Here is a 72,089-nt window from a genome sequence, read left to right on the forward strand (position 1 = left end):
GGGGATACTGGAGGACTGGAGTTGGGCTGTTGGGGATACTGGAGGACTGGAGTTGGGCTGTTGGGGATACTGGAGGACTGGAGTTGGGCTGTTGGGGATACTCAAGAACTGGAGTTGGGCTGTTGGGGGTACTCAGAGACTGGAGTTGGGCTGTTGGGGATACTGGAGGACTGGAGTTGGGCTGTTGGGGATACTGGAGGACTGGAGTTGGGCTGTTGGGGATACTCAAGGAACTGGAGTTGGGCTGTTGGGGATACTCAAGAACTGGAGTTGGGCTGTTGGGGATACTGGAGGACTGGAGTTGGGCTGTTGGGGATACTGCAAGGAACTGGAGTTGGGCTGTTGGGGATACTGGAGGACTGGAGTTGGGCTGTTGGGGATACTGGAGGACTGGAGTTGGGCTGTTGGGGATACTCAAGAACTGGAGTTGGGCTGTTGGGGATACTGCAAGGAACTGGAGTTGGGCTGTTGGGGATACTGGAAGGAACTGGAGTTGGGCTGTTGGGGATACTGGAGGACTGGAGTTGGGCTGTTGGGGATACTGCAAGACTGGAGTTGGGCTGTTGGGGATACTCAAGAACTGGAGTTGGGCTGTTGGGGATACTGGAGGACTGGAGTTGGGCTGTTGGGGATACTGGAGGACTGGAGTTGGGCTGTTGGGGATACTGCAGGAACTGGAGTTGGGCTGTTGGGGATACTCAAGAACTGGAGTTGGGCTGTTGGGGATACTGGAGGACTGGAGTTGGGCTGTTGGGGATACTCAAGAACTGGAGTTGGGCTGTTGGGGATACTGGAGGACTGGAGTTGGGCTGTTGGGGGATACTCAAGAACTGGAGTTGGGCTGTTGGGGATACTGGAGGACTGGAGTTGGGCTGTTGGGGATACTCAAGAACTGGAGTTGGGCTGTTGGGGATACTGGAGGACTGGAGTTGGGCTGTTGGGGATACTGGAAGGACTGGAGTTGGGCTGTTGGGGGTACTCAAGAACTGGAGTTGGGCTGTTGGGGATACTGGAGGACTGGAGTTGGGCTGTTGGGGATACTGGAGGACTGGAGTTGGGCTGTTGGGGGTACTCAAGAACTGGAGTTGGGCTGTTGGGGATACTCAAGAACTGGAGTTGGGCTGTTGGGGATACTGGAGGACTGGAGTTGGGCTGTTGGGGATACTGGAGGACTGGAGTTGGGCTGTTGGGGGTACTCAAGAACTGGAGTTGGGCTGTTGGGGGTACTCAAGAACTGGAGTTGGCTGTTGGGGATACTGGAGGACTGGAGTTGGGCTGTTGAGGGATACTGGAAGAACTGGAGTTGGGCTGTTGGGGATACTGGAGGACTGGAGTTGGGCTGTTGGGGGATACTGCAAGGAACTGGAGTTGGGCTGTGGGGATACTGGAGGACTGGAGTTGGGCTGTTGGGGATACTGGAGGACTGGAGTTGGGCTGTTGGGGGTACTCAAGAACTGGAGTTGGGCTGTTGGGGATACTGTAGGACTGGAGTTGGGCTGTTGGGGATACTGGAGGACTGGAGTTGGGCTGTTGGGGATACTGGAGGACTGGAGTTGGGCTGTTGGGGGTACTCAAGAACTGGAGTTGGGCTGTTGGGGGTACTCAAGAACTGGAGTTGGGCTGTTGGGGATACTGGAGGACGGAGTTGGGCTGTTGGGGATACTCAAGACTGGAGTTGGGCTGTTGGGATGTACTGGAGGACTGGAGTTGGGCTGTTGGGGATACTCAAGAACTGGAGTTGGGCTGTTGGGGATACTGGAGGACTGGAGTTGGGCTGTTGGGGGTACTCAAGAACTGGAGTTGGGCTGTTGGGGATACTGGAGGACTGGAGTTGGGCTGTTGGGGATACTGGAGGACTGGAGTTGGGCTGTTGGGGTACTCGGAGGAACTGGAGTTGGGCTGTTGGGGATACTCGGAGACTGGAGTTGGGCTGTTGGGGATACTGAGGACTGGAGTTGGGCTGTTGGGGGTACTCAAGAACTGGAGTTGGGCTGTTGGGGATACTGAAGGACTGGAGTTGGGCTGTTGGGGATACTGGAGGACTGGAGTTGGGCTGTTGGGGATACTCAGAACTGGAGTTGGGCTGTTGGGGATACTCAGGAGGAACTGGAGTTGGGCTGTTGGGGTACTGGACTGAGTTGGGCTGTTGGGGTACTGGAGACTGGAGTTGGGCTGTTGGGGATACTGGAGGACTGGAGTTGGGCTGTTGGGGATACTGGAGGACTGGAGTTGGGCTGTTGAGGGTACTGGAGGACTGGAGTTGGGCTGTTGGGGATACTGGAGGACTGGAGTTGGGCTGTTGGGGATACTCAGGAACTGGAGTTGGCTGTTGGGGATACTGGAGGACTGGAGTTGGGCTGTTGGGGATACTGGAGGACTGGAGTTGGGCTGTTGGGGATACTGGAGGACTGGAGTTGGGCTGTTGGGGATACTGGAGGACTGGAGTTGGGCTGTTGGGGATACTGGAGGACTGGAGTTGGGCTGTTGGGGATACTCAAGAACTGGAGTTGGGCTGTTGGGGATACTCAAGAACTGGAGTTGGGCTGTTGGGGATACTGGAGGACTGGAGTTGGGCTGTTGGGGGATACTGGAGGACTGGAGTTGGGCTGTTGGGGATACTGGAGGACTGGAGTTGGGCTGTTGGGGATACTCAAGAACTGGAGTTGGGCTGTTGGGGATACTGGAGGACTGGAGTTGGGCTGTTGGGGATACTCAAGAACTGGAGTTGGGCTGTTGGGGATACTGGAGGACTGGAGTTGGGCTGTTGGGGGTACTCAAGAACTGGAGTTGGGCTGTTGGGGATACTGAGGACTGGAGTTGGGCTGTTGGGGGTACTCAAGAACTGGAGTTGGGCTGTTGGGGATACTGGAGGACTGGAGTTGGGCTGTTGGGGATACTGGAGGACTGGAGTTGGGCTGTTGGGGATACTGGAGACTGGAGTTGGGCTGTTGGGGATACTCAAGAACTGGAGTTGGGCTGTTGGGGATACTGGAGGACTGGAGTTGGGCTGTTGGGGATACTGGAGGAACTGGAGTTGGGCTGTTGGGGGATACTCAAGGACTGGAGTTGGGCTGTTGGGGATACTGAGGACTGGAGTTGGGCTGTTGGGGATACTGGAGGACTGGAGTTGGGCTGTTGGGGGATACTGGAGGACTGGAGTTGGGCTGTTGGGGATACTCAGAGACTGGAGTTGGGCTGTTGGGGATACTGGAGGACTGGAGTTGGGCTGTTGGGGGTACTCAAGGAACTGGAGTTGGGCTGTTGGGGATACTGGAGGACTGGAGTTGGGCTGTTGGGGATACTGCAAGAACTGGAGTTGGGCTGTTGGGGATACTGGAAGGACTGGAGTTGGGCTGTTGGGGATACTGGAGGACTGGAGTTGGGCTGTTGGGGATACTGGAGGACTGGAGTTGGGCTGTTGGGGATACTCGAGGACTGGAGTTGGGCTGTTGGGGGTACTCAAGAACTGGAGTTGGGCTGTTGGGGATACTGGAGGACTGGAGTTGGGCTGTTGGGGATACTGGAGGACTGGAGTTGGGCTGTTGGGGATACTGGAGGACTGGAGTTGGGCTGTTGGGGGTACTCAAGACTGGAGTTGGGCTGTTGGGGATACTGGAGGACTGGAGTTGGGCTGTTGGGGGTACTCAAGAACTGGAGTTGGGCTGTTGGGGATACTGGAGGACTGGAGTTGGGCTGTTGGGGATACTGGAGGACTGGAGTTGGGCTGTTGGGGTACTCAAGAACTGGAGTTGGGCTGTTGGGGATACTGGAGGACTGGAGTTGGGCTGTTGGGGTACTCAAGAACTGGAGTTGGGCTGTTGGGGATACTGGAGGACTGGAGTTGGGCTGTTGGGGATACTGCAAGAACTGGAGTTGGGCTGTTGGGGATACTGGAGGACTGGAGTTGGGCTGTTGGGGATACTCAAGAACTGGAGTTGGGCTGTTGGGGATACTGGAGGACTGGAGTTGGGCTGTTGGGGATACTGGAGGACTGGAGTTGGGCTGTTGGGGATACTGGAGGACTGGAGTTGGGCTGTTGGGGATACTCAAGAACTGGAGTTGGGCTGTTGGGGATACTGGAGGACTGGAGTTGGGCTGTTGGGGATACTGGAGGACTGGAGTTGGGCTGTTGGGGGTACTCAAGAACTGGAGTTGGGCTGTTGGGGATACTGGAGGAACTGGAGTTGGGCTGTTGGGGATACTGGAGGACTGGAGTTGGGCTGTTGGGGATACTGGAGGACTGGAGTTGGGCTGTTGGGGATACTGAGGACTGGAGTTGGGCTGTTGGGGGATACTGGAGGACTGGAGTTGGCTGTTTGGGGGGTACGGAGGACTGGAGTTGGGCTGTTGGGGATACTGGAGGACTGAGTTGGGCTGTTGGGGATACTGGAGACTGAGTTGGGCTGTTGGGATACTCAGAACTGGAGTTTGGCTGTTGGGGATACTCAAGAACTGGAGTTGGGCTGTTGGGGTACTGAGGACTGGAGTTGGGCTGTTGGGGATACTGAGGACTGGAGTTTGGCTGTTGGGGGTACTCAAGACTGGAGTTGGGCTGTTGTGGATACTGGAGGACTGGAGTTGGCTGTTGGGGATACTGGCAGGACTGGAGTTTGGGCTGTTGGGGATACTCAAGAACTGGAGTTGGGGCTGTTGGGGATACTGGAGGACTGGAGTTGGGCTGTTGGGGGTACTCAAGAACTGGAGTTGGGCTGTTGGGGTACTGGAGGACTGGAGTTGGGGCTGTTGGGGTACTCAAGAACTGGAGTTGGGCTGTTGGGGATACTGGAAGAACTGGAGTTGGGCTGTTGGGGTACTGGAGGACTGGAGTTGGGCTGTTGGGGATACTGGAGGACTGGAGTTGGGGCTGTTGGGGGTACTCAAGAACTGGAGTTGGGCTGTTGGGGATACTCAAGAACTGGAGTTGGGCTGTTGGGGATACTGGAGGACTGGAGTTGGGCTGTTGGGGATACTGGAGGACTGAGTTGGGCTGTTGGGGTACTGCAGGAACTGGAGTTGGGCTGTTGGGGATACTGGAGGACTGGAGTTGGGGCTGTTGGGGATACTAAGGAACTGGAGTTGGGCTGTTGGGGATACTCGGAGGACTGGAGTTGGGCTGTTGGGGATACTGGAGGACTGGAGTTGGGCTGTTGGGGATACTCAGAACTGGAGTTGGGCTGTTGGGGGTACTGGAGGACTGGAGTTGGGCTGTTGGGGATACTGGAAGGAACTGGAGTTGGGCTGTTGGGGATACTGGAGGACTGGAGTTGGGCTGTTGGGGATACTGAAGAACTGGAGTTGGGCTGTTGGGGATACGTCAAGAACTGGAGTGTGGCTGTTGGGGATACTGGAGGACTGGAGTTGGGCTGTTGGGGGTACTCAATAACTGGAGTTGGGCTGTTGGGAGTACTGGAGGACTGGAGTTGGGCTGTTGGGGGTACTCAAGAACTGGAGTTGGGCTGTTGGGTATACTGGAGGACTGGAGTTGGGCTGTTGGGGGTACTCAAGAACTGGAGTTGGGCTGTTGTGGACACTGGAGGACTGGAGTTGGGCTATTGGGGGTACTCAATAACTGGAGTTGGGCTGTTGAGGGTACTGGAGGACTGGAGTTGGGCTGTTGGGGATACTGGAGGACTGGAGTTGGGCTGTTGGGGGTACTCAAGAACTGGAGTTGGGCTGTTGGGGATACTGGAGGACTGGAGTTGGGCTGTTGTCGATACTGGAGGACTGGAGTTCGGCTGATGGGGTTATTCAAGAACTGGAGTTGGGAACCACTGCGGTAGGTATATGGCTGCATTGGCATTGCATGCCATTAACAACTGCAAAATGGGTTCACATGGCTGATGTCCTGAAAAAAATTATGACAATGACATAAAACTAATTGGAGAGCTTATGCCTGAACAAAAAGGTCATGTTCATGTAAGAATACAACACAGAAACATCAGAGACAGATTCCCTCTTTATTGCAGGATTGGAATCTGTGATTAATCAACAACGACACTAGTTGATCTTGAAAAATAGTTTAGTTAACAATTAAAACAAGAATAAACACTTAACTTCAAAGAATCAACACTATTTCGTATAATTTCAAAGTATACAAATAAGCTAACTCATGTGTAAAGGTTAGACATTTTTATTAACAAGTAGACTTCTATTACTAAAGCATCATTTCCGGAGAAGAAGAACAAGCCAATACCAGAGGTGGTCAACCTCGCTCATTGATCTTACTCGGGAGCAGACTTCTGTTCCAGCCCAGCAATTGTGAGACGCCTAAGATAGTGCTACAGGGAGACAGGACAGACAGCTGATCGTCCTCGCAGGGGCAGATCACGTGTAACAACACTTACACAGGATCGGTACATCCAAACATCACACCTGCGGGACAGGTGCAGGATGACAACAACAACTGCCCGAGTTACACCAAGAACGCACAATCCCTCCATCAGTGCTCAGACTGTCCGCAATAGACAGAGAGGCTGGACTGAGGGCTTGTAGGCCTGTTGTAAGGCAGGTCCTCACCAGACGTCACCGGCAACAACGTCACCTATGGGCACAAACCCACCGTCGCTGGACCAGACAGGACTGGCAAAAAGTGCTCTTCACTGACAAGTCACGGTTTTGTCTCACCTGGGGTGATGGTCGCATTCGCGTTTATCGTCGAAGTACTCTGGAGCGGGATCGATTTGGAGGTGGAGGGTCCGTCATGGTCTGGGGTGGTGTGTCACAGCACCATCAGACTGAGCTTGTTGTCATTGCAGGCAATCTCAATCCTGTGAGTTACAGGGAAGACATCCTCCTCCCTCATGTGGTACCCTTTCTGCAGGCTCATCCTGACATGACCCTCCAGCATGACAATGCCAACAGCCATACTGCTCGTTCTGTGCGTCATTTCCTGCAAGACAGGAATGTCAGTGTTCTGCCATGGCCAGCGAAGAGCCCGTATCTCAATCCCATTGAGCACGTCTGGGACCTGTTGGATCGGAGGGTGAGGGCTAGGGCCATTCCTCCCCAGAAATGTCCGGGAACTTGCAGGTGCCTTGGTGGAAGAGTGGGGTAACATCTCACAGCAAGAACATCTGGTGCAGTCCATGAGGAGGAGATGCACTGCAGTACTTAATGCAGCTGGTAGCCACACCAGATACTGACTGTTACTTTTGATTTTGACCCCCCTTTGTTCAGGGACACATTATTCAATTCCTGATAGGCACATGTCTGTGGAACTTGTTCAGTTTATGTCTCAGTTGTTGAATCTTATTTTCATACAAATATTTACACATGTTAAGTTTGCTGAAAATAAACACAGTTGACAGTGAGAGGATGTTTCTTTATAATCCATGGTATAAAAGGATGTACCATTTTTCTCTTGGGACATTCATTGGGACCTCTTCAACTGCAGACAGGGTTTGACAGCTCTCTGTATCGGAGGACAAAAAACATCACAAAGAAACAGGCTGCATTATACTCAAGTTAGACAGCCCTGAATATTATGTTGCCATATCTCTGTGTTCACTTTTTCTCACTAGGGAACTGGAGAATATTTTCAGAATTTCCTCTCACAAAGGTACCTGCCATATTCAGTGTAGCCCTTTTCTGACAGCTGGAATTGCTAGCTAATCCTTTCACCATCTTACATGGCTGTTAGCTAGCTACAAATGTATTTGGATTTACAATGATAAATACACCAAGATAGATATGTTAGCAAGCTGGTGATATTGACAGCTGGTGCTTATAGCTAGTGAGGGAGATATGAGTCTCCAGCTTCAGAGATTTTTGCAGTTCGTTCCAGTCATTGGCAGCAGAGAACTGGAAGGAAAGACGACCAAAGGAGGAATTGGCTTTGGGGGTGACCAGTGAGATATACCTGCTGGAGCGCGTGCTACGAGTGGGTGCTGCTATGGTGACCAGTGAGCTGAGCTAAGGCGGGGCTTTACCTAGCAGAGACTTGTAGATAACCTGTAGCCAGTGGGTTTGGCGACACATATGAAGCGAGTGCCAACCAACGAGAGCGTACAGGTTGCAATGGTGGGTAGTGTATGGGGCATTGGTGACAAAACGGATGGCACTGTGATAGACTGCATCCAGTTTGTTGAGTAGAGTGTTGGAGGCTATTTTATAGATGACATCACCGAAGTCGAGGATCGGTAGGATGGTCAGTTTTACGAGGGTCTGTTTGATAGATACTTTTTTTTCTTGAGTGAAGGATGCTTTTTTGCCTTATAGGAAGCCAATTCTAGATTTAATTTTGGATTGGAGATGCTTAATGTGAGTCTGGAAGGAGAGTTTACAGTCTAACCAGACACCTAGGTATTTGTAGTTGTCCACGTATTCTAAGTCAGAGCTGTCCAGAGTAGTGATGCTGGATAGGCGAGCAAGTGCGGGCAGTGATCGGTTGAATAGCATGCATTTAGTTTTCCCTGCGTTTAAGAGCAGTTGGAGGCCACGGAAGGAGAGTTGTATGGCATTGAAGCTCGTCTGGAGGTTAGTTAACACAGTGTCCAAAGAGGGGCCAGAAGTATACAGAATGGTGTAGTCTGCATAGAGGTGTACCAGAGAATCACCAGCAGCAAGAGCAACATCAATGATGTATACAGAGAAGAGAGTCGGCCCGAGGATTGAACCCTGTGGCACCCCCATAGAGACAGCCAGAGGTCCAGACAACAGGCCCTCCGATTTGACACACTGGACTCTATCAGAGAAGTAGTTGGTAAACCAGGCGAGGCAATCATTTGAGAAACCAAGGCTGTCGAGTCTGCCAATAAGAATGTGGTGATTGACAGAGTCGAAAGCCTTGGCCAGGTTTATGAATACGGCTGCACAGTAATGTCTCTTATCGATGGCGGTTATGATGTCGTTTAGGACCTTGAGCGTGGCTGAGGTGCACCCATGACCAGCTCTGAAACCAGTTTGCATAGCGGAGAAGGTGGGATTCGAAGGTGGTGCGATTCGAAATGGTCGGTATTCTGTTTGTTAACTTGGCTTTCGAAGACCTTAGAAAGACAGGGTAGGATAGATATAGGTCTGTAACAGTTTGGGTCTAGAGTGTCACCCCCTTTGAAGAGGGGGATGACCGCGGCAGCTTTCCAATCTTTGGGAATCTCAGACGATACGAAAGAGAGACTGAACAGGCTAGTAATAGGAATTGCAACAATTTCGGCAGATAATTTTAGAAAGAGAGGGTCCAGATTTTGTAACTCTTTCAGAACCTCAGCTATCTGGATTTGGGTAAAGGAGAAATGGAGGGTCTTTGGCGGATTGCTGTGGAGGGTGCCGGGCAGTTGACCGGGGTAGGGGTAGCTATGTGGAAAGCATGGCCAGCCGTAGAGAAATGCTTATTGAAATTCTCAATTATAGTGGATTTATCAGTGGTGACAGTGTTTCCTAGCCTCAGAGCAGTGGGCAGCTGGGAGGAGGTGCTCTTATTCTCCATGGACTTTACAGTGTCCCAGAACTTTTTTGAGTTAGTACTACATGATGCAAATTTCTGTTTGAAAAAGCTAGCCTTAGCTTTCCTAACTGCCTGTGTATATTTGTTACTAACTTTCCTGTAAATTTGCATATCACGGGGGCTATTTGATGCAGAACGCCACCGGACGTTTTTGTGCTGGTCAAGGGCAGACAGGTTCCTATCTATTCCTAGTTCTAACATTTTTTAATGGGGCATGCTTATTTAAGATTGTGAGGAAGGCACTTTTAAAGAATAACCAGGCATCATCTACTGACGGGATGAGGTCAATGTCATTCCAGGACATCCCGGCCAGGTCGATTAGAAAGGCCTGCTCACTAAAGTGTTTTAAGGAGCGTTTGACAGTGATGAGTGGAGGCCGTTTGACCGCTGACCCATTACGGATGCAGACAATGAGGCAGGGATCGCTGAGATCTTGATTGAAAACAGCAGAGGTGTATTTGGAGGGTGAGTTAGTTAGTTAACTACCTCTTTGTTAACTTAGTTAACTACCCTACTTTATTTATTTATTTTGCTCCTTTGAACCCCATTATTTCTCTCTCTACTTAGCACATTCTTCCACTGCAAATCTACCATTCCAGTGTTTTACTTGCTATATTGTATTTACTTCGCCACCATGGCCTTTTTTTGCCTTTACCTCCCTTCTCACCTCACTTGCTCACATTGTATATAGACTTATTTTTTCTACTGTATTATTGACTGTATGTTTGTTTTACTCCATGTGTAACTCTGTGTTGTTGTATGTGTCGAACTGCTTTGCTTTATCTTGGCCAGGTCGCAATTGTAAATGAGAACTTGTTCTCAACTTGCCTACCTGGTTAAATAAAGGTGAAATAAATCAAAGTTGGACAGATCGAGTGAAAAAAAGTTATTTTCCCACACATCATCTCTGCTTCTCACTGTCACGCATTAGTTTCGCTTCCCCACCCGCCATTTTTTAAAAGACCCGACGGGGCTCATTGCCTGCTTGAATTATGCAGAAACGGGCATTGTTTAGGTCATGAAATTGATTATGTTGGAAAGGGGAGAAATTGTGCTTTACAGTGGTATTGACATTACAGTTGATCTGGAAGTATTACGTTTTTGGGGCGCTAAAATAAGGGCAATTGTACGGACCAAGGCGATGTAAGAGTTTACGTGAGTTTACGTTATACAGTATGTAAAGTTTGCCAACTAACGAACATTACTTTAGCAGCTCATTTGAGTTAGCCTGCACACTAAGTTTCTGTAGCAAGCTAGCTAGCTAATAATACATTGTTTTTGATAATTTTCTAAATATATTTACTTACTTGGATAGGTTCTCCAACTGCCTCCATTTTCTGGGTCCTTAGAAAAACAAAATAATAGGCAATCTTCCCGAAATTACTGGTGGTAGCAAAACACAGACTGACTTTGATCTTCCAACATAGCGCCTGGTTCGGTGGCTAGGTGATTTGTGGCAAAACTGCAAGCCCTCTATAGCCATTTATTTCTACTGTGCAAATATACAGTGCATTATAAGGAAATAATGCACACTCTAGAATGCCCTTCCAGCCAATCAGAAACAAGTATTCAACAATGTCATTGTATAACATATTTAAGTGATAAAGCCGGTGTTGAGGATATTGTGACAATATATCCTCCAAACAGTGGAGCAGGTTGAGAGCTTCCTTGGTGTCCACATCACCAAACTATCATGGTCCAAACACACCAAGACAGTCGTGAAGAGGGCACGACAACGTCTATTCCCCCTCAGGAGACTGAAAAGATATGGCATGGGTCCTCAGATCCTCAAAACTTTCCACAGCTGCACCATCGAGAGCATCCTGACTGGTTGCATCACCGCCTGGTATGGCAACTGCTCGGCCTCCGACTTCAAGGCACTACAGAGGGTAGTGCGAACTGCCCAGTACATCACTGGGGCAAAGCTTCCTGCCATCCAGGACCTCTATACCAGGCGGTGTCAGAGAAAGGCCCAAAACATTTCCAAGGACTTCACATGGCATGCGGTACCGGAGCGCCAGGTCTAGATCAAAAAGGCTTCGTAACAGCTTCTAAGCCCAAGCCATAAGACTCTTGAACAGTTAATCAAATGGCTACCCGGACTATTAGCATTGTCCCACCCCACCTCACATTTTTACACTGCTGCTGCTCTCTCTCTATCATCCATGCATAGTCACTTTAACTCTACCTACATGTGCATATTACCTCAATTACCTTGACTAACCGGTGCCCCTGCACATTGACTCTGCACCGGAACCCCCTGTATATAGCCTCGCTATTGTTATTTTATTGTTGCTCCTTAATTAGCTGTATCACATCCGGCTGTGATTGGGAGTCCCATAGGGCGGCGCACAATTGGCCCAGCGTCGTCCGGGTTTGGCCGGTTTAGGCTGTCATTGTAAATAAGAATTTGTTCTTAACTGACTTGCCTAGTTAAATAAAGGTTAAAACGCTGCACGAATCAAAGCAGTGGAGCCGAGTGTTGTGATTCAAAACTTTAGTGTTCAAAACAATTGATCTTGGGGCGACTGGGGAAGCGGGGTCATGTCATGCATTTACACCATTTATAAAATGGTGATATTAATATATATACTTTTAGTGTGAACATGTCCAAATGATCCAATAGATTCTAATTTTCTGGTATAGAGATGGATGTGCAAAAACAAAAGTTGTAATATGCTCCAAGCCCCTCCCACCCACCTTCGCACAAAGCCCCACCCACTCACCTTCACACAAAGCCCCACCCACCCACCTTTACACAAAGCCCCACCCACCCACCTTTACACAAAGCCCCACCCACCCACCTTTACACAAAGCCCCACCCACCCACCTTTACACAAAGCCCCACCCACCCACCTTTACACAAAGCCCCACCCACCCACCTTCACACAAAGCCCCACCCACCCACCTTCACACAAAGCCCCACCCACCCACCTTTACACAAAGCCCCACCCACCCACCTTTACACAAAGCCCCACCCACCCACCTTTACACAAAGCCCCACCCACCCACCTTTACACAAAGCCCCACCCACCCACCTTCACACAAAGCCCCACCCACCCACCTTCACACAAAGCCTCGTCCACACACACATACAGTGCCTTGTGAAAGTATTCATCCCCCTTGGCATTTTTCCTATTTTGTTGTATTACAACCTGTAATTTAAATAGATTTTTATGTAGTGGACATACACTAAATACTCCAAATTGGTGAAGTGAAATGAAAAAAATTACTTGTTTCAAAAACAAACAAAAAAATCACAAAAAAAAAAGGAAAAGTGGTGCATATGTTTTCAGCCCCTTTGCTATGAAGCCCCTAAATAAGATCTGGTGTAACCAATTACCTTCAGAAGTCACATTATTAGTTAAATAATGTCCACCTGTGTGCAATCTAAGGGTCACATGATCTGTCACGTGATCTCAGTATATTTTCACCTGTTCTGAAAGGCCCCAGAGTCTGCAACACCACTAAGCAAGCAGCACCATGAAGACCAAGCAGCTCTACAAACAGGTCAGGGACCAAGTTGTGGAGAAGTACAGATCAGGGTTGGGTTATAAAAAAATATCAGAAACGGGTTATATAAAAAAAAAATCCAAAACGGAGCACCGTTAAATCCAATATTAAAAAATGGAAAGAATATGGCACCACAACAAACCTGCCAAGAGAGGGCTGCCCACCAAAACTCACAGACCAGGCAAGGAGGGCATTAATCAGAGAGGCAACAAAGAGACCAAAGATAACCCTGAAGGAGCTGTAAAGCTCCACAGCAGAGATTGGAGTATCTGTCCATAGGACCACTTTAAGCCGTACACTCCATAGAGCTGGGCTTTATGGAAGAGTGGCCAGAAAAAAGCCATTGCTTAAGGAAAGAAATAAGCAAACATGTTTGGTGTTCGCCAAAAGGCATGTGGGAGACTCCCCAAACATATGGAAGAAGTTACTCTGGCCAGATGAGACTAAAATTGAGATTTTTGGTTATCAAGGAAAACGCTATGTCTGGTGCAAACCTAACACCTCTCATCAACCCGAGAACACCATCCCCACTGTGAAGCATGGTGGTGGCAGCATCATGCTGTGGGGATGTTTTTCATCGGCAAGAACTGGGAAACTGGTCAGAATTGAAGGAATGATGGATGGGGCTAAATACAGAGAAATTCTTGAGGGAATCCTGTTTCAGTCTTCCAGAGATTTGAGACTGGGAAGGAGATTCACCTTTCAGCAGGACAATGACCCTAAGCATACTGCTAAAGCAACACACGAGTGGTTTAAGGGGAAACATTTATTTGTCTTGGAATAGCCTAGTCAAAGTTCAGACCTCAATCCAATTGAGAATCTGTGGTATGACTTAAAGATTGCTGTACACCAGCGGAACCCATCCAACTTGAAGAAGCTGGAGCAGTTTTGCCTTGAAGAATGGGCAAAAATCCCAGTGGCTAGATGTGCCAAGCTTATAGAGACATACCCCAAGAGACTAGCAGCTGTAATTGCTGCTAAAGGTGTCTCTACCAAGTATTGACTTTTTTTTGGGGGGGGGGGGGGGGGGGGGGGCAGTTATACACGCTCAAGTTCCGTTTTTTTTGTCTTATCTATTAAAATATTTTGCATCTTCAAAGTAGTTGGCATGTTGTGTAAATCAAATGATACAAACCCCCCCAAAATATATTTTAATTCCAGGTTGTAAGGCAACAAAATAGTAAAAATGCAGAGGGGGGTGAACACATTCGCAAGCCACTGTACATGCAATAAGGCTGCACTTCTTTAGAATTATGAAGCCTTGTAGAATGAGTCATTGAGCTGCAGTGAACAATTCATTATGAAGCCTTGTAGATTGAGTCATTGAGCTGCAGTGAACCATTCATTATGAAGCCTTGTAGATTGAGTCATTGAGCTGCAGTGAACCATTCATTATGCCACTTGGGATATACTGATGTCTGATCTGGCTGTTCACCCAATAAAAATGCACACAAAACATCAACAACTTGAAGGGTTACCAAAGTATCTGATGATTAGGCTCCTGCCAATAAAAGCATGAATATCAACAAGAACAGATTGTCAAAGTTTATTCTACTATAGCTTGGTTTAAAAATGATTACACAAATATAAAGATAAACTGCATTTGAAAACACATGCATATATAAACATGATCAAAATACTAAATAATAGTTCTGAGTATCAGTTATTATTGAGTTGTTCTAAGGTGATACACAGACTACAGGCAGACAGACAGACAGACTAGACAGACAAACATACGATGGACAGACATACTATGGACAGACTACAGGCAGACAGACAGAACCTACATGCAGACAGACAGACTACAGGCAGAGGAACAGAACAACAGACAGGAAATAGGGTTCCATACACCTAGTATCAATACTATAGCATAAAACACATAGTATCAATACTGTATTATAAAACACATAGCATCAATACTGTATTATAAAACACATAGCATCATGCATAATAGGTTTGCTTTAATTTACATGGTGTGTGTGTTCTGTAGGGTTGTGTGTTAAGGCAGTGTTTACACAGGCAGCACATTTCTGATATTTTTTTTCACTAATTGGTCTTTTGACCAATCAGATCATCTCTGAAAAAGATCTGTGATAACATCAGATGTGATTGGTCAAAAGACCAATTAGTGGAAAAAGTATCAGAACTGGGCTGCCTGTGTAAACGCAGCCTAACTGTCCCAGACTGATGTAACATTCTGTCCCATTATTATAGCTACATACAAATACATACAAGTATTGACACCTTGACTTTCTCCACATTTTCTTGTTTTACAGACTGAATTCTAAATGGATTAAAATGTAATGTTTTGTCACTGGTCTACACACAATATCCCATAACATCAAAGTGGAATTATGTTTTTAGCATGTTTTACAAATTATTACAAAATAAAAATCTGAAAGGTCAAGAAGTATTCAACCCTTTTGTTATGGCAAGCCTACATATGTTCAGTATTAAAAATGTTCTTAACAAGTCACAAAATAAGTTGCATGGACTCACTCTGTGTACAATAATAGTGTTTAACATGATTTGTAAATGACTAGCCAAGCTCTGTACCTCACACACAGTTATTTGTAAAGTCCCTCAGTCGAGCAGTGAATTTCAAACACAGAGTCAACCACAAAGACCAGGGAGGTTTTCCAATGCCTCGCATAGAAGGGCTCCTATTGGTAGATGGGTCAAAATAAAATTTAAAAAAAGCAGAAATTGAAAATCCCTTTGAGCATGGTGAAGTTATTAATTACATTTTGGATGGTGTATCAATACATCCAGTCACTACAAAGATACTTGCGTCCTTCTGAACTCAGTTGCCAGATAGGGAGCAAAGCACTCAGAGATTTCACCATGAGGCCAATGGTGACTTTAAAACAATTAAAGTTTAATAGCTGGAGGATGGATGTCCCTGACTGAGGATGGATCAACAACATTGTAGTTACTCCACAATATTAACATAAATGACAGAGTGAAAGGAAGGAAGCCTGTACAGAATAAAAATATTCCAAACATGCATCCTGTTTACAATAAGGCACTAAAGTAAAACTATAAATATAAATATGGCAAAGAAATTAACTTTAAGTCCTGAATACAAAGTGTAATGTTTGGGGTAAATCCAGCACTTCATATTTTCAAGCATGGCGGTGGCTGCATCATGTTATGGGTATGCTTGTCATCGGCAAGGACTAGGGAGTTTTTTTTAAGGTAAATGAAACAGAATAGAGCTAAGCACAGGCAAAGTTCTAGAGGAAAACTTGGCTTTCCAACAAACACTGGGAGACAAATTCAGTTGAAGTCGAAAGCTTATACACCTTAGCCAAACACATTTAAACTCAGGTTTTCACAATTCCTGACATTTAATCCTAGTAAAAATTCCCTTGCTGTAAAATTCCATGTTAGGATCACCACTTTATTTTAAGAATGTGAAATGTCAGAATAATAGTAGAAACAATTATTTATTTCAGCTTTTATTTCTTTCATCACATTCCAAGAGGGTCAGAAGTTTACATACACTCAATTAGTATTTGGTAGCATTGCCTTTAAATTGTTTAACTTGGGTCAAATGTTTCAGGTATCCTTCCACAAGCTTCCCACAATAAGAATTTTGGCCCATAACCTACTGACAGAGCTGGTGTAACGGAGTCAGGTTTGTAGGCCTCCTCGCTCACACATGCCTTTTCAGTTCTGCCCACACATTTTCTATAGGATTGAGGTCAGGGCTTTGTGATGGCCACTCCAATACCTTGACTTTGTTGTCCTTAAGCCATTTTGTCACAACTTTGGAAGTATGCTTGGGGTCATTGTCCATTTGGAAGACCCATTTGCAACTAAGCTTTAACTTCCTGACTGATGTCTTGAGATGTTGCCTCAATATATCCACATCATTTTGCTGCCTCATGATGCCATATATTTTGTGAAGTGCACCAGTCCCTCCTGCAGCAAAGCACCTCCACAACATGATGCTGCCACCCCCGTGCTTCACGGTTGGGATGGTGTTCTTCGGCTTGCAAGCCTACCCCTTTTTCCCCCAAACATAACAATGGTCATTATTGCCAAACAGCTCTATTTTTAATTCCTCAGACCAGAGGAACCATAGTCTGGCTTTTTTATGGCGGTTTTGGAGCAGTGGCTTCTTTCTTGCTGAGCGGACTTTCAGGTTATGTAGATATAGGACTCATTTTACTGTGGATAGATACTTTGTACCTGTTTCCTCCAGCATCTTCACAAGGTCCTTTGCTGTTGTTCTGGGATTGATTTGCACATTTTGCACCAAAGTACATTAATCTCTAGGAGACAGAACGCGTCTCCTTCCTGAGCAGTATGATGGCTGCGTGGTCCCATGGTGTTAATACTTGTGTACTATTGTTTGTACAGATGAATGTGGTACTTTCAGGCGTTTGGAAATTGCTCCCAAGGATGAACCAGACTTGTTGAGGTATACAATTATTTTCTGAGGTCTTGGCTGATTTCTTTTAATTTTCCCATGATGTCAAGCGAAGAAGCACTGAGTTTGAAGGTAGGCCTTGAAATACATCCACAGGTACACCTCCAATTGACTCAAATGATGTCAATTAGCCTATCAGAAGCTTCAAAAGCCATGACATCATTTTCTGGAATTTTCCAAGCTGTTTAAAAGCACAGTCAACTTAGTGTATGTAAACTTCTGACCCACTGGAATTGTGACACTGAGTTATAAGTGAAATAATCTGTCTGTAAGCAATTGTTGGAAAAATTACTTGTGTCATGCACAAAGTAGATGTCCTAACCGACTTGCCAAAACTATAGTTTGTTAAAAATAAATTTGTGGAGTGGTTGAAAAACAAGTTTTAATGACTCCAACCTAAGAGTATGTAAACTTCCAACTTCAAAAGTACCTCATGTCAAAATCTTCCACTTTGACATTACTGAGTATGTTGTGTAGATCGTTGACAATTAAATGCATTTTAATCCCACATGGCAACACAACAAAATGTGGAATAAGTCAAGGGGTGTGAATACTTTATGAAGGCTCTGGATGTACGTTATAACTGGTAAATTCTATTACAACTGCTGATGTGGAGGAATATTCTGTTAATCTCTCATGCCTCACAATTTAGCAGCCTGCAAGTTAAACAACACGTTGAGAAATTGTACCACTTCTAAAGAAGATTGTTTGTTGATATATGTAGGCATAACTAACAAAGATACATACTTATGGGAAGGGAAAGGCAGGTGTGAGGTATACAGGGATGAAAGGCAAACTGAAGATTCTCTCTCCTGTGAAAGGGAAGGAGGGAGGGAGAAAGGAGGAGGGAGAGGAGAGGGGGAAGGAGAGAGAGACATAAAGAGGAGAGGGGAGGAGAGAGGGAGAGATAGAGGAAGAAAACACTAGGCACATTCCTCAGTACCACATAATGTATCTCCCTATCTCCAGTCGTCAAGGGCCACAGTGTCACATCATGTATCGCTCTATCTCCTGTCGTCAAGGGCCACAGTGTCTCCTCAGTACCACATCATGTTTCGCTCTATCTCCTGTCGTCAAGGGCCACAGTGTCTACTGGGTTACATCTTGGGAAACCAGCCAATCAGTGGCCAGCTAGGTTCAAGGGAGACAGGTAACACCCAGGAGAGGAAGTGGAGGGGCGGAATCTGAGTCTCGTTCCCTGTTGTGTAGTCTATAACCCATCAAATCAGTTCATTATGTACTACTGTTGTGTAGAGTCTATAGCCAGGTAGGTGTGTCTATAGTGTGTGTGTCTACAGTGTGTGTCTATAGTGTGTGTGTGTGTATAGTGTGTGTGTGTGTCTAGATTGTGTGTGCGTGTGTCTAGAGTGTATGTGTGTGTGTGACTATAGTGTGTGTGTGTGTGACTATAGTGTGTATCTATAGTGTGCGTCTATAACCAGAGAACAGTATCCATGTCACTCAGGAGGTCTGAGCTCAGGGCTTCCTGGATGCTGGGCATTAGCTCCTCCCCATCGGTAGCCATGCACACCCCTGGGCCTGCCTCCAGGAATGCCATTGGCTGGCCTGCTCCAGAGTCACCTATCACAGCACATAATACAGTCATTAGGATGTTGTGGATGTTGCTAGAGCTCCAAGATGTAACCCCAGAGATTGAGTGCATTCATTTACACAGAGTACAACAAATGAACAACACCTTCCTAATAGTGAGTTGCAGTCCCCTTTTGCCCTCAAAAAAGCCTCAAATCGTCAGGGAATGGACACTACAAGGTGTGGAAAGACTTCCACAGGGATGCTGGCCCATGTTGACTAAAAATGCTTCCCACAGTTGTGTGAGGTTGGATGGATATCCTTTGGGTGGTGGACCATTCTTGATACACACAGGAAACGGTTGAGTGTGGAAAACCCAGCCTGGCACCTACTACCATACCCTTTTCTAAGGCACTTAAATATTTTGTCTTGCCCATTCACCCTCTGAATGTCACACATACACAATCATTGTCTCAATTGTCTTAAGGCTTAAAAATCCTCCTTTAACCTGTCTCCTCCCCTTCATCTACACTGATTGAAGTGGATTTAACAAGTGACATCAATAAGGGATCATAGTTTTCACCTGGTCAGTCTATGTCATGGAAAGAGTGTTCTTAATGTTTTGTACACTCAGTGTATATTATTGTGACTATGTTAACCTGTCAGTATATATTAATGTGACTATGGTAACCTCCAGGTGTCAGTATATATTAATGTAACTATGGTAACCTGTCAGTATATATTAATGTGACTATGGTAACCTGTCAGTATATATACACATGGTTACCAAGCATTTCACTGTTAGTCCACACCTGTTGTTTACAGAGCATTTCACTGTTAGTCTACACCTGTTGTTTACAGAGCATTTCACTGTTAGTCCACACCTGTTGTTTTACCAAGCATTTCACTGTTAGTCCACACCTGTTGTTTACCAAGCATTTCACTGTTAGTCTACACCTGTTGTTTACAGAGCATTTCACTGTTAGTCCACACCTGTTGTTTACAGAGCATTTCACTGTTAGTCCACACCTGTTGTTTACAGAGCATTTCACTGTTAGTCCACACCTGTTGTTTACAGAGCATTTCACTGTTAGTCCACACCTGTTGTTTACGAAGTGACAAATAACATTTGATTAGGTTATTTTACCTTTAAAATAGTCCAATTTAAACCAAGGTGTGTGTGTGTCTTACCTGTATCCATGAGTTCCACAGTGTTCAGCAGGTCATCAGGTGTCCGTGTGAAGCTGCTGACACTCAGACCACTGTCAGTACTCTGGTTCCGGGAGTGGGCCCTACAAGCAGTGACCAACACACACAGTTGTAATATTGGCTAAAACGCACACATATTTGTTTTGGAAGCGCATACTTCCACATGCACACAGACACGAAGACAGACAGGCTCACCCGTTGAGGGCGGGGTCTACATGGTTGTTCCTCATTTTCCCATCATGCTCCAGTCCACTCCTCACCGCCACATCCTGACACGGGTTACATTATTTATTGATTATTTATTACTAGTTTACTTTATTTTACTTCCAGCATTATTATTATTGGTTCTGTAAAAACAACTGATATTAAAAACTCTGCTGGTACTTTGCTGTTACAATAAAAACATACATTTTAAATAAATAACACCCAACATATTTACACACACATTTACAGTGCATTCAGAAAGTATTCATTTTGTTGTTACAGCTAAATTCTAAAATTGATTATAATAATTATTTTCCTTCATCAATCTACCCACAATACATCCATAATGACAAAGGGAAAACAGGTTTTAAGACATTTTTGCAAATGTATTACTTATTTACATAAGTAAATAAGTTACATACAAGTATTTGCTATCAGAAATGAAATTGAGCTCAGGTGCATCCTGTTTCCATTGATCATCCTTGAGATGTTTCTACAACTTGATTGGAGTCCACTTGTGGTAAATTCAATTAATTGGACATGATTTTGAAAGACACACACCTGTCTATTTAAGATCCCACAGTTGACAGTGCATGTCAGAGCAAAAACCAAGCCATGAGGTCGAAGGAATTGTATATAGAGCTCTGAGACTGGATTGTGTCGATTGTGTTTACCTTTATTTCACTAGGCAAGTCAGTTAAGAACAAATTCTTATTTTCAATGACGGCCTAGGAACAGTGGGTTAACCGCCGTGTTCAGGGGCAGAACGACAGATTTTTACCTTGTCAGCTCAGGGATTCGATCTAGCAACCTTTCGGTTACCGGCCCAACGCTCTAACCACTAGGCTACCTGCCGCCCCGATCTGGGGAAGGGTACCACATTTCTTTTGCAGCATTGAAGGTCCCTAAGAACACAGTGGCCTCCATCATTCTTAAATGTAAGTAGTTTGGAACCACCAAGACTCTTCCTACAGCTGAACACCCAGCCAAACTGAACTGGTTCGGGAGGTGTCCAAGAACACAATGGTCACTCTGACAGAGTTTCTGGCCACTCTACCAGAGTTCTGTGGAGATGGGAGAACCAGAAGGACAACCATCTCTGCAGCACTCCAGCAACTGGCCTACCTGGTTAAATAAAGGTGAAATAAAACATTTAAAAATGTAATAATCCGTTCACCACGTCTTACAAAGACACGGCGGTTGGAACCAAAAATCTTCAATTTGGACTCCAGACCAAAGGACAAATTTCCACCGGACTACACTTTCCACTTCACAATAACAACGCTAATAACTGACCGGGGCAGCTCTAGTAGGGCCGAAATTTGAAGAACAGACTTGTTGGAAAGGTGGCATCCTAAGACGGTGCCATTTTGAATGTAGAATGGCCTTACTGAAGAGCTCAGTGACTTTCAAAATGGCACCGTCTTAGGATGCCACCTTTCTAACAAGTCAGTTCTTCAAATTTCGGCCCTACTAGAGCTGCCCCGTCAGTTATTAGTGCTGTTATTGTGAAGTGGAAACATCTCGGAGCAACAACGGCTCAGCGGTAGGCCACATAAGCTCACAAGACAGGACCGCTGAAGTGTGTGGCGTGTAAAATCATCTGTCCTCAGTTGCAACACTCACTACCGAGTTCCAAATTTCCTCTGGCAGTCCGACGGACAAATCTGGGTTTGGCCAATGTTTGTCTATGGAGATTGCATGGCTGTGTGCTCAATTGTATACACCTGTCAGTACCAGGTGTGGCTGAAATAGCCAAATCCACTGTTTTGAAGGGGTGTCCACATACATTTGTATATATAGTGTATATATAAAAGTGTTTTATTTTTCATAAATGTTTTCTAAATGTTCAAATTTTTGTTCCACTTTGACAGAGTATTTTGTGTAGATTGTTGACATAACATTTTTTTTAAAGACAATGAAATGCATTTTAAACCCACTTTGTAATAAAATGTGGTAAGTCAAGGGGTGTGAATACTTTCTGAAGGCACAGTATAGAACATAATATCCATATATATTCCAGTGTGTTTGACCCCTGACCTGTAGTCTGATTGGACGGGCCAGGTCCTGTTGTTTCCGCCTCAGCCTGTCCTTCTCCACCTGCAGCTGCTGCCTGCGCTTGGTTACCACTGTTGCAATGCCAACCGGGTCAGAGGTCAGGGTTGAGGGCTTCACCTGGGCTACAGCACTCTGGACTGGAGGGAGGACAGGGTCAGAGGTTAGGGAGGGAGACAGGGTCAGGGAAGGAGAGAGGGTCAGGTTAATGTCAGGGAGGGAGACAAGGTCAGGGTTAATGGTAGGGAAGAAGACCAGGTCAGGGGTTAATGTTAGGGAGGGAGACCGGGTCAGAGATTAATGTTAGGGAGGGAGACAGGGTCAGGGATTAATGTTAGGGAGGGAGACAGGGGCAGGGGTTAATGTTAGAGAGGGAGACAGGGTCAGGGGTTAATGTTAGAGAGGGAGACAGGGTCAGGGAGGGAGACCGGGTCAGGGATTAATGTTAGGGAGGGATACAGGGTCAGGGGTTAATGTTAGAGAGGGAGACAGGGTCAGGGATTAATGTTAGAGAGGGAGACAGGGGCAGGGGTTAATGTTAGAGAGGGAGACAGGGTCAGGGGTTAATGTTAGAGAGGGAGAAAGGGTCAGGGAGGGAGACCGGGTCAGGGATTAATGTTAGGGAGGGATACAGGGTCAGGGGTTAATGTTAGAGAGGGAGACAGGGTCAGGGATTAATGTTAGAGAGGGATACAGGGTCAGGGGTTAATGTTAGGGAGGGAGACAGTGTCAGGGATTAATGTTAGGGAGGGAGACAGGGGCAGGGGTTAATGTTAGAGAGGGAGACAGGGTCAGGGGTTAATGTTAGGGAGGGAGACAGTGTCAGGGTGTGTGTGACTGTTAGGGAGTGTCTTATCTACCAGTTGTTCCTGTTTAACCAGACTGTTCTCTCTGGCCTTGAGGCAACTCTCCCTCTCTGTTTCGGTCTCTCGCTCCCTCCCCGGCTCTCCCTCCCTCCCCCCCTCCGTCTCTCGCTCCCTCCCTCCCTCCCTCCCTCCCTCCCTCCCTCCGTCTCTCGCGCCCTCCCTGTCTGTTTGTCTGTCTCTCCTTCCCTGTCTTTCTGTTTGTCTGTCTCTCCTTCCCTGTCTGTCTGTCTGCCTGTCTGTCTCTCGCGCCCTCCCTGTCTGTCTCTCCTTCCCTGTCTGTCTGTTTGTCTGTCTCTCCTTCCCTGTCTGTCTGTTTGTCTGTCTCTCCTTCCCTGTCTGTCTGTCTGTCTGTCTGTTTGTCTGTCTCTCCTTCCCTGTCTGTCTCTCGCGCCCCCCCTGTCTGTCTCTCCTTCCATCCCTGTCTGTCTGTCTGCCTGTCTGTCTCTCGCGCCCTCCCTGTCTGTCTCTCCTTCCCTGTCTGTCTGTTTGTCTGTCTCTCCTTCCCTGTCTGTCTCTCGCGCCCCCCCTGTCTGTCTCTCCTTCCATCCCTGTCTGTCTGTCTGTCTGCCTGTCTGTCTCTCGCGCCCTCCCTGTCTGTCTCTCCTTCCCTGTCTGTCTGTTTGTCTGTCTCTCCTTCCCTGTCTGTCTGTCTGTCTGCCTGTCTGTCTCTCGCACCCTCCCTGTCTGTCTCTCGCACCCTCCCTGTCTGTCTCTCGCACCCTCCCTGTCCGTCTCTCGCACCCTCCCTGTCTGTCTCTCGCACCCTCCCTGTCCGTCTCTCGCACCCTCCCTGTCTGTCTCTCCTTCTCTGTCTGTCTGTCTCTCCTTCCCTGTCTGTCTGTCTCTCCTTCCCTGTCTGTCTGTCTCTCTCCTTCCCTGTCTGTCTGTCTCTCCTTCCTTGTCTCTGTCTCATTTTGAACAAGCATATCTCCTGTGCTGTTTGAGCTGCAGTCATGACATGTTGTACATATACAGAGCATTCGGAAAGTATTCAGACCCGTTGACTTTTTCCACGATTTGTTATGTTCTAGTCTTACTATAAAATGTATTAAATTGTTTTCTCCCCGCACCAATCTACACAAAATACCCCATAATGACAAAGCAAAATCTGTTTTTCAGAAATGTTAGCAAATGTATATAAAAAAAAAAAACATAAATATTACATTTACATAAGTATTCAGACCATTTACTCAGTGCTTTGTTAAAGCACCTTTGGCAGCAATTATAGACTTGAGTCTCCTTGGGTATGACGTTAGAAGCTTGGCACACCTGTATTCAGGGAGTTTCTCCCATTATTCTCTTCAGATCCTCTCAAGCGCTGTCAGATTGGATGATGACCTTAGCTGCCCAGCGATTTTCATGTTCGATCAGGTTCAAGTCTGGGCTATGGCTGGGCCACTGAAGGACATTCAGAGACTTGTTCCGAAGCTACTCCTGCGTTGTCTTGGATGTGTGTTTAGGTTTGTTGTCCTGTTGGAAGATGAACCTTCACCCCAGTCTGAGGTCCTGAGCGCTCTGGAGCAGGTTTTCATCAAGGATCTCTCTGTTCTTTGTTCCGTTCATCTTTCCCTCAATCCTGACTATTCTCCCTATCCCTGCCTCTGAAAAACATCCCCACAGCATGATGCTGCTACCACCATGATTCACCGTAGGGATGGTGCCAGGTTTCCTCCAGACGTGATGCTTGGCATTCAGGCCAAAGAGTTGAATCTTAGTTTCATCAGACCAGAGAATCTTGTATCACATTGTCTGAGTCCTTCAGGTGCCTTTAACTGAGGAGTGGCTTCTGTCTGGCCACTCTACCATAAAGGCCTGATTGGTGGAGTGCTGCAGAGATGGGAGAACATTTCAGAAGGACAACCATCTCTACAGAGGAACTCCGGAGCTCTGTCAAAGTGACTATCGGGTTCTTAGTCACCTTCCTGACCAATACCCTTCTCCCCCGATTGCTCAGTTTGGCCGGGTAGTCAGCTCTAGGAAGAGTCTTGGTGATTCCAAACTTCTTCCATTTACGAATGATGGAGGCCACTGTGTTCTTGGGGACCGTCAATGCTGCAGAAATCTTTTGGTACCCTTCCCCAGATCTGTGCCTTGACACAATTCTGTCTCGGATCACTACGGACAATTCCTTCGACCTCATGGTTTGGTTTTTGAATACTTATGTAAATAAGGTATGTTTTTTTTTATTGTTAATACATTTGCAAAAATGTCAAAAAATCTGTTTTCATTATGGGGGATTGTGTGTAGATTGATGAGGATAAAAACAAAATCAATTTTAGAATGAGGCTGTAAAGTAACAAAACGTGGAAAGTCTGAATACTTTCCAAATGCACTGTATGCAGCCTCTCATAAGCAACAGGTTTCCCATAAGGACCTACAAGCACCGCCCATTAGATGTTCTACTAATTAGTCACCCAGCAGACTTTGAACAAGCCACCTTGCTTGCCCTATTTTGACAGAACATGGGTTCTTTTTACAAAAATACACTCATTGGCCCAAGGGGGGCGTTATAGTAACACAACATAAGTCTGAATAATTTTCACTAACTGACCCAAGGCGAAGGGGGCATGTTTACTGTTGCCCATAGAACATGAGACCGTATTAGCATGGGCAGCGCCATTGCAGGCTTCCACCATTTTTATGTAGTCAACTGGGTGGCTTTACCTTCATTGGCTGATCCCTCCAGGTGACCCTGCTGGTCATGTCCAAATCAAACTTTATTTTGTCACATGCGCCGAAGTATAGACCTTAACGTGAAATGCTTACTTAGCCCTTAACCAACAGTGTAGGTCAAGAAGAGTTAAGAAAATATTTACCAAATAAACTATAGTAAAAAATAATAAAAAGTAACGCATAATAACAAGGCTATTTACAGGAGGTACCGAGTCAGTGTGCGGGGGTACAGGTTAGTTGAGGTAATTTTTACATGTAGGTGGGGGTGCATAGATAATAAACAGCGAGTAGCAGCAGTGTAAAAAAACAAATGGGGGGGGGGGTCAATGTAAATAGTCCAGGGGTCATTTGATTAATTGTTCAGCAGTCTTATGGGGGTAGAAGCTGTTAAGGAGCATTTTGGTTCTAGATTTGGCTCGCCGGTACTGCTTGCCGTGCGGTAGCAAAGGAAACTGTCTATGACTTGGGTGACTGGAGACTGACTTTCCTCTGACACCGCCTATTATATAGGTCCTGGATGGCAGGAAGCTTGGCCCCAGTGATGTACTGGGCCATACGCACTACCCTCTGTAGCGCCTTACAGATGCCGAGCAGTTGCCATACCAGGCAGTGATGCAACAGGTCAGGATGCTCTCGATGGTGCAGCTGTAGAACTTCTTGATCTGGGGACCCATGCCAAATCTTTTCAGTCTCCTGAGGGGGAATAGGTTTTGTCGTGCCCTCTTCACAACTGTCTTGGTAGGTTTGGACCATGACAGTTCGTTGGTGATGTGGACACCAAGGAACTTGAAACTGTCGATCCGCTCCACTACAGCCCCGTTGATGAGAATGGGGACCTGTTCGGGCTGCCTTTTCCTATAGTCCACGCTCAGCTCCATTGTCTTGCTCACACTGAGGGAGAGGTTGTTGTCCTGGCACCACACAGCCAGTTATCTGACCTCCTCCCAATAGGCCGTCTCATCGTTGTCGGTGATCAGGCCTACCACTGTGTTGAGTGTTGAGGATCAGTGCGGCAGACATGTTGCCTACCCTTACCACCTGGGGGCGGCCCCATCAGGAAGTCCAGGATCCAGTTGCCGAGAGAGGTGTTTAGTCCCAGGGTCCTTAGCTTAGTGATGAGCTTCGTGGGAACTATGGTGTTGGACGCTGAGCTGTAGTCAATGAACAGCATTCTCACATAGGTGTTCCTTTTGTCCAGGTGAGAAAGGGCAGTGTGGAGTGCGATTGGGATTACGTCATCTGTGGATCTGTTGGGGCGGTATGCAAATTGGAGTGGGTCTAGGGTGTCCGGAAGGATGCTGTTGATGTGAGCCATGACAAGCCTTCCAAAGCACTTCATGGCTACAGACGTGAGTGCCATAGGGAGGTAATGATTTAGACAGGTTAACTTCGCTTCCTTGGGCACAGGGACTATGGTGGTCTGCTTGAAACATGTAGGTATTACAGACTTGGTCAGGGAGAGGTTGAAAATGTCAGTGAAGACACTTTCCAGTTGGTTTGCGCTTGCTTTGAGTACACGTCCTGGTAATCCGTCTGGCCCTGCGGCTTTGTGAATGTTGACCTGTTTAAAGGTCTTGCTCACATCGGCTACCGAGAGTGTTATCACACAGTCATCCAGAACAGCTGGTGCTCTCGTGCATGCTTCATTGTTGCTTGCCTCAAAGCGAGCATAAAAAGGCATTTAAGCTCGTCTGGTAGGCTCGCGTCACTGGGCAGCTCGGGTTTCCCTTTGTAATCCGTAACAATTTTCAAGTCCTGCAATCTTACTGTTGTATTGACGCTCTGCTTGTTTGGTGGTTCGTCTGAGGGCATAGCGGGATTTCTTATAAGCGTCTGGATTAGTGTCCCGCTCCTTGAAAGCAGCAGCTCGAGCCTTTATGGCAGAGGTACAATCAGTAAAATGATACAAATATCTTTGCTCCTGATGTGCACCCCTCAAATGATACAAAACAGCCAAAGTGCACTGGAAAAAACAATACAGAGGGAAGAAACAATGCAGACAGACGGAAGAACAATGCAGACAGAGTACAATGCAGACGAGGTGACAATGCAGACAGCGAGACAATGCAGACGGAAGGACAATGCAGACGGAGAGACAATGCAGACGGAGAGACAATGCAGATGGAGAGACAATGCAGATGGAGAGACAATGCAGGCGGAGAGACAATGCAGACGGAGGGACAATGCAGATGGAGAGACAATGCAGACGGATGGGCAATACAGATGGAGAGACAATGCAGACGGAGTAACAATGCAGACAGATGCAGACGGAAGAACAATACAGACGTAATGTATGGTCTGAGTGATAATCTTGGGTGCTCCCAAATCAACATTCCACAGGTCACATTTAAAAGAGAATGTTTGGTAGTTCACATTTAAAAGAGATCTAGATTAGAGAATGTTTGGTAGTTCACATTTAAAAGAGATCTAGATTAGAGAATGTTTGGTAGTTCACATTTAAAAGAGATCTAGATTAGAGAATGTTTGGTAGTTCACATTTAAAAGAGATCTAGATTAGAGAATGTTTGGTAGTTCACATTTAAAAGAGATCTAGATTAGGGAATGTTTGGTAGGTTACATTTAAAAGAGATCTAGAATAGAGAATGTTTGGTAGTTCACATTTAAAAGAGATCTAGATTAGAGAATTAGGGAATGTTTGGTGGAACACTAGAGTTCCCCAAGGCACAGCAGTTGAAAACCACTGCACGAGACTAGGGCTTCCATAACTGTTCCTGTGAGTGAGTGGGTGGGTGTCCGTAATATCCGCTTTAATTCTCCTGTTTTATCAGGTGTCCTGTGATTCTCTGTCTCTCTCTGTGACATCCTCTATAACCACTGGGATTCTCTGTCTCTCTCTGTGGTTGTGAGTTGGTGGTGACCTAACATAATCGCTTGTGGAGCTTTCGCTGTAAAGCATTTTTGAAATCAGACACTGTGGCTGGATTAACGAGAATTTTATCTTTAAAATGGTGCCTAATACTTGTATGTTTGAGAAATGTGATTAATGAGATTTCTGTTGATTTGTATTTGGCGCCCTGCAATTTCATTGGCTGTTGGCGGAACCCCAGTCCTAGACAGGTTAAAGTTAGTGAGGGAGATATGAGTCTCCAACTTCAGGGATTTTTGCAGTTCGTTCCAGTCATTGGCAGCAGAGAACTGAAAGGAAAGGCGACTAAAGGGGGAATTGGCTTTGGGGGTGACCAGTGAAATATACCTGCTGGAGAGTGTGCTACGGGTGGGTGTTGCTATGGTGACCAGTGAGCTGAAAAAAGGAGGTGATTTACCTAGCAAAGACTTATAGATGACCTGGAGCCAGTGGGATTGGAGATGAATATGAAGCGAGGGCCAGCCAACGAGAGCATACAGGTCGCAGTGGTGGGTAGTATATGGGGCTTTGGTGACAAAACGGATGGCACTGTGATAGACTGCATCCAATTTGTTAAGTGGAGTGTTGGAGGACATTTTGTAAATGACATCGCTGAAGTCAAGGATCGGTAGGATAGTCCGTTTTACGAGGATATGTTTGGCAGCATGAAAATACTTATTTTCCACCATCATTTGCAAATAAATTCATTAAAAATCCTACAATGTGATTTTCAGGATTTTTTTTCTCATTTTGTCTGTCATAGTTGAAGTGTACCTATGATAAAAATTACAGGCCTCTCTCATCTTTTTAAGTGGGAGAACTTGCACAATTGGTGGTTGACTAAATACTTTTTTGCCCCACTGTATGTTTCACTTCCCAAGGCTTCCACTAGATGTCAAAAGTATTTAGAACCTGTTTTGAGGATTCTACTCTGGAGGGGCTCATAAGAGCTCTATGAGTGAGTGGTCTGGCAGAGTGCCACAGCCTCGGCCTGGCGCGCTCACGTGAAAGGTAGCTACGTTCCACTTCATTTGTACAGACAAAGGAATTGTCCGGTTGGAACATTAATGAAGTGTTAAGTTAAAAACATCCTAAAGATTGATTCCATTCTTAGGTTGGCATTTTTCTACGGGCTGTAACGGAACTTTTTAAACTTTTCGTCGGACATTCGGCACGACCTGAAAGCGCTTTTGGATTTGTTTACCAAACGCCCTAACAAAAGAAGATATTTGGACATAACTAATGGACATTATGAAACAAATCAAACATTTATGGTGGAACTGGGATTCCTGGGAGTGCATTCTGATGAAGATCATCAAAGGTAAGTTAATATTTAAAATGCTATTTCTGAGTAATGGCGGGTATCTTTTTGGCTGCTTAGTTGTCTAAAGGCTGTACGGAAATGTCTGTCTGTCTGTCTGTCTGTCTGTCTGTCTGTCTGTCTGTCTGTGTCTCTCTCTCTCTCTCTCTCGTTACCTAGGTGTGGGTCTAACCAGGAGGTGGTCTTGGTGATGTGGTTGATGTAGTAGACCTCTCCTTCAGGAGTCACTGCCTGTTCCCAACCCTCTGGGAGGGGGCCTGGAGCAGACACACAGGACAGAGGGAGGCATGGAGATAAAGGAGAGCACTACTTTTAGTGGTACTGTCAACAAGAATGAAATATAATCAATTAATACAAAATTTAAGGAGAGAAAAAGACAAAGACAGAGAGAGACAGACAGAGAAAGACAAAGAGACAGACAGATCAGAGAGACACAGAGACAGAAACAGACAGAGCAGAGACAGACAGATCAGAGACAGACAGATCAGAGAGAGAGAGAGAGAGAGAAAGACAGAGAGAGACAGAAACAGACAGAGAGATAGAGAAAGAGAGACAGAGACAGTGAGAGAGAGACAGCGAGAAACAAACAGACAGAGAGAGAGACAGACAGACAGACAGCGAGAGAGAGAGAGACAGCGAGAGAGAGACAGCGAGAGAGAGACAGCGAGAGAGAGACAGGCAGATAGAAAGAGAGAGTGACAGACAGACGGAGAGAGAGAGAGACAGGGATGGAGAGACAGAGACGGAGAGAGAGAAAAAGAGGGTGGTACCTGTGTTGGAGCTGGTGTTACTCTGTGTGTGTGTGTTGGGTGCAGGGTGTGCGAGGGTGTGTGTGTGTGGCGGGGGAGCAGAGAGCAGGTGGGCCGCTGCGTTGGTCTGGAGATGGGAGAGACGGGGGTCATGCCATGTGGTCGTCTGGTCCAGGTGACTACACACACACACACACGCACACAAACAAAGTTAGGAGACGGTAGAGGATGTAGATTTCTGAGCCATGTAATTGGTTGTTAGTTAGCCAGTCAGATTTGTTAGTGTTGTTTCTCCACGTGAGGTTTTTCCCTAACAGGCTTCCGTAGTCTGCTGCAGTTTAGGAGCTGGTTTAACCTGCTGATTTAGGACTGGTTTTACCTGCCACACAGAGATACCTACTTGAGGAAGTAGCACTGTCCTGAGGGAGTCTTGGTCATCTCCCAGCCCGGAGGGAGGGGCACGTCATCAGGGAGCGGCTGGGTTGCCATGGCACTGGTTGCTGGGGCAGAAAGGGCATTGATGGGGAGCGAGGCGGGAGAGGAGTGGGCACGCACATGATGAGGTGTCAGAGACCCAACGATGGTCCCATCTGAACTGGCCTAGACAGACACACAAGCACACATTTAGATCAGTGTCTAGGGGCAAGTTCAACTGATTGAGGTCTGATGGTCCAATGTGTGGAACACTAGTCTGTGGCGATCTAAATGCCAGAACGGACAAGAACCTGACACCCTCAGCACACAGGGGGACAAACACCTGCCTGGAAGTGACAGCATTCCCTCCCCCATATGCCCCCCTAGGCACAACTATGACAACATAGTCAACAAAAACAGGTCACATCTCATGCAGTTCTGTCGCACGCTGGGTATGTACATAGTCAATGGTAGGCTTCGAGGGGACTCCTATGGTAGGTACACCTACAGCTCATCTCTTGGCAGTAGTACTGTAGACTACTTTATCACTGACCTCAACCCAGAGTCTCTCAGAGCGTTCACAGTCAGCCCACTGACACCCCTATCAGATCACAGCAAAATCACAGTCAACTAGAACAGAGCAATACTCAATCATGAGGAATCAAAGCCAAAGGAACTGAGTAATATAAAGAAACGTTATAGATGGAAGGAATGTAGTGTGGAAACCTACCAAAAAACAATTAAGCAACAACAAATTCAATCCCTTTTAGACAACTTCCTCAACAAAATGTTTCACTGTAATAGTGAAGGTGTAAACTTGGCAGTAGAAAACCTAAACCGTATATTTGACCTCTCAGCTTCCCTATCAAATCTAAAAATCTCAAATAGAAAACCGAAGAAAATGAACAACTATGACAAATGGTTTGATGAAGAATGCAAAAATTTAAGAAAGAAATTGAGAAACCTATCCAACCAAAAATAGAGAGACCCAGAAAAAGTCTACGCCTTCACTATGGTGAATCACTAAAACAATACAGAAATACACTACGGAAAAAGAAGGAACAGCACGTCAGAAATCAGCTCAATGTAAATGAAGAATTCATAGCCTCTAACCAATTCTGGGGAAAATTGGAAAACACTAAACAAACAACAACACGAAGAGTTATCTATCCAAAATGGAGATGTATGGGTAAACCACTTTCCCGATCTTTTTGTCCCTATAACAAAGAACAAACATCAAAAACATATACATGAATGGCCTCCCGGGTGGCGCAGTGGTCTAAGGCACTGCATCGCAGAGACTCTGGGTTCGAGCCCAGGCTCTGTCGCAGCCGGCCAGGACCGGGAGTTCCATGGGGGCAAAGCACAATTGGCCTAGCGTTGTCCGGGTTAGGGAGGGTTTGGCTGGTAGGGATATCCAGGGTAGCCTAGTGGTTAGAGCGGTGGACTAGCAACCGGAAGGTTGCAAGTTCAAACCCCCAAGCTGACAAGGTACAAATCTGTCATTCTGCTGAACATGCAGTTAACCCACTGTTCCTAGGCCGTCATTGAAAATAAGAATGTGTTCTTAAATGACTTGCCCAGTTAAAAAAATATATATATATTTAAAAAATGGCCAAATCGGTGTCCAAATATACCGATTTCCGATTGTTATGAAAACTTAAAATCGGCCCTAATTAATCGGCCATTCCAATTAATCGGTCGACCTCTAATTATCAAAGTCTACACTGTATTTCTGATCAATTTGACGTTTTTAAATAGATTTTTTTTGTTGCTTTTCTTTCAAAAACAAGGACATTTCAAAGTGACCCCAAACTTTTGAACGGCAGTGTATATAATTATTTTATATTATTATTATTTTTGCTAAGTCGTCACTGGGCCTACTATATTTATTTCTTAATTGTCCTAATATTAAGCACATTGCTTATCTTTACCGCAGGAGTATAGCCTGCCTGGCATTTGCTATTTAACTGCATAGATGAAATTTATTTTTTCCCACTGCCCCGGTTTTGATAAAGGTGCATGATAATGTTCCATTCTAAATCAAAACTACTGTCACAGTGTGAATGACGGCCTAGCCCGGATGGGAGTGATGGAGTGCTGCATCAGATGACCTGGCCTCCACAATCACCCGACCTCAACCCAATTGAGATGGTTTGGGATGAGTTGGAACGCAGAGTAAAGGAAAAGCAGCCAACAGGTGCTCAGCATATGTGGGAACTCCTTCAAGACTGTTGGACAAGCACTCCAGGTGAAGCTGTTTGAGAGAATGCCAAGAGTGTGCAAAGCTGTCATCAAGGCAAAGGGTGGCTATTTGAAGAATCTCAAATATATTTTGTTTTGTTTAACACTTTTTTGGTTACTACATGATTCCATGTGTTATTTCATAGTTTGTCTTCACTACTATTCTAAAATGTAGAAAATAGTAAAAAGAAAGAAAAACCCTTGGGTAGGTTTTTCTTCCATTTAATTGAAGTTGCAGGTTACAGTGACATTTTATTTTTTATTTTTTTAACTAGGCAAGCCAGTTAAAAAACATGTTTTATTTACAATGACAGCCTACCAAAAGGCCTCCTGTGGGGACGGGGGCCTGGGATTAAAATAAAAAATAAATACAATATAAATATAGGACAAAACACACATCACAACAAGAGAGACACAACACTACATAAAGAGAGACCTAAGACAACAACATAGCATGGCAGCAACACAACATGACAACAACATGGTAACAACACAACATGACAACACAGCATGGTAGCATCACAACATGGTACAAACATTATTGGGCACAGACAACAGCACAAAGGGCAAGAAGGTAGAGACAACAGTACATCACGCAAAACAGACAATTGTCAGTAAGAGTGTCCATGATTGAGTCTTTGAATGAAGATATTGAGATAAAACTGTCCAGTTTGAGTGTTTGTTGCAGCTCGTTCCAGTCGCTACCTGCAGCGAACTGAAAAGAGGAGCGACCCAGGGATGTGTTTGCTTTGGGGACCTTTAACAGAAGGTGACTGGCAGAACGGGTGTTGTATGTGGAGGATGAAGGCTGCAGGAGATATCTCAGATAGAGGGGAGTGAGGCCTAAGAGGGTTTTATAAATAAGCATCAACCAGTGGGTGTGTCCAAACTTTTGACTGGTACTGTATATGTGTAGGTCTATGCGTTTCTGTGTGTTTCTAAACATTTCCCTTGGGAATAAAATAATACATCAAGTGTGAAAGAAATTGTGTTGGGAGAAAGTTGAGTTTTGACTAGACTGGTGGGGGTCGGGGAGGGAGTTGAGTTTTGATTAGACTGGTGGGGGTCGGGGAGGGAGTTGAGGTATTGACTAGACTGGTCGGGGAGAGAATTTAGTTATTGACTAGACTGGTGGGGGGTCGGGGAGAGAATTTAGTTATTGACTAGACTGGTGGGGGGTCGGAGAGAGAATTTAGTTATTGACTAGACTGGTGGGGGGTCGGAGAGAGAATTTAGTTATTGACTAGACTGGTGGTAGAGAAAGTTGAGTTTTGACTAGACTGGTTGGGGAGAGAATTTAGTTATTGACTAGACTGGTGGGGGTCGGAGAGAGAATTTAGTTATTGACTAGACTGGTGGGGGTCGGGAGAGAATTTAGTAATTGACTAGACTGGTGGGGGTCGGAGAGAGAATTTAGTTATTGACTAGACTGGTGGGGCCCGGGGAGAGAATTGAGTTATTGACTAGACTGGTCGGGGAGAGAATTGAGTTATTGACTAGACTGGTGGGGGTCGGAGAGAGAATTTAGTTATTGACTAGACTGGTGCAGGTCGGGGAGAGAATTTAGTTATTGACTAGACTGGTGGGGGTCGGGGAGAGAATTTAGTTATTGACTGGCCTGGTGCGGGTCGGGCATGCAGGTGGTTGGCTGAAATTTGATAGAGGATGTCTTAATAAAGACAAACAATAAAAGATCTTTGTACTTTTTAAAGAGCTGTTCACATGTTAGGCTATTGATTAAACGTACGACACAATATTGATTATTACTTACCTTTGATCTAGTTCAGTCTTATCAATCACTTAAACATATTTAATAACGATCTCTTACCTAATTTGATGATTGTGGGTGTTTTTGCTTACTTTTGTTTGTTCTAAATAGAGACAGCTAGAAGAGCCATGGGTCATAATGGATTGTATAGAAATGCGAAATGCAGGAAATGCGCTTCAGATACCAAAGAAATTGTGGGGGAGGACCCCAAGACCCCCTGTCTGGTTACCCCCCCACCCACTTCTAAAACTAAAGTTGCCCTCATTACTGAATGTAGTCAATCACATAAACAATCAAAAAAATTCACATCAATGTGATTTTAATCCTTGCTGGGAACAAACTCATTCTTAGCTCTTTAGTTTTTTGTCTTCCAAATCAAATCCTGTCCTCAGTGGAAAAGTTGGGCTGTTCTCCAACACCATCCATCCATGATGAGCCTGTCCTGCACTGAAGCATAGCCTCTGAACACCTCATATCCTCCTTGTTTGGATAAATACCATAATAGTGTGTTACCTACCACGTCTGGAGTGTGTGTACGTGTGTGAGGCGTGTTACCTACCTGTCTGGAGTGTGATCGGGGATCCGGCTGTCTGAAGAAGGAGTCTGGAAGTTTCCTCATCCTCATAGGCAGAGAGGAGGGGGGCAGGGCGGAGGTTTTAGGGTTCATCACGGAGTTAAACAGAGCCTCCAGATCCGTCTGGGAGTCCCCGCGGACGTGCACGATCTGCTGCCCCACCGGGGGCGCGCACTGACCCTGTCGCGCGTCCATGTTGCCTTCCAGAGGTGATGCGTCCAATTAAAACAACTGAACAGTTAATTATGAATGATAACGAATGATTCCAAAACGAGAAATGGTTCAGAGTTAAATGGAAGACGAACCCTAAACTGACTACAAAGAACGGATATTCTTTGTAGTTTAATTTGTTTTTGTGGATTTTAATTTTGAAAGTTCTTATAGTGTTTAAACTGGCAAAACATTATTATCCTGCACCATCAAATGAAATAGTTATGTTAGTTTCCTTCGTGAATATCCAAACTCCTCGGCGCTGAAAACACGCATCCAGCCAGCCAGACGGCCCGTCCCACAAACCTCAGACAGACGAGTTGCACTCAACTTTTTTCCCCTACAGAAACTTCGTCTGATGATCGCTTTTCTTCAACCGCTGGACTCGAAAACCGTCCCAGCTACTCCCAAATGTGATTTCTGCATACTGTCCGAAATTAAGTCCTCTACATAGTTTCATTTGGTGAAAAATAGGTGTTTACGTGGTAATAAATCTCAGTTTTCCAAAGTTGTTCCAAACTGTCGATAGGACAGGCTACAGCCTTAGAGTCTCATGTGACCAGTGAGAGGCGGGGTTACAAGGTTATTTTTACAGTCTATGGTTAAAGGCTCCCAGCAGAGGGCAATGTCTCCTTTATTTCTTCTTCTTCTTCCACTGGAGTGTAAATCAGTACACCGTGAAACAAAATAAAAAGGAAAACAATTACCCTGCCAACTAACCCTTCACTTATAAATACATTTTAAAAAACACCACCCCATTCCACTACTTTGACCCTTTCTGACCCTTCACCAACAGGCCAACAGCCTGGGAGGACTGTACACTACAATTCAACACTCCCTGTCACTCCTCTGCAGTAAAATGCCATAAACCCAAGTACTTCTCTGCAGCTGCCACCACAAAACTATTTTCTGTGATTGATATTCCATTTCTGCGGTACAGTTGATAACCATGGCAATGAATGCAAAAGGTCTACTATTCACTGGGAGCCTCTTAGGATCCCTCACCCTTCCTCTACTTTCCTCACTGCCTCAGCATAGAAAACCCTCTGTACTACTCTGACACTGGCAACCTCAACCTGTCTCTCTCTCACCAGACCCCAGCAACATGGGCACCCTTACAGTTAACACATTCCGCTTCTTTTGCCAAAACTACACATTCCTTTGTCTCATGCCCTCCTGGAAACTTCTCACATTTAGGAATCTCCCTCCGACACACTGTTGCAACATCACCATAAGCTTGGCACCTGAAACAAGGTAGTGGGTTCGTTACAGGGGAGAGCAGGGGGATGAATGAGCCAATTGTAAACGGGGGATTATTAGGTGACCGTGATGGTTTAATGGCCAGATTGGGAATTTAGCCAGGACACCGGGGTTAACACCCCTACTCTTACAATTAGTGCCATGGGATCTTTAATGACCGCAGAGAGTCAGGACACCTGTTTAACGTCCCATCCGAAAGACGGCACCCTACACAGGGCAGCGTCCCCAATCACTGCCCTCGGGCATTGGGATATTTTTTAGACCAGAGGAAAGAGTACCTCCTACTGGCCCTCCAACACCACTTCCAGCAGCATCTGGTCTCCCATCCAGGGACTGACCAGGACCAACCCTGCTTAGCTTCCTGAGAGCAAAGCAAGTAACAGGTCTTCTCCCCAGCCGCGTGGCATGTAGCGCCCGCTCCCTCTGTGCGGAAGAAACACAAAAAATAATCACAAGTCCACTTTGGGTTACTTTCACTGATTGAACAGTACCCAACTCTTTCTTCACCCCACCCAAAACCACATATGGGTCAACCTAAAGGCAGGGGTCCAATTTCTCCAAAAATGTCACTCCTACTGGACCAGATTAATTGTTATCTTGATCATCGATTTTCACCACACCTGCGACCTCACATACTTCAGAGATCTTCACCACACCTGCCACATCAGGTACTTCATCAGAGATCTTCACCACACCTGCCACATCAGGTACTTCATCAGAGATCTTCACCACACCTGCCACATCAGGTACTTAATCAGAGATCTTCACCACACCTGCCACATCAGGTACTTCATCAGATATCTTCACCACACCTGCCACCTCAGGTACTTCATCCTCTGGCCCCCTCCAGTTAGGGGGAGTGATGAGCTCTACAGCAGAGTCTCACAACTCAATCACTGGTTGAAAACTGATTTCTGTCCCTCCCAAAATATAGAATTTGTAGATAATTGGCCCTCTTTCTGGGACTCACCCACAAACAGGACCAAGCCTGGCCTGCTGAGGAGTGACGGACTCCATCCTAGCTGGAGGGGTGCTCTCATCTTATCTACCAAACATAGACAGGGCTCTAACTCCTCTAGCTCCACAATAAAATTGGGTGCAGGCCAGGCAGCAGGCTGTTAGCCAGCCTGCCAGTTTAGTGGAGTCTGCCACTAGTGTAACAGTATAACTTTAGACTGTCCCCTCGCCCATCCCCGGGCGCGAACCAGGGACCCTCTGCACACATCAACAACTGACACTCACGAAGCATCGTTACCCATCGCTCCACAAAAGCCGCGGCTCTTGCAGAGCAAGGGGAACTACTACTTCAAGGTCTCAGAGCAAGTGACGTCACCGATTGAAATGCTATTTAGCGCAAACACCGCTAACTAGCTAGCCATTTCACATCCGTTACACCCACCCCCCTTTTGACCTTCCTCCTTTTCCGCAGCAACCAGTGATCCGGGTCAACAGCATCAATGTAACAGTATAACTTTAGACCGTCCCCTCGCCCATACCCGGGCGCGAACCAGGGACCCTCTGCACACATCAACAACTGACACCCACGAAGCATCGTTACCCATCGCTCCACAAAAGCCGCGGCTTTTACAGAGCAAGGGGAACTACTACTTCAAGGTCTCAGAGCAAGTGACGTCACCGATTGAAACGCTATTTAGCGCAAACACCGCTAACTAGCTAGCCATTTCACATCCGTTACACTAGCACAGTCAGTGTAGTCAGCTCAGCTATCCCCATTGAGACCGTGTCTGTGCCTCGACCTTGGTTGGGCAAAACTAAACATGGCGGTGTTCGCCTTAGCAATCTCACTAGGATAAAGACCTCCTCCATTCCTGTCATTATTGAAAGAGATCGTGATACCTCACATCTCAAAATAGAGCTACTTAATGTTAGATCCCTCACTTCCAAGGCAGTTATAGTCAATGAACTAATCACTGATCATAATCTTGATGTGATTGGCCTGACTGAAACATGGCTTAAGCCAGATGAATTTACTGTGTTAAATGAGGCCTCTCCTCCTGCTTATACTAGTGACCATATCCCCCGTGCATCCCGCAAAGGCGGAGGTGTTGCTAATATTTACGATCGCAAATTTCAATTTACAAAAAAAAAATGACGTTTTCGTCTTTTGAGCTTCTAGTCATGAAATGTATGCAGCCTACTCAATCACTTTTTATAGCTACTGTTTACAGGCCTCCTGGGCCATATACAGCGTTCCTCACTGAGTTCCCTGAATTCCTTTCGGACCTTGTAGTCATAGCAGATAATATTCACATTTTTGGTGATTTTAATATTCACATGGAAAAGTCCACAGACCCACTCCAAAAGGCTTTCGGAGCCATCATTGACTCAGTGGGTTTTGTCCAACATGTCTCTGGACCTACTCACTGTCACAGTCATACTCTGGACCTAGTTTTGTCCCATGGAATAAATGTTGTGGATCTTAATATGTTTCCTCATAATCCTGGACTATCGGACCACCATTTTATTACATTTGCAATCACAACAAATAATCTGCTCAGGCCCAGGCTCTGTCGTAACCGGCTGCGACCAGGAGGTCCGTGGGGCGACGTACAATTGGCCTAGCGTCGTTCGGGTTAGGGAGGGATTGGTCGGTAGGGATCTCCTTGTCTCATCGCGCACCAGCGACTCCTGTGGCGGGCCGGGCGCAGTGCGCGCTAGCCAAGGTTGCCAGGTGCACGGTGTAGCCTCCGACACATTGGTGCGGCTGGCTTCCGGGTTGGATGCGCGCTGTGTTAAGAAGCAGTACGGCTGGTTGGGTTGTGTATCGGAGGACGCATGACATTCAGCCTTCGTCTCTCCCGAGCCCGTGCGGGAGTTGTAGCAATCAAATCAAATCAAATTTATTTATATAGCCCTTCGTACATCAGCTGATATCTCAAAGTGCTGTACAGAAACCCAGCCTAAAACCCCAAACAGCAAGCAATGCAGGTGTAGAAGCACGGTGGCTAGGAAAAACTCCCTAGAAAGGCCAAAACCTAGGAAGAAACCTAGAGAGGAACCAGGCTATGTGGGGTGGCCAGTCCTCTTCTGGCTGTGCCAGGTGGAGATTATAACAGAACATGGTCAAGATGTTCAAATGTTCATAAATGACCAGCATGGTCGAATAATAATAAGGCAGAACAGTTGAAACTGGAGCAGCAGCACAGTCAGGTGGACTGGAGACAGCAAGGAGTCATCATGTCAGGTATTCCTGGGGCATGGTCCTAGGGCTCAGGTCCTCTGAGAGAGAGAGAAAGAAAGAGAGAATTAGAGAGAGCATATGTGGGATGGCCAGTCCTCTTCTGGCTGTGCCGGGTGGAGAGTATAACAGAACATGGCCAAGATGTTCAAATGTTCATAAATGACCAGCATGGTCGAATAATAATAAGGCAGAACAGTTGAAACTGGAGCAGCAGCACGGCCAGGTGGACTGGGGACAGCAAGGAGTCATCATGTCAGGTAGTCCTGGGGCATGGTTCTAGGGCTCAGGTCCTCCGAGAGAGAGAAGGAGAGAATTAGAGAACGCACACTTAGATTCACACAGGACACCGAATAGGACAGGAGAAGTACTCCAGATATAACAAATTGACCCTAGCCCCCCGACACAAACTACTGCAGCATAAATACTGGAAGCTGAGACAGGAGGGGTCAGGAGACACTGTGGCCCCATCCGAGGACACCCGTGGACAGGGCCAAACAGGAAGGATATAACCCCACCCACTTTGCCAAAGCACAGCCCCCACACAACTAGAGGGATATCTTCAGCCAACAACTTACCATCCTGAGACAAGGCTGATGTAATGCTCCGGGTGTGGAGTCAAATGCAGGAGACAGAGAGTTCAATGCTGCGCGTCTTTTAATCGCACCAATGCACCACAGGGTGCTCACAAAAACGTTACGTTCCCAAAACACAGGGAAATCAAAATGTACAATGGGAAACAATCCCGACCGGACACTAACACGTGCCTATACCACAGAGCCGAAGGTTTACATAGAAATAATCCCGCACAACAACCAGGCGGGCCGGCTGTCTAATAAAGACAAACTAATTAAACATTCACAGGTGCTACCACTCAACATACAAGGAGGGGAAGGAAAAACAATCAGTGGCAGCTAATAGGCCGGTGACGACGACCGCCGAGCGCCACCTGCCCGGGAAAGGGAAACACCCTCGGTCGGACTCGTGACAGCTGAGTATAGCCCACAAAGACCTCCGCCACGGCACAACCCAAGGGGGGGGGGGGGCAACCCAGTGACTCAGCCCCTGTAATAGGGTTAGAGGCAGAGAATCCCAGTGGAAAGAGGGGAACCGGCCAGGCAGAGACAGCAAGGGCGGTTCGTTGCTCCAGAGCCTTTCCATTCGCCCTCCCACTCCTGGGCCAGACTACACTCAATCATATGACCCACTGAAGAGATGAGTCTTCAGTAGAGACTTAAAGGTTGAGACCGAGTTTGCGTCTCTGACATGGGTAGGCAGACCGTTCCATAAAAATGGAGCTCTATAGGAGAAAGCCCTGCCTCCAGCTGTTTGCTTAGAAATTCTAGGGACAATTAGGAGGCCTGCGTCTTGTGACCGTAGCGTACGTGTAGGTATGTACGGCAGGACCAAATCAGAGAGATAGGTAGGAGCAACCCCATGTAATGCTTTGTAGGTTAGCAGTAAAACCTTGAAATCAGCCCTTGCTTTGACAGGAAGCCAGTGTAGAGAGGCTAGCACTGGAGTAATATGATCAAATTTTTTGGTTCTAGTCAGGATTCTAGCAGCCGTATTTAGCACTAACTGAAGTTTATTTAGTGCTTTATCCGGGTAGCCGGAAAGTAGAGCATTGCAGTAGTCTAACCTAGAAGTGACAAAAGCATGGATAAATTTTTCTGCATCATTTTTGGACAGAAAGTTTCTGATTTTTGCAATGTTACGTAGATGGAAAAAAGCTGTCCTTGAAATGGTCTTGATATGTTCTTCAAAAGAGAGATCAGGGTCCAGAGTAACGCCGAGGTCCTTCACAGTTTTATTTGAGACGACTGTACAACCATTAAGATTCATTGTCAGATTCAACAGAAGATCTCTTTGTTTCTTGGGACCTAGAACAAGCATCTCTGTTTTGTCCGAGTTTAAAAATAGAAAGTTTGCAGCCATCCCCCTCCATTATGTCTGAAACACATTCTTCTAGCAAGGGCAATTTTGGGGCTTCACCATGTTTCATTTAAATGTACAGCTGTGTGTCATCCGCATAGCAGTGAAAGTTAACATTATGTTTTCGAATAACATCCCCAAGAGGTAAAATATATAGTGAAAACAATAGTGGTCCTAAAACGGAACCTTGAGGAACACCGAAATTTACAGTTGATTTGTCAGAGGACAAACCATTCACAGAGACAAACTGATATCTTTCCGACAGATAAGATCTAAACCAGGCCAGAACTTGTCCGTGTAGACCAATTTGGGTTTCCAATCTCTCCAAAAGAATGTGGTGATCGATGGTATCAAAAGCAGCACTAAGGTCTAGGAGCACGAGGACAGATGCAGAGCCTCGGTCCGATGCCATCAAAATGTCATTTACCACCTTCACAAGTGCCGTCTCAGTGCTATGATGGGGTCTAAAACCAGACTGAAGCATTTCGTATACATTGTTTGTCTTCAGGAAGGCAGTGAGTTGTTGCGCAATAGCCTTTTCTAAAATTTTTGAGAGGAATGGAAGATTCGATATAGGCCGATAGTTTTTTATATTTTCTGGGTCAAGGTTTGGATTTTTCAAGAGAGGCTTTATTACTGCCACTTTTAGTGAGTTTGGTACACATCCGGTGGATAGAGAGCCGTTTATCATGTTCAACATAGGAGGGCCAAGCACAGGAAGCAGATCTTTCAGTAGTTTAGTTGGAATAGGGTCCAGTATGCAGCTTGAAGGTTTAGAGGCCATGATTATTTTCATCATTGTGTCAAGAGATATAGTACTAAAACACTTGAGCGTCTCTCTTGATCCTAGGTCCTGGCAGAGTTGTGCAGACTCAGGACAACTGAGCTTTGAAGGAATACGCAGATTTAAGGAGGAGTCCGTAATTTGCTTTCTAATAATCATAATCTTTTCCTCAAAGAAGTTCATGAATTTATCACTGCTAAAGTAAAAGTCATCCTCACTTGGGGAATGCTGCTTTTTAGTTAGATTTGTGACAGTATCAAAAAGGAATTTCGGATTATTCTTATTTTCCTCAATTAAGTTAGAAAAATAGGATGATCGAGCAGCAGTAAGTCTTCGGTACTCTGCCAGGACCTAGGATCAAGAGAGACACTCAAGTGTTTTATATCTCTTCACACAGTGATGAAAATAATCATGGCCTCTAACCTTCAAGCTGCATACTGGACCCTATTCCAACTAAACTACTGAAAGATCTGCTTCCTGTGCTTGGCCCTCCTATGTTGAACATAATAAACGGCTCTCTATCCACCGGATGTGTACCAAACTCACTAAAAGAGGCACTCACAAACATTTTTGAAAAAGCTGTTGCGCAGCAACTCACTGCCTTCCCGAAGACAAACAATGTATATGAAATGCTTCAGTCTGGTTTTAGACCCCATCATAACACTGAGACTGCACTTGTGAAGGTGATAAATTACCTTTTAATGGCGTCAGACCGAAGCTCGGCATCTGTCCTCGTGCTCCTAGACCTTAGTGCTGCTTTTGATACCATCGATGACCACATTCTTTTGCAGAGATTAGAAAGCCACATTGGAAAGCCACATTGGTCTACACTGGCCTGGTTTAGATCTTATCTGTCGGAAAGATATCAGTTTGTCTCTGTGAACGGTTTGTCCTCTGACTAGTCAACTGTAAATTTCGGTGTTCCTCAAGGTTCCTTTTTAGGACCACTATTGTTTTCACTATATATTTTACCTCTTGGGGATGTTATTCGAAAACATAATGTTAACTTTCACTGCTATGCGGATGACACAAAGCTGTACGTTTCAATGAAACATGGTGAAGCCCCAAAATTGCCCTCGTTAGAAACCTGTGTTTCAGACATAAGGAAGTGGATGGCTGCAAACTTTCTACTTTTAAACTCGGACAAAACAGAGATGCTTGTTCTAGGTCCCAAGAAACAAAGAGATCTTCTGTTGGATCTGACAATTAATCTTGATGGTTGTACAGTCGTCTCAAATAAAACTGTGAAGGACCTCAGCGTTACTCTGGACCCTGATCTCTCTTTTGACGAACATATCAAGACTGTTTCAAGGACAGATTTTTTCCATCTACCTAACATTGCAAAAATCAGAAACTTTCTGTCCAGAAATGATGCAGAAAGATTAATCCATGCTTTTGTTACTTCTAGGTTAGACTACTGCAATGCTCTACTTTCTGGCTACGCCGATAAAGCACTAAATAAACTTCAGCTAGTGCTAAATACGGCTGCTAGGATCCTGACTAGAACCAAAAAATGTGATCGTATTACTCCAGTGCTAGCCTCCCTACACTGGCTTCCTGTTAAGGCAAGGGCTTATTTAAAGGTTTTACAAAGCATTACCTACCTATCTCTCTGATTTGGTCCTGCCGTACATACCTACACGTACGCTACGGTCACAAGACGCAGGCCTCCTAATTGTCCCTAGAATTTCTAAGCAAACAGCTGGAGGCAGGGCTTTCTCCTATAGAGCTCCATTTTTATGGAATTGTCTGCCTGCCCATGTGAGAGACGCAGACTCAGTCTCAACCTTTAAATCTTTACTGAAGACTCATCTCTTCAGTGGGTCATATGATTGAGTGTAGTCTGGCCCAGGAGGGTGTAGATGAACGGAAAGGCTCTGGAGCAACGAACCGCCCTTGCTGTCTCTGCCTGGCCAGTTCCCCTCTCTCCACTTGGATTCTCTGCCTCTAACACTATTACAGGGGTTGAGTCACTGGCTTACTGGTGCTCTTTCATGCCGTCCCTAGGAGGGGTGCGTCACTTGAGTGGGTTGAGTCACTGACGTGATCTTCCTGTCTGGGTTGGCACCCCCCCCCCCCCCCGGGTTGTGCCGTGGCGGAGATCTTTGTGGGCTATACTCGGCCTTGTCTCAGGATGATATGTTGGTGGTTGAAGATATCCCTCTAATGGTGTGGGGGCTGTGCTTTGGCAAAGTGGGTGGCGTTATATCCTTCCTGTTTGGCCCTGTGCTGAGGTATCATCGGATGGGGCCACAGTGTCTCCTGACCACTCCTGTCTCAGCCTCCAGTATTTATGCTGCAGTAGTTTATGTGTCGGGGGGCTAGGGTCAGTTTGTTATATCTGGAGTAATTCTCTTGTCTTATCCGGTGTCCTATGTGAATTTAAGTATGCTCTCTCTAATTTTCTCTTTCTCTCTTTCTTTCTCTCTCTCGGAGGACCTGAGCCCTAGGACTTTTAAGTATGTTCCCTCTAATTCTTTCCCTCCCCTCCCGGTGGCCCTGAGCCCTAGGACCATGCCTCAGGACTACCCAGCATGATGACTCTTTGCTGTCCCCAGTCCACTTGGCCATGCTGCTGCTCCAGTTTTAACTGTTCTGCCTGCGGCGATGGAACACTGACCTGTTCACCGGACGTGCTACCTGTCCCAGACCTGCTGTTTTCAACTCTCTAGAGACAGCAGGAGCGGTAGAGATACTCCTAATGATCGGCTATGAAAAGCCAACTGACATTTACTCCTGAGGTGCTGACTTGCTGCACCCTCGACAACTACTGTGATTATTATTATTTGACCATGCTGGTCATTTATGAACATTTGAACATCTTGGCCATGTTCTGTTATAATCTCTACCCGGCACAGCCAGAAGAGGACTGGACTAGCCTGGTTCCTCTCTAGGTTTCTTCCTAGGTTTTGGCCTTTCTAGGGAGTTTTTCCTAGCCATCGTGCTTTTTCACCTGCATTGTTTGCTATTTGGGGTTTTAGGCTGGGTTTCTGTACAGCACTTTGAGATATCAGCTGATGTAAGAAGGGCTATATAAATACATTTGATTTGATTAGATTGGATTTGATCCTCATTCTCACCCAATTCACCTCCAGATCTATTGGATTATAGCTCATTCTGTTTGTGCTTGACGCCCCGTCTCAGTCATCATTGCTAGCTTCATCTGAAAACACGTAACCTACTTCCAACCATCTCTTCATCGACCCCAAACCTGGAGTTAAGCTTTCATCAGAATCCTCAGTAACCAGGTTTCCATCCAACCTTTTTATGCAAGTAAAGTACATTCGGATAAAACATTTCCCAAAATGAACATTTGTCTGTAAACTTTAAAAAATATGCCGACAGGCTGATGGAACAGAAAATTTGTCTGTAAGCTTTCAAAAATGTCCTGACCGGCCAGATATCAAGGGTCAACCAGGGAAGACCCGATGAGGTCTTTTTGTGTCTGGAAAATTAATTATGCCAGAAATGTTGCTGGAAATGCTTTTATGCCCAACTATTGATATAATCATCATATTGAAGTATGATATGTGTGTGGTCCTCCCTCTACGACTCGACTGGGAAGCAGGCAGTTTATTAAGCTACAGAGGAAATAAGTTATGATGAACTTCACAGGGTGGTGAAAGTGCAAGATGATGAGCTTGATGCTCCTTTCCAATAAATATGAAGGTCTTATTCTGGTGACATGATCATCGATGTTTGGCTGGCTTTAGACAAATCAAAATAATCTTGCTCTTTGTCCATCATAACATCCACGCTTTATTGCGAGCTGTTTGTTTTGATCACGCGGACTAGGAAATGTTCCGGGCTCAGAGAATAACATTGATTTATACGCTGACTCTGTGAGTGAGTTTATAAAGAAGAGCATTGGAGATGTTGTACCCACTGTGACTATTAAAGCCTCCCTAACCAGAAACCGTGAACGGATGGCAACATTTGCGCAAAACTGAAAGCATGACTGAGAATATGGCCAAATACAAACAGTGTAGTTATTCCCTCCGTAAAGCAATCAAAAAAGCGAAATATCGGTAGATGTACAAAGTGGAGTGCAATTCAACGGCTCAGACACTAGACATATGTGGCAGGGTCTACAGGCAATCATGGGCTACAAAAAGAAAACCAGCCACGTCACGGACACCTTCTTTGCCCACTTTGAGGATAATACAGTGCCACCGACGAGGCCCGCTAACAGGGACTGTGGGCCCCCCCCCTCTCCTTCTCCGTGGCCGGTGTGAGTAAAACATTTAAATGTGTTAACCCTCGCAAGGCTGTTGGCCCAGACGGCATCCCTAGCCACGTCCTGGCTGGCTGGTGTGTTTCCGGACATATTCAATCTCTCCCTATCCCAGTCTGCTGTCCCCACAAGTTTAAAGATGTCCACTATTGTTCCTGTACACAACAAGACAAAGATAACTGAGCTTAATGACTATCGCCCTGTAGCACTCACTTCTGTCATTATGAAGTGCTTTTAGAGACTAGTCAAGGATCATATCACCTCCACCCTACCTGACACCCTAGACCCACTTCAGTTCGCATACCACCCCAACAGGTCCACAGATGATGCAATCGCCATCACACTGCACACTGCCCTATCCCATCTGGACAAGAGGAATACCTATGTAAGAATGCTGTTCATTGACTACAGCTTAGCATTCAACACCATAGTACCCTCCAAGCTCATCATTAAGCTTGAGGCCCCGGGTCTCAACCCCACCCTGTGCAATTGGGTCCTGGACTTCCTGATGAGCCGCCCCCAGGTGGTGAAGGTAGGAAACAACATCTCCACTTCGCTGACCTTCAACACTGGGGCCCCACAAGGGTGCGTGCTCAGCCCCCTCCTGTACTCCCTGTTCACCCATGATTGCGTGGCCAAGCACACATCCAACTCAATCATCAAGTTTGCAGATGACACAACAGTAGTGGGCTTGATTACCAACAATGACGAGACAGCCTACAGGGAGGAGGTGAGGGCACACCGGGTGTGGTGTCAGGAAAATAACCTCACACTCAATGTCAACAAAACAAAGGAGATGATCATGAACTTCAGGAAACAGCAGAGGGAACACCCCCCTATTCACATCGATGGGACATTACTGGAGAAGGTGGAAAGTTTTAAGTTCCTCTGCGTACACATCACAGACAAACTGAAATGGTCCACCCACACAGACAGTGTGGTGAAGAAGACGCAACAGCGTCTCTTCAACCTCAGGAGGTACAAGAAATTTGGCTTGTCAAAAAAAACCTTTATAGATGCACAATTGAAAGCATCCTGTCTGGTTGTATCACCGCCTGGTACGGAAACTGCACCGACCTCAACCGCAAGGCTCTCCAGAGGGTGGTGCGGTCTGCATAATGCATCACCGGGGGCAAACTACCTGCCCTCCAGGACACCTACAGCACCCGATGTCACAGGGAGTCCAAAAAGATCATCATGGACAACAACCACCCAAGCCACTGCCTGTTCATCACGCTACCATCCAGAAGGCGAGGTCAGTATAGGTGCATCAAAGCTGGGACCGAGATGCTGAAAAACAGCTTCTATCTCAAGGCCATCAGACTGTTAAACAGCCATCACTAACACAGAGAGGCTGCTGCCTACATGCAGACTCAAATCATTGGCCACTTTAATAAATGGATCACTAGTGACTTTAATAATGCCATTTTAATAATGTGTACATATCTTACATTACTCATCTCTTATGTATACACTGTATTTTATACCATCTATTGCACCTCTGGCCACTCGGCCATCGCTCATCCATATATTTACATGTACATATTCTTATTCCATTCCTTTAGATGTGTGTGTATATGTCATGTATTGTCATGTTGTGTCTTGTTTCTGTCCTTTCCCTTCACCCTGTCTCCCTCTGCTGGTCGTTATTAGGTTACCTTTTCTCCCCCTCTTTCCCCCAGCTGTTCCTTGTCTCCTCCTAACTACCTCGTCACCCCTTTTCCCACCTGTTCCCTTTTTCCCTCTGATTAGTCCTCTATATCTCTCTCTGTTTTTGTTTCTGTCTTTGTCGGATTCTCGTTTGTGTTTCTCATGCCTGAACCAGACTATCGTCGTGTTTGCTGCAACCTTGTCCTGTCCTGTCGGAATCTGCCAGTTCATCTAACCTTGTCCTGTCCTGTCGGAATCTGCCTGTCCATCTGAGCCTACATGTGTTTCGTCATTAAAGAAACTCTGTTTTGTTAATTCGCTTTTGGGTCCTCATTCACGCACCTGACAGAAGAATCCGACCAAGAATGGACCCAGCGACTTCGGATCCTCTCCACTCAGCCGTCGAGATCCAGAGAGCGATGCTAGGCAGACACGAGCAGGAATTGTCTGCTGCTCGACATGCCGTTGAGACCCTGGCCACCCAAGTCTCCAACCTCACAGAACAGGTTCACCATCTCCGCCTCGATCCACCGGCCACTTCCAGGGCTTTCGAATCTCCGGAGCCCAGAATCAATAACCCGCCGTGTTACTCTGGGGAGCCCACTGAATGCCGCTCGTTCCTCACCCAGTGTGATATTGTGTTTTCTCTCCAGCCCAACACTTACTCCAGGAGCACTGCTCGTGTCGCCTACGTCATATCTCTCCTTACTAGACGGGCTCGTGAGTGGGGCACGGCAATCTGGGAGGCAAGGGCTGAGTGTACTAACCAGTATCAGGACTTTAAGGAGGAGATGATACGGGTTTTTGATCGATCTGTTTTTGGGGAGGAGGCTTCCAGGGTCCTGTCTTCCCTATGTCAAGGTAATCGATCCATAACAGACTACTCTACTGAGTTTCGCACTCTTGCTGCCTCCAGTGGCTGGAACGAGCCGGCTTTGCTCGCTCGTTTTCTGGAGGGTCTCCGCGCAGAGGTAAAGGATGAGATTCTCTCCCGGGAGGTTCCTTCCAGCGTGGATTCCTTGATTGAACTCGCTATTCGCATTGAGCGACGGGTTCAACTTCGTCACCGAGCTCGTGGAAAGGAGCTCGCGTTCTCCGTTGCCCCCCTCTCCGCATCACTACCATCTTCCTCTGCCGGCTCGGGTGCTGAGCCTATGCAGCTGGGAGGTATCCGCATCTCGACTAAGGAGAGGGAACGGAGAATCCCCAACCGCCTCTGTCTCTATTGCGGTTCTGCTGGTCATTTTGTCACTTCATGTCCAGTAAAAGCCAGAGCTCATCAGTAAGCGGAGGGCTACTGGTGAGCGCTACTACTCCTGTCTCTCCTTCAAGATCCTGCACTACCTTGTCGGTCCATCTACGCTGGACCGGTTCGTCAGCTTCCTGCAGTGCCTTAATAGACTCTGGGGCGGAGGGCTGTTTTATGGACGAGACCTGGGCTCGGGAACATGACATTCCTCTCAGACAGTTAAGGGAGCCCACGGCCTTGTTCGCCTTGGATGGTAGTCCTCTCCCCAGGATTCAGCGTGAGACGCTACCTTTAACCCTCACTGTCTCTGGTAATCATAGCGAAACCATTTCTTTTTTAATTTTTCGTTCACCTTTTACACCTGTTGTTTTGGGCCATCCCTGGCTAGTTTGTCATAATCCTTCTATTAATTGGTCTAGTAATTCTATCCTCTCCTGGAACGTCTCTTGTCATGTGAAATGTTTAATGTCTGCTATCCCTCCTGTTTCCTCTGTCTCTTCTTCACAGGAGGAGCCTGGTGATTTGACAGGGGTGCCGGAGGAATATCACGATCTGCGCACGGTGTTCAGTCGGTCCAGGGCCACCTCTCTTCCTCCTCACCGGTCGTATGATTGTAGTATTGATCTCCTTCCGGGAACCACTCCCCCCCGGGGTAGACTATACTCTCTGTCGGCTCCCGAACGTAAGGCTCTCGAGGATTATTTGTCTGTAGCTCTTGCCGCCGGTACCATAGTCCCCTCCTCCTCTCCCGCCGGAGCGGGGTTTTTTTTTGTTAAGAAGAAGGACGGGTCCCTGCGCCCCTGCATAGATTATCGAGGGCTGAATGACATAACAGTGAAGAATCGTTATCCGCTTCCTCTTATGTCTTCAGCCTTCGAGATCCTGCAGGGAGCCAGGTTTTTCACTAAGTTGGACCTTCGTAACGCTTACCATCTCGTGCGCATCAGGGAGGGGGACGAGTGGAAGACGGCGTTTAACACTCCGTTAGGGCACTTTGAATACCGGGTTCTTCCTTTCGGCCTCGCTAACGCTCCAGCTGTCTTTCAGGCATTAGTCAATGATGTCCTGAGAGACATGCTGAACATCTTTGTTTTCGTTTACCTTGACGATATCCTGATTTTTTCACCGTCACTCCAGATTCATGTTCAGCACGTTCGACGTGTCCTCCAGCGCCTTTTAGAGAATTGTCTTTTTGTGAAGGCTGAGAAGTGCTCTTTTCATGCCTCCTCCGTCACATTTCTCGGTTCTGTTATTTCCGCTGAAGGCATTAAGATGGATCCCGCTAAGGTCCAGGCTGTCATTGATTGGCCCGTCCCTAAGTCACGCGTCGAGCTGCAGCGCTTTCTCGGCTTCGCGAACTTCTATCGTCGTTTCATCCGTAATTTCGGTCAGGTGGCAGCTCCTCTCACAGCCCTTACTTCTGTCAAGACGTGCTTTAAGTGGTCCGTTTCCGCCCAGGGAGCTTTTGATCTCCTCAAGAATCGTTTTACATCCGCTCCTATCCTTGTTACACCTGACGTCTCTAGACAGTTCGTGGTCGAGGTTGACGCGTCAGAGGTGGGCGTGGGAGCCATTCTTTCTCAGCGCTCCCTCTCTGACGACAAGGTCCACCCTTGCGCGTATTTTTCTCATCGCCTGTCGCCGTTGGAACGTAACTATGATGTGGGAAACCGCGAACTGCTCGCCATCCGCTTAGCCCTAGGCGAATGGCGACAGTGGTTGGAGGGGGCGACCGTTCCTTTTGTCGTTTGGACTGACCATAGGAACCTTGAGTACATCCGTTCTGCCAAACGACTTAATGCGCGTCAGGCGCGCTGGGCGCTGTTTTTCGCTCGTTTCGAGTTCGTGATTTCTTATCGTCCGGGCTCTAAGAACACCAAGCCTGATGCTTTATCTCGTCTCTTCAGTTCTTCAGTAGCCTCCACTGACCCCGAGGGGATTCTCCCTGAGGGGCGTGTTGTCGGGTTGACTGTCTGGGGAATTGAGAGGCAGGTAAAGCAAGCACTCACTCAAACTCCGTCGCCGCGCGCTTGTCCCAGGAACCTTCTTTTCGTTCCCGTTCCTACTCGTCTGGCCGTTCTTCAGTGGGCTCACTCTGCCAAGTTAGCCGGCCACCCTGGCGTTCGGGGTACGCTTGCTTCCATTCGCCAGCGTTTTTGGTGGCCCACCCGGGAGCATGACACGCGTCGCTTCGTGGCTGCTTGTTCAGTCTGCGCGCAGACTAAGTCCGGTAACTCCCCTCCTGCCGGCCGTCTCAGGCCGCTTCCCATTCCCTCTCGACCGTGGTCTCACATCGCCTTAGATTTTGTCACCGGACTGCCTTCGTCAGCGGGGAAGACTGTTATTCTTACGGTTGTCGACAGGTTCTCTAAGGCGGCTCATTTTATTCCCCTTGCTAAGCTTCCTTCTGCTAAAGAGACGGCACAAATCATCATCGAGAATGTTTTCAGAATTCATGGCCTTCCGTCAGACGTTGTTTCGGACAGAGGTCCGCAATTCACGTCTCAATTTTGGAGGGAGTTTTGCCGTTTGATTGGGGCTTCCGTCAGTCTCTCTTCCGGCTTTCACCCCCAGTCTAACGGTCAAGCAGAACGGGCCAATCAGACTATTGGTCGCATCTTACGCAGTCTTTCTTTTCGCAACCCTGCGTCTTGGTCAGAACAGCTCCCCTGGGCAGAATACGCCCACAACTCGCTTCCTTCGTCTGCGACCGGGCTATCTCCTTTTCAGAGTAGCCTCGGGTACCAGCCTCCGCTGTTCTCATCTCAGTTCGCCGAGTCCAGCGTCCCCTCCGCTCAGGCTTTTGTCCAACGTTGCGAGCGCACCTGGAAGAGGGTCAGGTCTGCACTTTGCCGTTATAGGGCGCAGACTGTGAGGGCTGCTAATAAGCGTAGAACTAAGAGTCCTAGATATTGTCGCGGTCAGAGAGTTTGGCTCTCCACTCAGAACCTTCCCCTTAAGACCGCTTCTCGCAAGTTGACCCCGCGGTTCATTGGTCCGTTCCGTATTTCTCAAATCATTAATCCTGTCGCAGTTCGACTTCTTCTTCCGCGATATCTTCGTCGCGTCCACCCGGTCTTCCATGTCTCCTGTATCAAGCCCGTTCTTCGCGCCCCCGCTCGTCTCCCCCCCCCCCCCCCCCCATCCTTGTCGAGGGCGCACCCATCTACAGGGTCCGTAGGATTTTGGACATGCGTCCTCGGGGCCGTGGTCATCAATACCTAGTAGATTGGGAGGGGTACGATCCTGAGGAGAGGAGTTGGGTTCCCTCTCGGGACGTGCTGGACCGTGCGCTGATCGAGGATTTCCTCCGTTGCCGCCAGGTTTCCTCCTCGAGTGCGCCAGGAGGCGCTCGGTGAGTGGGGGGGTACTGTCATGTATTGTCATGTTGTGTCTTGTTTCTGTCCTTTCCCTTCACCCTGTCTCCCTCTGCTGGTCGTTATTAGGTTACCTTTTCTCCCCCTCTTTCCCCCAGCTGTTCCTTGTCTCCTCCTAACTACCTCGTCACCCCTTTTCCCACCTGTTCCCTTTTTCCCTCTGATTAGTCCTCTATATCTCTCTCTGTTTTTGTTTCTGTCTTTGTCGGATTCTCGTTTGTGTTTCTCATGCCTGAACCAGACTATCGTCGTGTTTGCTGCAACCTTGTCCTGTCCTGTCGGAATCTGCCAGTTCATCTAACCTTGTCCTGTCCTGTCGGAATCTGCCTGTCCATCTGAGCCTACATGTGTTTCGTCATTAAAGAAACTCTGTTTTGTTAATTCGCTTTTGGGTCCTCATTCACGCACCTGACAGTATAAGGTAGTTGTTGTGAAATTGTTAGATTACTTGTTAGATATTACTGCACTGTCGGAACTAGAAGCACAAGCATTTCGCTACACTGGCATTAACATCTGCTAACCATGTGTATGTGACCAATAACATTTGATTTGATTTGAGCTGTTGGCTAGAGCGCATGTGTCAATGCCAGTGTGGGCAGACTCGCTATATAACGCCCCATTTTGGTAAGACCATCTGTTGAGTTGAAAAAGCAATGGAAACCCATTTAACTAAATGTTTTATTCTGTATTTTCATGTGCACTTTGTCATCACTCACAGCCTTTTAAGTCAATTTGATGGAAACATCTCTGGTGGGAAAATGCGCATATTGTTTTCTGCAGATTTTAGGATATTTGCATGAAAATCTGCCTCCAACTGAATGGAACCCTAACTACTGTCACTGTCGGACTCCTTGTTCCTCGTGTCTCCATCCTTCTCCACTACTACTTTTCCTTTGCGTCAGACTGACGTCTGGATGCCTGTCTGATGCTCGTTGCTCCTACTTTTCTTGTTCCTCTTTGACTCCTAATTTAATGCCTTTTAACCGTTGCAAGAGCTGAGCGTCGCTCTCTAGCTAGCCTTTTTCGAGAGAGGCTTTGCTCATGCACACACACACCCTCAATGTCAAAGCTCAAGCCTTTTCGCACAAGCCCTTCTGCCACCAAGTATTACATGGGCTTTGGTGGTCAAGATGTGTTGGTATCTGTACTGATGGCGCAAAAGCTATGACAGGGAGACATAGTGGAGTGATAACGCGCATGCAAGCAGTTGCTCCCGACGCCACCTGGATACACTGCAGCATCCACTGAGAGGCTCTTGCTGCCAAGGGAATGCCTGACCGCTTGAAATACTTTTTGGACACTACAGTGAAAATGGTTAACTTTGTTAAAGCAAGGCCCCTGAACTCTCGTGTATTTTCTGCACTATTCAGTGATATGAGCAGCGACCATGTAACGCTTTTACAACATACAGAAAGAAGTGCCCTGGTTATCAAGGGACAAAGTATTGACACGTTGTTTTAAATTGAGAGACAAGCTTAAAGTTTTCTTTACTGACCATGACTTTCACTTGTCTGTCCGCTTGCATGATGATGAGTTTCTCACACGACTGATTATTTGTGCCCTGGTACCAATAGGAGGTCTTTGCAACTTCCCAAGAACCGGGTTGTGACAAAAACTCACACTCATTCTTATGTTTAATAAATGTATTGTATAGTGTGTGTGTGTGGCAGGCTTACAATGATGGCAAAAAACAACATCTGAGAGTGCGCTGACCTGGTGCTAGAGGGGGTACAGCTGGAGGTTGAATGTTTGAAGGGGTCGGGACTATAATAAGTTTGGGAACCACGGTCTGATACACACCGCTCTAGCTCTGCCACCTTTCACCACAGATGGGATGTCTCATGGTCTGATACACACCGCTCTAGCTCTGCCACCTTTCACCACAGATGGGATGTCTCATGGTCTGATACACACCGCTCTAGCTCTGCCACCTTTCACCACAGATGGGATGTCTCATGGTCTGATACACACCGCTCTAGCTCTGTCACCTTTCACCACAGATGGGATGTCTCATGGTCTGATACACACCGCTCTAGCTCTGTCACCTTTCACCACAGATGGGATGTCTCATGGTCTGATACACACCGCTCTAGCTCTGCCACCTTTCACCACAGATGGGATGTCTCATGGTCTGATACACACCGCTCTAGCTTTGCCACCTTTCACCACAGATGGGATGTCTCATGGTCTGATACACACCGCTCTAGCTCTGCCACCTTTCACCACAGATGGGATGTCTCATGGTCTGATACACACCGCTCTAGCTTTGCCACCTTTCACCACAGATGGGATGTCTCATGGTCTGATACACACCGCTCTAGCTCTGCCACCTTTCACCACAGATGGGATGTCTCATGGTCTGATACACACCGCTCTAGCTCTGCCACCTTTCACCACAGATGGGATGTCTCATGGTCTGATACACACCGCTCTAGCTCTGCCACCTTTCACCACAGATGGGATGTCTCATGGTCTGATACACACCGCTCTAGCTCTGCCACCTTTCACCACAGATGGGATGTCTCATGGTCTGATACACACCGCTCTAGCTCTGTCACCTTTCACCACAGATGGGATGTCTCATGGTCTGATACACACCGCTCTAACTCTGTCACCTTTCACCACAGACGCTGAAGGGCGATCTCTAGTTTAAACAGACACATTTTGATGGAGATGTTTTTATTATGTTAATTCGATTCCCGCGGGGCCACAGAAATTGTAGGCACTTTATGTGCAAAGTAAAACTTAATCCACAGTTATTAATACCTTCCTAATATTGAGTTGTACCCCCTTTTTCCCTCAGAACAGTCAATCAATCAAATGTATTTATAATGCCCTTTTAACATCAGCAGATGTCACAAAGTGCTGTACAGAAACCCAGCCTAAAACCCCAAACAGCAAGCAATGCAGGTGTAGAAGAATAGTGGCTAGGAAAAACTTCCAAGAAGGCAGGAACCTACTGTAAGAAGAAACCTAGAGAGGAACCAGGCTCTTCTGGCTGTCCAGTCCTCTTCTGGCTGTGCCGGGTTTCGATTATAACAGTACATGGCCAAGATGTTCAAACGTTCATAGATGACCAGCAGAGTGAAATAATAATAATCACAGTGGTTGTGGGGAGTGCTAAGGTCAGTTAGCTTTTCATAGCCGAGCATTCAGAGTTTGAGACAGCAGGTGCGGTAGAGAGAGAGAGTCGAAAACAACAGGTCCGAGACAAAGTAGCACGTCCGGTGAACAGGTCAGGGTTCCATAGCCGCAGGCAGAACAGTTGAAACTGGAGTAGCAGCATGACCAGGTGGACTGGGGACAGCATGGAGTCAACAGGCCAGGTAGTCCTGGGAGGGAACATACTTAAATTCATACAGGACACCGGATAAGACAGGAGAATTACACCAGAAATAACAGACTGACCCTAGCCCCCCAACACAAACTAGACAAGGCTGAGTATAGCCCACGAAGATCTCCACCATGGCAAGAGGGGGGTGTGATCCCGGACAGGAAGATCACGTCAGTGACTCAACTCACTCAAGTGACGCACCCCTCCTAGGGACGGCATGGAAGAGCACTAGTAAGCCAGTGACTCAGACCCCGTAATAGGGTCAGAGGCAAAGAATCCCAGTGGAGAGAGTAGAACCGGCCAGGCAGAGACAGCAAGGGCGGTTCGTCGCTCCAGTGCCTTTCCGTTCACCTTTGTACCCCTGGACCAGACTACACTCAATCATAGGACCTACTGAAGAGATGAGTCTTCAATAAAGACTTAAAGGTAGAGACCGAGTCTGCGTCTCTCAAATGGGTAGGCAGACCATTCCATAAAAATTGAGCTCTATAGGAGAAAGCCCTGCCTCCAGCTGTTTGCTTAGAAATTCTAGGGACAATTAGGAGGCCTGTGTCTTGTGACCGTAGCGTACGTGTAGGTATGTACAGCAAAACAAAATCAGAGAGATAGGTAGGAGCAAGCCCATGTAATGCTTTGTAGGTTAGCAGTAAAACCTAGGAATTATCCCTAGCCTTAACAGTAAGCCAGTGTAGAGAGGCTAGCACTGGAGTAATATGATCACATTGTCTGGTTCTAGTCAGGATTCTAGCAGTCGTATTTAGCACTAACGGAAGTTTATTTAGTGCTTTATCCGGGTAGCCGGAAAGTAGAGCATTGCAGTAGTCTAACCTAAAAGTGACAAAAGCATGGATTAGCTTTTCTGAATCATTTTTGGACAAAAAGCTTCTGATTTTTGCAATGTTACGAAGATGGAAAAAAGCTGTCCTTGAAACAGTCTTGATATGTTCATCAAAAGAGAGATCAGGGTCCAGAGTAACGCAGAGGTCCTTCACAGTTTTATTTGAGACGACTGTACAACCATTAAGATTAATTGTCAGATTCAACAGAAGATCTCTTTGTTTCTTGGGACCTAGAACTAGCATCTATTTTGTCCGAGTTTAAAAGTAAAACATTTGCTGCCATCCACTTCTATGGGGCGGCAGGGTAGCCTAGTGGTTAGAGCGTTGGACTAGTAACTGGAAGGGAAGCCTGAGACACAGGCTTCCAAGGAGGGCAATTTTGGGGCTTCACAATATTTAATCAAAATGTACAGTTGTATCGTCCGCATAGCAGTGAAAGTGGACATTGTGTGTGCGAATGACATCACCTAGAGATAGAATATATTGTGGTCAGCCACCAGGGGGAGTCTCATCGAGGCCTGGTAACAGATGGAGTATACATCACGAGGCGGTGGCTCCATCTGCTGGACGTGCCAGGTCTCGACGGGCTCTCCGGACAGGACTAATTGGGGTTTCCAATCTCTCCAAAATAATGTGGTGATCGATGGTGTCAAAAGCAGCACTAAAGTCTAGGAGCACGAGGACCGATGCAGAGCATCGGTCTGACGCATTTAAAAGGTAATTTACCACCTTCAATAGTGCAGTCTCAGACCTATGATGGGGTCTAAAACCAGACTGAAGTGTTTTGTTTACATTATTTGTCTTGAGGAAACAGCTTTTATTTTAATTGAGAGAGGAATGGTAGATTTGATATAGGCAGATAGTTTTTTACATTTTCTTGGTCAAGGTTGGGCTTTTTCAAGAGAGGCTTTATTTATTTATTACTTTATTCCACATCCGGTGGATAGAGAGCCATATATTATGTTCAACATAGGAAGGCCAACCACAGGAAGCAGCTTTTTCAGTAGATTAGTTGGAATAGGGTATGCAGCTTGAAGGTTTAGAGGCCATGACTATTTTCATGAATGTTTCAAGAAATACACTACTGGTCAAAAGTTTTAGAACGCCTACTAATTCAAGGGATTTTATTTATCCTGTTTGGGTTAGGGGGCAGCATTTTCACATTCGGATGAAAAGCGTGCCCAGAGTAAAGTGCCTGCTATTCAGGCCCAGATGTTAATATATGCATATTATTAGTAGTATTGGATAGAAAACACTCTGAAGTTTCTAAAACTGTTTGAATGATGTTTGTGAGTATAACAGAACTCATATGGCAGGCAAAAACCTGAGGAAAATCCAACCAGGAAGTGGGAAATCTGAGGTTTGTCGTTTTCAACTCATTGCCTATCAAATATACATTGTCTATGGGGTCAAATTGCACTTCCTAAGGCTTCCACTAGATGTCAACAGTCTTTAGAACCTTGTTTGAGGCTTCAACTGTGAAGTGGGGTCGAATGAGAGGGGATTGAGTAAGATCTCTCCCAGAGTGCCATGAGCTGACCACGCGCGTTCACGTGAGAGGTAGCTTGCGTTCCATTGCAATTCTAAAGACAAAGGAATTCTCCGGTTGGAACAATATTGAAGATTTATGATAAAAAACATCCTAAAGATTGATTCCATACATCGTTTGACATGTTTCTACGGAATGTAATGGAACTTTTTGACTTTTCGTCTGCACCTAGTGATCGCGCCTTATGAATTTTGATTACTGGGCTAAACGCACGAACAAAAAGGAGGTATTTAGACATAAATGATGGACTTTATCGAACAAATCAAACATTTATTGTGGAACTGGGATTCCTGGGAGTGCATTCTGATGAAGATCATCAAAGCGAAGTGAATATTTATAATGCTATTTCTTACTTCTGTTGACTACAACATGGCGGATATGTTTGGCTTGTTTTTGAGTCTGAGAGATGTACTCTGGTCATTGCATGGTGTGCTTTTTCCGTAAATTTTTTTAAAAATCTGACACAGCAGTTGCATTAAGGAGAAGTATATCTATAATTCTGTGCATAATACTTGTATCTCTTATCAAAGTTTATTATGAGTATTTCTGTAAATAGATGTGACTCTGAAAATTTGCCGGTTTTCGAGGCACAACATTAATGACCATAACGCGCCAATGTAAACTCAGATTTTTGGATATAAATATGAACTTTACGAAACAAAATATACATGTATTGTGTAACATGAAGTCCTATGAGTGTCATCTGATGAAGATCATCAGAGGTTAGTGATTCATTTTATCTCTATTTCTGCTTTTTGTGACTCCTGTCTTTGGCTGGAAAATGGCTGTATGTGTTTATGTGACTAGGCTCTGACCTAACATAATCATATGGTGTGCTTTCGCTGTTGAGCATTTTTTAAATCGCACACCATGGGTAGATTAACAAGAAGTCAAGCTTTAATTTGGTGTATTGCACATGTGAATGTTTGAAAGTTAAATATTTCAAAAAAATAATTTTGAATTTCGCGCTCTGCCTTTTCTGTGGATGTTGTCGAGGGGTTCCTAACAAGTTATTTTTTATTATTATCTACATTGTAGAATAATATTGAAAACATCAAAACTATGTAAATAACAAATATGTAATGTGTAGTAACCAAAACATGTAACCAAAAAGCTGTCAATATTTTATATTGGAGATTGTTCAAAGTCGCCACCCTTTCGTAAAAGATCAAGTCCATATTTTGGAAGGAACAGCTCAAACAAGCAAAGAGAAATGACAGTCCATCCTTACTTTAGGACATTAAGATCAGTCAATCCGGATTTTTCAAGAACTTTGAAAGTTATGAGGACCGCCACAGGAAAGGAAGACGCAGAGTTACCTCTGCTGCAGAGGATAAGTTCATTAGAGTTACCATTCTCAGATAATGCAGCCCAAATAAATGTTTGACAGAGTTCAAGTAACAGACACATTTTAACATCAACTGTTCAGAGGAGACTGTGTGAATCAGGCCTTTATGGTCGAATATCTGCAAAGAAACCACTACTAAAGGACACCAATTAGAATTAGACTTGCTTGGGCCAAGAAACACGAGCAATGGACATTAGACCGGTGGAAATCTGTCCTCTGGCCTTATGAGTAGAAATTTGAGACTTTTGGTTCCTACCGCTGTGTCTTTGTGAGCCGCAGAGTAGGTACAGTGCCTTGCGAAAGTATTCGGCCCCCTTGAACTTTGCGACCTTTTGCCACATTTCAGGCTTCAAACATAAAGATATAAAACTGTATTTTTTTGTGAAGAATGAACAACAAGTGGGACACAATCATGAAGTGGAACGACATTTATTGGATATTTCAAACTTTTTTAACAAATCAAAAACTGAAAAAGTGGGCGTGCAAAATTATTCAGCCCCCTTAAGTTAATACTTTGTAGCGCCACCTTTTGCTGCGATTACAGCTGTAAGTCGCTTGGGGTATGTCTCTATCAGTTTTGCACATCGAGAGACTGACATTTTTTCCCATTCCTCCTTGCAAAACAGCTCGAGCTCAGTGAGGCTGGATGGAGAGCATTTGTGAACAGCAGTTTTCAGTTCTTTCCACAGATTCTCGATTGGATTCAGGTCTGGACTTTGACTTGGCCATTCTAACACCTGGATATCTTTATTTTTGAACCATTCCATTGTAGATTTTGCTTTATGTTTTGGATCATTGTCTTGTTGGAAGACAAATCTCCTTCCCAGTCTCAGGTCTTTTGCAGACTCCATCAGGTTTTCTTCCAGAATGGTCCTGTATTTGGCTCCATCCATCTTCCCATCAATTTTTAACCATCTTCCCTGTGCCTGCTGAAGAAAAGCAGGCCCAAACCATGATGCTGCCACCACCATGTTTGACAGTGGGGATGGTGTGTTCAGCTGTGTTGCTTTTACGCCAAACATAACGTTTTGCATTGTTGCCAAAAAGTTCAATTTTGGTTTCATCTGACCAGAGCACCTTCTTCCACATGTTTGGTGTGTCTCCCAGGTGGCTTGTGGCAAACTTTAACCGACACTTTTTATGGATATCTTTAAGAAATGGCTTTCTTCTTGCCACTCTTCCATAAAGGCCAGATTTGTGCAATATACGACTGATTGTTGTCCTATGGACAGAGTCTCCCACCTCAGCTGTAGATCTCTGCAGTTCATCCAGAGTGATCATGGGCCTCTTGGCTGCATCTCTGATCAGTCTTCTCCTTGTATGAGCTGAAAGTTTAGAGGGACGGCCAGGTCTTGGTAGATTTGCGGTGGTCTGATACTCCTTCCATTTCAATATTATCGCTTGCACAGTGCTCCTTGGGATGTTTAAAGCTTGGGAAATCTTTTTGTATCCAAATCCGGCTTTAAACTTCTTCACAACAGTATCTCGGACCTGCCTGGTGTGTTCCTTGTTCTTCATGATGCTCTCTGCGCTTTTAACGGACCTCTGAGACTATCACAGTGCAGGTGCATTTATACGGAGACTTGATTACACACAGGTGAATTGTATTTATCATCATTAGTCATTTAGGTCAACATTGGATCATTCAGAGATCCTCACTGAACTTCTGGAGAGAGTTTGCTGCACTGAAAGTAAAGGGGCTAAATAATTTTGCACGCCCACTTTTTCAGTTTTTGATTTGTTAAAAAAGTTTGAAATATCCAATAAATGTCGTTCCACTTCATGATTGTGTCCCACTTGTTGTTGATTCTTCACAAAAAAATAAAGTTTTATATATTTATGTTTGAAGCCTGAAATGTGGCAAAAGGTCTCAAAGTTCAAGGGGGCCGAATACTTTCGCAAGGCATTGTAAATGGATGATCTCCCCATGTGTGGTTCCCACCGTGAAGAATGGAGGAGGTGGGGTGATAGTGCTTTGCTGGTGACACTGTCTGTGATTTATTTAGAATTCAAGGCACACTTAACAAGCATGGCTACCACAGCATTCTGCAGCGATATGCCGTCCCATCTGGTTTGGAATTAGTCGGACTATAATTTGTTTTTCAACAGGACAATGACCCAGGCTGTGTAAGGGCTATTTGACCAAGAAGGAGAGTGATGGAGTGCTGCATCAGATGACCTGGCCTCCACAATCCCCTGACCTCAACCAAATTGAGAAGGTTTGGAATGAGTTGGACTGCAGAGTAAAGGAAAAGCAGCCAACAAGTGCTCAGCATATGTGGAAACTCCTTCAAGACTGTTGGAAAAGTATTCCAGGTGACTTCCTCATGAAGCTGGTTGAGAGAATGCCAAGAGTGTGCAAAGCTGTCATCAAGGCAAAGGGTTGCTACTTTGAAGAATCTAAAATATATTTAGATTTGCTTCTGCCCCGGTAAACCCCTGCATTAACTCGGCTCTTTCTGTGTCCCTTGTAGCAGCTAGCTGACTAAGTTTTCAATGAATGCCTAGTCCACACGGAAAAGCAGGATATTCTCATTTTCAACAGCGGCCAGTACTGCCGAGCAACCTATGTGAAGCTAGTCACAATAGTGGAATTTGTGGTTAGCCTTCAAAATAAAAGTCCTGCATTGAAACTGATGCAAACAGATACAAATAGTTGAATTATGCCGTATCTGGATCAGATAATGCTTAACAAGTTTGGAATGTTATATAAATTCAACAAAAGACAATAATGAGTTCATTTGGTCCTGTACTGTACTTGTTTGGTCAGGCGAAGGGCAGATCAGTGAAGTTGATTTATTCCTAATTATAAGGAGAAATCTCTGTTTAGGATACTGACGTTACTGGTGTAACACAATACATACTGGTGCATTCCTTTAAAACATATGCATATTATTGTTGTATGACTATAATTCAAACAAATCACTAATATATTATAGAAGAGGCGTCACTACAGACCCTGGTTCGATTCCAGGTTGTATCACAACCGGCCGTGATTGGGAGTCCCATAGGGTGGCGTAAAATTGGCCCAGCGCCATCTGGGTTAGGGGTTGGCCGGGGTAGGCCGCCATTGTAAATAAAAATGCGTTCTTAACAGACTTGCCTAGATAAATAAAGATTAAATAATGACTGGTATATCAATCCAATCCAGTGACATCCTAACTAGCTGTAAAGTTCTCTCTCTCAGCAGGGTCAGTGGAGCATTTTCAAAACAATAATTTTATTGATAAACACAAAAGGACAAGACCATCAATAGTGTGTAGAGTTGCATTACATCTGGAGTATTGGAACAGTCAGACAGTAGTTGTAGACGGAACAGTCAGACAGTAGTTGTAGACGGAACAGTCAGTCAGTAGTTGTAGACGGAACAGTCAGACAGTAGTTGTAGACGGAACAGTCAGACAGTAGTTGTGGACGGAACAGTCAGACAGTAGCTGTAGACGGAACAGTCAGACAGTAGTTGTAGACGGAACAGTCAGACAGTAGTTGTAGACGGAACAGTCAGTCAGTAGTTGTAAACGGATGTAGACGGAACAGTCAGACAGTAGTTGTAGACGGAACAGTCAGACAGTAGTTGTAGACGGAACAGTCAGTCAGTAGTTGTAGACGGAACAGTCAGACAGTAGTTGTAGACGGAACAGTCAGACAGTAGTTGTAGACGGAGCAGTCAGACAGTAGTTGTGGACGGAACAGTCAGATAGTAGTTGTAGACGGAACAGTCAGACAGTAGTTGTGGACGGAACAGTCAGACAGTAGTTGTGGACGGAACAGTCCGACAGTAGCTGTAGACGGAACAGTCCGACAGTAGCTGCAGACGGAACAGTCCGAAGGCAGTTGTAGACGGAACAGTCCGACAGCAGCTGTAGACGGAACAGTCAGACAGTCGTTGTAGACGGAACAGTCCGACAGTAGCTGTAGACGGAAGTCCGAAAGTAGCTGTAGACGGAACAGTCAGACAGTAGTTGTAGACGGAACAGTCCGACTGTAGTTGTAGACGGAACAGTCCGACTGTAGTTGTAGACGGAACAGTCCGACTGTAGTTGTAGACGGAACAGTCCGACTGTAGTTGTAGACGGAACAGTCAGACAGTAGCTGTAGATGCAACAGTCCGACAGTAGCTGTAGACGGTACAGTCAGACAGTAGTTGTCGACGGAACAGTCCGACAGTAGTTGTAGACGGAACAGTCCGACAGTAGTTGTAGACGGAACAGTCCGACAGAAGCTGTAGACGGAACAGTCCGACAGAAGCTGTAGACGGAACAGTCCGACAGAAGCTGTAGACGGTACAGTCAGACAGTAGTTGTCGACGGAACAGTCCGACAGTAGTTGTCGATGGAACAGTCAGACAGTAGTTGTGGACGGAACAGTCAGACAGTAGTTGTAGACGGAACAGTCAGACAGTAGTTGTAGACGGAACAGTCCGACAGCAGCTGTAGACGGAACAGTCAGACAGTCGTTGTAGACGGAACAGTCCGACAGTAGCTGTAGACGGAAGTCCGAAAGTAGCTGTAGACGGAACAGTCAGACAGTAGTTGTAGACGGAACAGTCCGACTGTAGTTGTAGACGGAACAGTCCGACTGTAGTTGTAGACGGAACAGTCCGACTGTAGTTGTAGACGGAACAGTCCGACTGTAGTTGTAGACGGAACAGTCAGACAGTAGCTGTAGATGCAACAGTCCGACAGTAGCTGTAGACGGTACAGTCAGACAGTAGTTGTCGACGGAACAGTCCGACAGTAGTTGTAGACGGAACAGTCCGACAGTAGTTGTAGACGGAACAGTCCGACAGAAGCTGTAGACGGAACAGTCCGACAGAAGCTGTAGACGGAACAGTCCGACAGAAGCTGTAGACGGTACAGTCAGACAGTAGTTGTCGACGGAACAGTCCGACAGTAGTTGTCGATGGAACAGTCAGACAGTAGTTGTGGACGGAACAGTCAGACAGTAGCTGTAGACGGAGCAGTCAGACAGTAGTTGTAGACGGAACAGTCAGACAGTAGTTGTAGACGGAACAGTCAGTCAGTAGTTGTAAACGGATGTAGACGGAACAGTCAGACAGTAGTTGTAGACGGAACAGTCAGACAGTAGTTGTAGACGGAACAGTCAGTCAGTAGTTGTAGACGGAACAGTCAGACAGTAGTTGTAGACGGAACAGTCAGACAGTAGTTGTAGACGGAGCAGTCAGACAGTAGTTGTGGACGGAACAGTCAGATAGTAGTTGTAGACGGAACAGTCAGACAGTAGCTGTAGACGGAACAGTCAGACAGTAGTTGTAGACGGAACAGTCAGATAGTAGTTGTAGACGGAACAGTCAGACAGTAGTTGTGGACGGAACAGTCAGACAGTAGTTGTGGACGGAACAGTCCGACAGTAGCTGTAGACGGAACAGTCCGACAGTAGCTGCAGACGGAACAGTCCGAAGGCAGTTGTAGACGGAACAGTCCGACAGCAGCTGTAGACGGAACAGTCAGACAGTCGTTGTAGACGGAACAGTCCGACAGTAGCTGTAGACGGAAGTCCGAAAGTAGCTGTAGACGGAACAGTCAGACAGTAGTTGTAGACGGAACAGTCCGACTGTAGTTGTAGACGGAACAGTCCGACTGTAGTTGTAGACGGAACAGTCCGACTGTAGTTGTAGACGGAACAGTCCGACTGTAGTTGTAGACGGAACAGTCAGACAGTAGCTGTAGATGCAACAGTCCGACAGTAGCTGTAGACGGTACAGTCAGACAGTAGTTGTCGACGGAACAGTCCGACAGTAGTTGTAGACGGAACAGTCCGACAGTAGTTGTAGACGGAACAGTCCGACAGAAGCTGTAGACGGAACAGTCCGACAGAAGCTGTAGACGGAACAGTCCGACAGAAGCTGTAGACGGTACAGTCAGACAGTAGTTGTCGACGGAACAGTCCGACAGTAGTTGTCGACGGAACAGTCCGTCAGTAGTTGTAGACGGAACAGTCCGACTGTAGTTGTAAACGGAACAGTCCGACTGTAGTTGTAGACGGAACAGTCCGACAGAAGCTGTAGACGGAACAGTCCGACAGTAGTTGTCGACGGAACAGTCCGACAGTAGTTGTCGACGGAACAGTCCGACAGTAGTTGTCGACGGAACAGTCCGACAGAAGCGGTAGACGGAACAGTCCGACAGTAGTTGTCGACGGAACAGTCCGACAGTAGTTGTCGACGGAACAGTCCGACAGTAGTTGTCGACGGAACAGTCCGACAGTAGTTGTAGACGGAACAGTCCGACTGTAGTTGTAGACGGAACAGTCAGAGAGTAGTTGTAGACGGAACAGTCAGAGAGTAGCTGTAGAAGCAACAGTCCGACAGTAGCTGTAGACGGTACAGTCAGACAGTAGTTGTAGACGGAACAGTCAGACAGTAGTTGTAGACGGAACAGTGAGTCAGTAGTTGTAGACGGAACAGTCAGACAGTAGTTGTAGACGGAACAGTCAGACAGTAGTTGTAGACGGAACAGTCAGACAGTAGTTGTAGACGGAACAGTCAGACAGTAGTTGTAGACGGAACAGTCAGACAGTAGTTGTAGACGGGACAGTCCGACAGCAGCTGTAGACGGAACAGTCCGACAGTAGCTGTAGACGGAAGTCCGACAGTAGCTGTAGACGGAAGTCCGACAGTAGCTGTAGACGGAACAGTCCGACTGTAGCTGTAGACGGAACAGTCAGACAGTAGTTGTAGACGGAACAGTCAGACAGTAGTTGTAGACGGAACAGTCAGACAGTAGTTGTAGACGGAACAGTCAGACAGTAGCTGTAGACGGAACAGACAGACAGTAGCTGTAGACGGAACAGTGAAACAGTAGTTGTAGACGGAACAGTCCGACAGTAGCTGTAGACGGAACAGTCAGACAGTAGTTGTAGACGGAACAGTCAGACAGTAGCTGTAGACGGAACAGTCAGACAGTAGTTGTAGACGGAACAGTCAGACAGTAGTTGTAGACGGAACAGTCAGACAGTAGTTGTAGACGGAACAGTCAGACAGTAGTTGTAGACGGAACAGTCCGACTGTAGTTGTAGACGGAACAGTCCGACAGTAGCTGTAGACGGATCAGTCCGACAGTAGTTGTCGACGGAACAGTCCGACAGTAGTTGTAGATGGAACAGTCCGACAGTAGCTGTAGACGGAACAGTCAGACAGTAGCTGGAGACGGAACAGTCAGACAGTAGCTGTAGACGGAACAGTCAGACAGTAGCTGTAGACGGAACAGTCAGACAGTAGCGGTAGACGGAACAGTCAGACAGTAGCTGTAGACGGAACAGTCAGACAGTAGTTGTAGACGGAACAGTCAGACAGTAGTTGTAGACGGAACAGTCAGACAGTAGTTGTAGACGGAACAGTCAGACAGTAGTTGTAGACGGAACAGTCCGACTGTAGCTGTAGACGGAACAGTCCGACTGTAGTTGTAGACGGAACAGTCCGACTGTAGTTGTAGACGGAACAGTCAGACAGTAGTTGTAGATGGAACAGTCAGACAGTAGCTGTAGACGGAACAGACCGACAGTAGTTGTAGACGGAACAGTCCGACAGTAGTTGTAGACGGAACAGTCAGACAGTAGTTGTAGACGGAACAGTCAGACAGTAGTTGTCGACGGAACAGTCCGACAGTAGTTGTAGACGGAACAGTCAGACAGTAGTTGTAGACGGAACAGTCCGACTGTAGTTGTAGACGGAAGTCAGTCAGTAGTTGTAGACGGAACAGTCAGTCAGTAGTTGTAGACGGAACAGTCCGACTGTAGTTGTAGACGGAAGTCAGACAGTAGTTGTAGACGGAACAGTCAGACAGTAGTTGTAGACGGAACAGTCCGACAGAAGCTGTAGACGGTACAGCCAGACAGTAGTTGTCGACGGAACAGTCCAACAGTAGTTGTAGACGGAACAGTCAGAGAGTAGTTGTAGACGGAACAGTCAGAGAGTAGCTGTAGATGCAACAGTCCGACAGTAGCTGTAGACGGTACAGTCAGACAGTAGTTGTCAACGGAACAGTCCGACAGTAGTTGTAGACGGAACAGTCAGACAGTAGTTGTAGACGGAACAGTCAGACAGTAGTTGTAGACGGAACAGTCAGACAGTAGTTGTAGACGGAACAGTCAGTCAGTAGTTGTAGACGGAACAGTCAGACAGTAGTTGTAGACGGAACAGTCAGACAGTAGTTGTAGACGGAACAGTCAGACAGTAGCTGTAGACGGAACAGTCCGACAGCAGCTGTAGACGGAACAGTCCGACAGTAGCTGTAGACGGAAGTCCGACAGTAGCTGTAGACGGAACAGTCCGACTGTAGCTGTAGACGGAACAGTCAGACAGTAGTTGTAGACGGAACAGTCAGACAGTAGTTGTAGACGGAACAGTCAGTCAGTAGTTGTAGACGGAACAGTCAGTCAGTAGTTGTAGACGGAACAGTCAGTCAGTAGTTGTAGACGGAACAGTCAGACAGTAGTTGTAAACGGATGTAGACGGAACAGTCAGACAGTAGTTGTAGACGGAACAGTCAGTCAGTAGTTGTAGACGGAACAGTCAGACAGTAGTTGTAAACGGATGTAGACGGAACAGTCAGTCAGTAGTTGTAGACGGAACAGTCAGACAGTAGTTGTAGACGGAACAGTCAGACAGTAGTTGTAGACGGAACAGTCAGACAGTAGCTGTAGACGGAACAGTCAGACAGTAGTTGTAGACGGAACAGTCAGACAGTAGTTGTGGACGGAACAGTCAGACAGTAGTTGTGGACGGAACAGTCAGACAGTAGTTGTAGACGGAACAGTCCGACTGTAGTTGTAGACGGAACAGTCAGACAGTAGCTGCAGACGGAACAGTCCGAAGGCAGTTGTAGACGGAACAGTCCATCCTAGCAGGCCACTTACTGAGACAATAGACCAACTCAGCTTCTCCTCATTCTCCCTGAAGTAGGAACTCATTCACTCCCCCTACCAGATTGTCCAAAACATTGGAATGGTGTGTCTGTATGTTACAGTGTGAAGGCGCCTACTCCATAACAGTGGTAGAACACATAGACATGTCTTCTGAAGGGGTTCACTATGAGGTAGGAGAATGACTGATCCTCTTCTTCTCTGGCTGGGTAACACACACCGGATGCATCCTGAAGAGAACACAGGATAAGATACAGCTGAGAGTCTCTCTCTCTCAATTTCAATATAATTTCAATTTAAGGGGCTTTATTGGCATGGGAAACATATGTTTACATTGCCAAAGCAAGTGAAATGAACAAAAGGGAAATAAACAATAAAACAATAAAAACACACACTCATTACACAAAACATTTCAAATGTGTTATATGTCTATATTTATTATTTTACTAGGCAAGTCAGTTAAGAACAAATTCTTATTTTCAATGACGGCCTAGGAACAGTGGGTTAACTGCCTGTTCAGGGGCAGAACGACAGATTTGTACCTTGTCAGCTCGGGGATTTGATCTTCCAACCTTTCAGTTACTAGTCCAATGCTCTAACCACTAGGCTACCTGCCTCCCCAGTGTTGTAATGATGTGCAAATAGTTAAAGTACAAAAGGGAAAATAAATCAACATAAATATAGGTTGCATTTACAATGGTGTTTGATAACAATTATATTTCAATAGCAGTAATAATAATATAATGTTACCAAAGCAGAGACTTTGATGACAGTGGAAACCACACTGATCTCCTTGCTCTCTGGATTCTTCTGAACACTGGAACACAAAGCATCACAGACACCATCTACTAGTGCAGGGGTGTATGGTGTGGTGTGTGTGTGTGCATAGTGCAGTGTATATGTGTGTATGGTGTGTGTTTAGGGTGTGGGTGTATGGTGTGTTTGTGTGTTTATATGGTGTGTGTGTGAGTGTGTGTATGTGTGCTGTACGGTGTATGTTTATGGTATGGTGTGTGTGTGGGTGTATGGTATGGTGTGTGTGTGGTGTATGTTTATGGTGTGGTGTGTGTATGGTGTGGTGTATGGAATGGTGTATGGTATACGTTGTGGTGTGTATGGTGTGGTATATTGGTATACAGTGTGGTGTGTGTATGGTGTGGTGTATGGCATGGTGGATGGTATACGGTATGGTGTGTATTTATGCTGTGGTGTATGGTATACGGTATGGTGTGTGTGTGTAGTGTATGGTGTGTGCTTACGGTATGGTGTATGGTGCATGTGTACGGTGTATGTGTGGTGTATGGTGTGGTGTACGGTGTATGTTGTGGTATATTGGTATACAGTGTGGTGTGTTTATGCTGTGGTGTATGGTATACGGTATGGTGTGTATGGTGTGGTGTGTATGGGGAGTATGGTGTGGTATATGGTGTGGTGTACAGTGTGTGAGTATGGTGTGGTGTATGATGTGTGGGTGTATGGTGTGGTGTATGGTGTGGGTGTATGTGTGGTGTACGGCGTGGTGTACGGTGTGTGAGTATGGTATGGTGTATGTGTGGTGTATGGTGTGGTGTGGTGTACGGTGTGTGAGTATGGTGTGGTGTGGTGTACGGTGTGGGTGTATGGTGTATGTGTGGTGCACGGTGTGTGAGTACATTGTGTTGTACGTTGTGGGTGTATGGTGTGGGTGTATGGTATGGTGTACAGTGTGGTGTACGGTGTGTGTGGTATGGTGTACGGTGTATGGTGTGGTGTACAGTGTTTGAGTACGGTGTGATGTACGGTGTGGTGTATGGCATGGTGTACGGAGTGGTGTACGGTGAGGTGTATGGTGTGTGGCATGGTGTGGTGTACAGTGTGGTGTATGGTGTGGGTGTATGGTATGTGTGGTGCATGGTGAATGTGTGGTGTATGTTGGGGTGTATGTTGTAGTGTATGGTGTGAGTATGGTGTGGTGTACGGTGTCTGTATACCTGACCAGATCCCTATAAATGGTTCTGGTGGTGTCTATGTAGGGGTTGATGGTATCTTCATACTGACACAGCTCTCCTCCCAGAGTCATGTGTTTAAACACTAGGAACAGGAACTCTCTTCTCTCCATCACTCCATACTCCTCACTGCCATCCTCCTGCAGCATCTACACACACACACACACTATGATAGCATAATAGGAGCATAAAGACTATTAAGTTGCATAAATAGTGTTAATGTGTGTGTGTTTGTGAAGGTGTGTGTGTATTGTGTGCATATGTTACCTGTCTCAGTAGGTCGTAGTCAGGGTGTGTGTCATGGAAACATTTGGTGATGTGTCCAGAGGATGTGATGATTCCACTGGAGTAGAGAGGGTCAAACATCTCCATACTGACCTTACTGCA

The 72,089-nt window shown here is 46.2% G+C and overlaps 2 protein-coding genes across 2 annotated transcripts in view; both read right to left on the reverse strand.

Annotated features, from left to right (window-relative positions):
* Positions 1-17,754: 17,754 nt before the first annotated feature.
* On the reverse strand, positions 17,755-36,761 carry LOC110533247 (transcriptional coactivator YAP1). Its single transcript, XM_021617325.2, has 8 exons — positions 35,852-36,761; positions 31,267-31,466; positions 30,888-31,045; positions 30,273-30,374; positions 22,377-22,531; positions 20,328-20,401; positions 20,115-20,215; positions 17,755-18,974 (listed from the first exon to the last, which is right to left on the reverse strand). Exons 1-8 carry the CDS (start codon positions 36,059-36,061, stop codon positions 18,826-18,828), a joined length of 1,149 nt encoding a protein of 382 aa, XP_021473000.2. The 5' UTR covers positions 36,062-36,761; the 3' UTR covers positions 17,755-18,825.
* Positions 36,762-69,645: 32,884 nt separating this feature from the next.
* cfap300 (cilia and flagella associated protein 300) overlaps positions 69,646-72,089 on the reverse strand; it is a 7,493-nt gene continuing 5,049 nt past the window's right edge. Inside the window, exons 4-7 of the mRNA XM_021617326.2 lie at positions 71,970-72,089; positions 71,688-71,851; positions 70,468-70,534; positions 69,646-69,947 (exon numbers count right to left, since the gene is read on the reverse strand). The exon at positions 71,970-72,089 is cut by the window's right edge and continues 38 nt beyond it. Of these exons, the coding sequence (XP_021473001.1) occupies positions 69,816-69,947; positions 70,468-70,534; positions 71,688-71,851; positions 71,970-72,089 (483 nt within the window). The 3' untranslated portion in view covers positions 69,646-69,815. The remainder of the gene's footprint in view (positions 69,948-70,467; positions 70,535-71,687; positions 71,852-71,969) is intronic.

Source organism: Oncorhynchus mykiss, chromosome 10 (assembly GCF_013265735.2).
Source record: "Oncorhynchus mykiss isolate Arlee chromosome 10, USDA_OmykA_1.1, whole genome shotgun sequence".
In the NCBI taxonomy this organism is placed as follows: domain Eukaryota; kingdom Metazoa; phylum Chordata; class Actinopteri; order Salmoniformes; family Salmonidae; genus Oncorhynchus; species Oncorhynchus mykiss.

Excerpts from the sequence above, each read along its gene's own strand:
- LOC110533247 (XM_021617325.2), bottom strand. The coding sequence starts at position 36,061 with ATGGACGCGCGACAGGGTCAGTGCGCGCCCCCGGTGGGGCAGCAGATC. Across the intron at positions 31,467-35,851 it reads CCCGATCACACTCCAGACAG|GCCAGTTCAGATGGGACCAT; the intron begins GTAGGTAACACG and ends GTGTCTGTCTAG. Across the intron at positions 22,532-30,272 it reads CTGGTTAGACCCACACCTAG|TCCAGAGTGCTGTAGCCCAG; the intron begins GTAACGAGAGAG and ends TCCTCCCTCCAG.